This window comes from Pelodiscus sinensis, chromosome 18, assembly GCF_052426305.1.
Source record: "Pelodiscus sinensis isolate ZL-2025 chromosome 18, ASM5242630v1, whole genome shotgun sequence".
NCBI classification, from domain to species: domain Eukaryota; kingdom Metazoa; phylum Chordata; order Testudines; family Trionychidae; genus Pelodiscus; species Pelodiscus sinensis.
Genome location: NC_143069.1, coordinates 23,966,927 through 24,038,002, shown reverse-complemented (window position 1 = coordinate 24,038,002; position 71,076 = coordinate 23,966,927).

The window sequence follows — 71,076 nt, the reverse complement described above, 5'->3', positions numbered from 1 at the left end:
CAGGACGCTCTTGGGGCTGGGACATGCTGCAGCAAAGTAGCCGTGTGCTCTGGCTCCTTCTCTGCAACAAGTGGCTGTGAGGGTGCCTGTCCCTTTAAGGAATGGCTGCAGCCAGGAACCACAGACATGCAACCCATGGCCCCGATTGTCCACCAGGGCTTCTTCCTGGAGGCCAATACTTTCGAAAAAAAGGGCTCCCCCCGTCCACACTCACTTACTTTCGACGGATCTCCCTCGAAAAAGGCGTTCTTCCTCGTAGAATTAGGTGTACCGCCGTCGAAAGAAAAGCCACATTCTTTCGATTTACTTTCGAAAGAACGCGGCTTGAGTCTGGACGCAGGGGAAGTTCTTTCGAAAAAAGGCTACTTTTTTCGAAAAAACCCCTGAGTCTGGACACAGCTCTTGTGAAGAGCTATTGGCGAGTGCTGGACTGTGATGGGACTTTGAAATAAAGCCCTGAGGTAAGGGCAAAAATGCTGTATTTTGGTGGGGTAGCTCTGGGGACACCACTCTCTTTGAGTGGGGAACAAACTTAAAAGGACATAAGAGAGCTAACCAAGATAGGCTCCGATTAGATGTGTACCCTGGAAGGGGTTTTGATGAGCACACACAATGAGTGAGACTCGGCCAGAGACTGTGTCACCGAAGTCAGACAAGAGAGTGCAGGCACATGTGCTTAGCCAGAAGGGGTACTCAAGAGAGGTGAATGCTGCTCTGTTACAGAGAGCAGTCCAATATTGTCATTAATTCCTGTTCATGGCTTGTTCCTTCATTAAAACCAGTTGTGTCTCTGCATATGATGTCCTTTGTGGACCCCGGGTGAGGTGAAGGGACATGGCTTCGCGCATAAGGGGTGTGGCACTTCCTCCCTCCGAGCTACCCAAAGTGTGTGGTGCTCCAGCAGCAATTGATAGGGTCTTGGGCTCTGGCTGCTGCTGCATTAGCAGCAGCCCTTATTGGAAAACTTGAGAGCCCCAAGCCCTCTCTATCTCTTCCCCCAAATCCCACTCCTGCTTCACCCCACTGGGTACTGAGACTAGGGCCAGGACACTCTGCTTCCCGGCCACCACCATAGTGAAGTAGAGCAACCCAGCTGGGAGATGGTGGAGCACAGTAGGCTGTTGGTTGTTCCAGGTCCCACCACTGTGGTGTGTGCTTGGGGGCATGACCCCCTCTGACTGCCCTGTGCTAGATTTTCCCAGATAATTACCTGGGCACCATGGGTCCCATCCATCTGATGGTTGAGGCATCCACTGTGGGGCCTGGACAGCTCGGAGAGGCCTATATAACCGTGTCTCGCATGGGCCAATACAAACTGCCTCCTGTGTTGCATCATTTAATGAAGCATCTCTTGTACACAGGCAAGACTAGGAAGAGCTGACAATTAGGCTTACCATTTTTCCCAACTGGATGGACTGGACGCCATTTACAGCAATGGTGTCCCATCCCTCTGGTCAGGAAAGATGATAACCCTAAGCTGACTCAATGCAATGGTAGCCACGTCAGGTGACAGAACAGTAGCACAAAAGAGTGGCAGGGGAAACTCAAAACAATATTTTTTTAAAAAAAAGAGAAAATTGAAAGTTTCAGCAACAAGACAAAAAACAGGAGAAAATGACTCAAGTGGAGAATTAGGTGGGAGTGAGGGAGTGTCATGTCTTTCTTAGTATACCTGCGGGGCAGGAAACCCTATTCAGACCTAAAGGGCAGACACCAAGTCTAAGGGCCTTATGCCCAGAACCTCAGAGGTATTTCGGCTCTTAGGGTATGTCTACACTGCAGTGTTTTTCCAGAATAACTGCCGTTAGTCCAGAAAAAAATACTTGCGTCCATACTGCTATTGCATTCTTTTGACAAAAAGTTGAAAGAACCAAGGGGTTCTTTCACGAGGAAGACGTCTTTGTCTGAAAGAGCAGAAGAGGGAGTTCTTTTGAAAGAAGAGGCCTCCAGGAAATAGCACAGGTGCCCTGGTGGCCACTCCGTCCAATCTAATCAGATCTCTATAGTCCCTGTCTCCGGCCAGCTCTTAAAGCTGCAGGCACCTGGGACAACACTTGTGGCAGGGGGCTGGCCCAGAGAGCTGCACCTCACTGTGTGGCTGTGACTGCCACACTAATTGGGACCCATGGCCCAGCCACAAGCCTCCTGAGACCTCTCTGGCCCTCACAGGGAGCATGACCAGGGCTCCCAGGACTCAGCCAGAGGCCCGAAGAGGTTTGTGCCATCGTGGTCCGGGGCAGAGATCCTGGCCTTCCTGTAGGTGTGGGGTGAGCAGGAGACCCTGCAGAATCTCGGCTCCCAGTGGCACAACACCGACATATACGGTCGGATGGCCGAGGCTCGGGCCACAAGAGGCCACCACTTCCAGAACCTCATACAAGTATGGAGGAAAGTGAAGGAGCTCTGCCAGGGCTATGCGAGGGCAAGGGAGCACAGCTCTCTCTCTGGGGCAGGACCCCACTCCTAGCCCTACTACGCTGAGCTCCACCACATCCTGGGGGGTGGTTCAGCCCCTTCCTCACCCCTGGTGGTGGACTTGGGGCTGGAGATGCTCATCTTTGCCAACCCAGGGCTCCCAGGCCAGGAGGAGGAAGAATCCGACGACGAGCTGGAGGAGGAGGAGGAGACAGCCAGCACAGTCACCCTCACCCTCAAGCCCGTACCCCAGGGCCTGGATGTCTTACACGCATTCTCTGAGGACGGGGAGGAATCATCAGGTGAGTGCTCTGTTTTTCACACACACAGGGCAGGGAAGGCGGGCGCAGAGGGGATGGGATGCAATCGTCGCTTGGTCATCTTGGCCTGGATATTGTGCTACACTCCGTGCACATGGAACTACATGCAGTGCCAGTCTGCAACATGCAGCCCCAGGAGGCAGCCCCAAAGCACCTCCAGGCAGGGCCAGCCCGAGCCCTTTGGCACCCTGGGCCCAGGCATGCGGCGCCACCCCCAGGCCCTGCAGGGTGCATGCGTGGGCCTGCCCCCCAGGGCGCTCGGTGCATGCGCGAGCTGGTCACGGCCACTGGCGCGCAGCCCGGGGCCGCCCCCAGGGTGCACAGCACATGCGCTGCCCAGCCTGGTCCGGCCAGCGCTGCTGGCACGCACGCTGGGCCGTGCAGGGCCCCGCAGCCATGGGTGGAAGGGTGCTGTTGGCCAGCGCCGCGGGGCCGGCGCTGCGGGATCCGGGCACGTGGCTCCTGATGGCAGCTGTAAGGGACGCCATGCACCCCTTACAGCTGCCATTAGGCGCCCCTCATCGGCTGGCGCCTTGGGCAGCTGCCCGGCTCACCCATGCCTCCATCCGGCCCTGTCCCCAGGGTCCTGTTCACGGGCTCTGGGGAGGCCACACACACATCTGACCCCTGTGGGAGATGCCCTCCCACCACTAACCACTGCTGGAAGCAGGCTGGGGACAAGGGCACACACGTGGCTGCACACAGACTTAGGAGTGCCGCACACGACACCCGGGAATGCCTGCACACTTGAGGCACCACCCACTTCCACGGACAGCGCTGGCAGGTGTGCGTGCAGCCCCCATGGAAGAGCAGACTGCTCCAGGCCCCTCTCCTGCCCATGGCATCCCACTGTGGCCGACCACTTCCCTTGCCCTGCCTGTCTGTGGGATGAGGATGGGGGGGAGCAAGAAGCATGGTCCCCTGGGCACCTCAGGGCCTCTGTGAGGCAGGGCCGATGTCCAGGCCACACATAGCCTTGCTCCTGGAACATCCCTGCCCTCTAGCCTGAGGACTCTTGTTCTCAGCTCACAGAGGAGGGCACGGACTCAGGGACAGTGTCTGCATGGATGACTGACCGCCTCTTCCTCTTTATTCTCCACAGCTGGACTAGCATCACTAATGGGCGATCACCGCCAGCTGAGGCAGCCGCCTGACCCTGGGGGAGCTACAAGTGCAGGAGGGTCCAGGGGGACCTGATGAGACAGCACGTGGTCATCCTCTAAGGCATGCAACGGATCCTGGCCCAGAAGGACCAGGAGGACGCTCAGGGGCCGTGTCTACATTTGCGAGATTTTGCGCAAAAACTTGCCGCCTGTCTACACTGGCCGCGAGTTCTTGCGCAAGAACTATGATGCGCCCGCTCAGGAATAAGCCCTCTTGAAGAAGTGTTCTTGCGCAAGAGGCCAGTGTAGACAGGCAACATGAATTTCTTGTGCAAGAAATCTCGATGGCTAAAATGGCCATCGGAGCTTTCTTGCGCAAGAGAGCGTCTACACCGGCACGGATGCTTTTGCGCAAAAGCACATCTCTTGCACAAAAGTACATGCCAGTGTAGACGCTCTCTTGCACAAATACTTTAATGCAAAAACTCTTGCGTTAAAAGTATTTGTGCAAAATCTTGCCAATGTAGATGTAGCCAGGGTGTGTCTAGACTACAGGGTTTTTTCCAAAAAAGTGGCCTTTTTTTGAAAAAACTTCCCCTGCATCTAAACTGCTGCCATGTTCTTTTGAAAGTAAATCGAAAGACCATGGCTGGTTTTTTAACTATGGAAAACCTCGTTTTATGAGGAATAACGACTTTTTTCAAAAGTGCTCTTTCAAAAAAAGGCACTATGTATTGCAAACTGTGCTTTTTCGAAAGCGAGCATCCAGACGGTCTCGGTGCTCTCTTTTGAAAAAGTGGCTTGCTTTTTCAAAAGTACCGGTTGTAGTCTAGATGCTCTTTCGAAAGAGGCTTGCAGTCTAGATGGGACCCAAATATGGGCTCAGATGGTGCAGCAGAGCCAAAACATGTGTGCTACCATATATGAAATGATGGCACACCCAGCTCCTGTCCCTGTCCCTGTCCCCGCTGCTCCCACTGCCCTCCCTGCTCCTGCTTCTCCTGTTGTCCCAGGCCCCACCCACCTCCCGAGGTTGCCGAGGTCCTGAGACCTGAGGTGGCACTTCCAGCTGCACCACGCACCACTCCCAGCCCTGAGTCCCCCTCCTCCTTGGCCCTATCCAGGGAAGAAAAGGAGGAGTTGCACTATATGTAAGAGAGCACTAGGACTGCTCTGAACTCCAGTATAAAGAGGGAGAAAAACCTGTTGAGAGTCTATGGGTTAAGTTTAGAGGAGCAAACAACAGCAGTGATGTTGTGGTTGGTGTCTGCTACAAGCCACCGAATCAGGTGGATGAGGTAGATGAGGCTTTCTTCGGACACCTGAGAGAAGCTTCCAGATCTCAGGCCCTGGTTCTTGTGGGGGACTTTAATCACCCTGACATCTGTTGGGAAACCAATATGGCAGTACACAGGCAATTCAGGAAGTTTTTGGACAATATTGGGGATAACTTCTTGACACAAGTGCTAAAGGATCCAACCAGGGGCCATGCGCAGCTTGACCGTCTGCTCACAAACAGGGAGGAACTTATAGGGGAAGTAGAGGTGGGTGACAACCTTGGAGGCAGTGATAATGAGATGGTAGATTTCAGGATCCTGACCAAAGGAAGAAAAGAGAGTAGTCAAATACACACCTTGGACTTCAAAAAAGCAGATTTTGACTCCCTCAGAGACCGGATGGGCAGAATCCCCTGGGATGCTAACATGAAGGGGAAAGGAGTCCAGGACAGCTGGCAGTATTTTAAAGAAGCCTTATTGAAGGCACAGAAAGTAACCATCCCGACACGTAGCAAGAGAGGCAAACATGGTAGGAGACCGGATTGGCTTACAGGGGAAATCCTTGGTAAACTTAAGCACAAAAAGGAAGCTTACAAAAAGTGGAAACTTGGACAAATGACCAGGGAGAGCTATAAATGTATAGCTCAAGAATGCCGGGGGGTTATCAGGAAGGCGAAAGCAGAAATGGAATTGCGATTGGCTACGGATGTGAAGGATAACAAGAAAGGTTTCTACAGGCATGTTAATAATAAGAAAGTGATCAGACAGGGTGTGCGGCCCCTACTGGATGAAGGAGGTAACCTAGTGACAGATGATGTGGGGAAAGCTGAAGTACTCAATGCTTTCTTTGCCTCTGTATTCACGGACAAGGTGGGCTCCCGGACTAATGCGCTAAATGACACAAGATGGGATGAAGATGGACAGCCCTTGGTGGGTAAAGAACAGGTTAGGAACTATTTAGAAAAGCTAAATGTACACAAATCCATGGGTCCAGACTTAATGCATCCGAGGGTACCGAAGGAGTTGGCAAATGTCATTGAGGAGTCTTTGGCCATTATCTTTGAAAAGTCGTGGAGGTCGGGAGAAATCCCGGATGATTGGAAAAAGGCAAATGTAGTGCCCATCTTCAAAAAAGGGAAGAAGGACGATCCAGGGAACTATAGGCTGGTCAGTCTTACCTCGGTTCCTGGAAAAATCATGGAAGCGATCCTTAAGGAATCCATTTGGAGGTACTTGGAAGAGAGGAAACTGATTAGGAATAGTCAGCATGGATTCACAAAGGGCAAGTCATGCCTGACCAATCTGATTAGCTTCTATGATGAGGTAACTGGCTCTGTGGACGTGGGAAAGTCAGTGGATGTGATATACTTGACTTTAGCAAGGCTTTTGATACCGTCTGCCACAATATTCTTGCCAGCAAGTTAAGGGAATGTGGATTGGATAAATGGACGGTAAGATGGATAGAAAGATGGCTAGAAGGCCGGGCCCAGCGGGTAGTAATCAATGGCTCAATGTCAGGATGGTGGTTGGTTTCTAGCGGAGTGCCCCAAGGTTTGGTTCTAGGACCGGTTTTGTTCAATATCTTTATTAATGACCTGGATGAGGGGATGGATTGCACCCTCAGCAAGTTTGCAGATGATACTAAGCTAGGGGGAGAAGTAGATACGCTTGAGGGCAGAGATAGCGTCCAGAGTGACTTAGACAAATTGGAGGATTGGGCCACAAGAAATCTGATGAGGTTCAACAAGACGGAAGAATCCAAAGCATAGTTACAAGCTGGGGACCAACCAGCTAAGTAGTAGTTCTGCAGAAAAGGACCTGGGGGTTACAGTGGATAAGAAGCTGGATATGAGTCAACAGTGTTCCCTTGTAGCCAAAAAGGCTAATGGCATATTAGGTTGCATTAAGAGGAGCATTGCCAGCAGATCCAGAGATGTCATTATTCCCCTTTATTCGGCTTTGGTGAGGCCACATCTGGAGTATTGTGTCCAATTCTGGGCCCCCCACTACAAAAAGGATGTGGACGCATTGGAGAGAGTCCAGCAGAGGGCAACCAAAATGATTAGGGGGCTGGAGCATATGACTTATGAGGAGAGGCTGAGGGAGTTGGGTCTGTTTAGTCTGCAGAAGATAGGAGTGAGGGGGGATTTGATAGCAGCCTTCAACTTCCTGAAGGGAGGTTCCAAAGAGGCTGGAGAGAGGCTGTTCTCAGTAGTGACAGATGGCAGAACAAGGAGCAATGGTCTCAAGTTGTGGTGGGAGAGGTCCAGGTTGGATATTAGGAAAAACTATTTCACTAAGAGGGCAGTGAAGCACTGGAATGGGTTATCTAGGGAAGTAGTGGAGTCTCCATCCCTAGAGGTGTTTAAGTCTTGGCTTGACAAAGCCCTGGCCGGGTTGATTTAGTTGGGATTGGTCCTGCCTAGAGCAGAGGGCTGGACTTGATGACCTCCTGAGGTCTTTTCCAGCTCTATGGTTCTATGATTCTGTGATTCTAGGTTCTGAATCCTGCTCCTCCCTAGTTACTTTTATTATGGACAAAATACAAAGTTCTTGGTTTTCAACACAAAACTGGTATCTGTACTGATACCAAGGAAGGGGGGAAGGGAAAGATTGTTGTGGGAAAGGCAGAGAGGGGCAAGGCACAGGCCTCTAGTGGGGGGGGGGGGGTCATGGGGAGAGTTGGTGGGGTCTTTCAAAGAAACTCTCCCTCAGAGCTTCCCAGATGTGCACCCTCATTTGATGGGCCTGATGGATGGCAGCTGTGCACGGCGCATTCCACATAGATACAGGCCCTGTTTAGGTGGGTATTAAATTGGTCCCTGCTGAGGTCCAGGTGGCAGGTGTATAGCTTCATCAGCCATGGCATGAGGAGTAGGCCACATCCCCCATGATGCACAGTGGCATCTATGTTATACCAAATAAAAGCAAGCAGGATCTTATGAGGGGGATAAGGCAAAAAGCCACGTTTATTGTAAAGATAATAATAAAAAATAAAGAAAAGATAGAAGCAAACAACGTTGTTTAACTACTTAACCCTTATACATATAAACATTCATTCATCCATTTATTCAGGTTCTGTGTATTTGTTATAGTTACCAGCCTGGAAGTTGCTTGTGACAGAAAAATGGCCAGGTATTCTGTACACAAGTGATGGTAGTGGGGAGCGAAGTCCTGATCAGATGTGCATCTGAAGCTCCTGGTAGGCTGGCAGCAGAACCTTGGACTCTGATTCCATCGTTTTTTAGTCCAGTTCTTATAGGAATTTTTTCCTATGCCAGTCTATGGAAATTGCTGCATCATGCTGATGTCTCCAAGGTGGCTGCCAGGTGCTTGACAGTGATCTCATCGGGTGGACCTTCAGTATTTGACACCTTTTGGTTGCACTGGCACCTGACGCCTTTTTCAGCCCTTTGTTGCTGTATTCTCAGGCTGGCACCTCTCAGAACCATTCACTCATCATCCAAGCACTCTCTCTCTTACATACATTCCTTAATTAATGTTTCCCATACAATATTTTTGTATAATAATAACTTTACATATCTCAGAGTTGTAGTTACAAAAAGTTTCTGGATGGTATTGCTTAAAACATTCTCTGAGTGCTGAATAAAGTTACAATGTTTTAAAGAGAACAGGCGTTAAGTAAGTAATAATGCCCTTAGTCAATTACAGGGCTTGGCTCCCATAGCAGAGTTAGTGGATTGACAGTGCATTGTTACAATGTATCTCTGCAATGTCAATTTCAAGCAGCCCCTTGCACAAGCTTGAGCATGCCCTGGAGCACAGAGGGGGGGCTGTTTCTGGCTACATAGGATTATATTCTTAACAGTTCTAAATTACATAACCTAATACATTATATTCTAAAGGGGCAATAATAATGATAAATCTAAACATTTAACAATCTTAACAAATAATAATAATAATAATAAGAAGAAGAAGAAGAAGAAGAAGAAGAAGAAGAAGAATTAATAATAAATCTAAACACTTTAAGTTGTGGGGAACAAATTATGGGGAGTCACTTTCATTTGGGGGAATCATTTTCAAACTTCAAAGGCAGAGGTGCCCTACAAAGTAATTGAATAGTCAATGCAAAACGCATTCACTATTCGATTAGTCAATTAGTCAATATTTAGCATCCTTAATACTCACTTCAATGGAAAATACAGATGTTAAAGGTGGGAGAAATTGGCTTTCTAATGCGCCAATCAGATAATGTTGTTGTTCAAGACTAAGGTACCAGTGTCAGATCTGTAGATGAATTCCAAGTTCTGCAGAGTGTCTCTGTAATTGGTTCGTGAAATTCCTTTGTCAACGAATGGCTACTTTTAAATCCATGATTGAGTGACCAGGCAAGTTAAAAGGTTCCCCTGCAGGTGTCAGCCTGCATTTTCACAAGCATTACGAGGGTTTGTCCACTGAGTCAGGCTCAGTCAATATAGCTACCGGGACTGGAAGCCAGGACTTTTCTGAGGTCACCACCTGGCCACAGAGTTCATCAGGTCTTAGCTAAATGAGCAGAGCTCAGTCTGTGCAGACCAGGCAGAAAGGAACATGCTTGATTGCTTCAGCAGAGCCAGCAGGTTGGCTCCTTTCGCTTGTGCAACTAGCAGTAAACTGGTCAGAGCCCAGTCTGGGCCTGGCTATGGTGTGACTCCTTTAGCAAGCATGAGTAGCTGCACCCAGAAAGGCCTGTTTTCTTGGGTGCCCATCACTGTGGAATGGCCAGCGCCGGCCTGCTGCAGCCTGTAAAGGCCCCATACAGATGTAGTGCCTATAAATAGATCTGAGCTGTACAGTGGTTTTGTAGAACTGATGTAGAACCCTGTCTTTGACCTCACATTAACCCCACTCAGAGACCCAGCCACAGGATATGGTGAGAGGAACACTAAAATAGACCATGAAGAGACTTTGTCCAGCCATCTCCTGCCTCCAGCCACCCTCCCCCTCGTAGCATGTGTAGCTATAGGGCAGTATGTTCACGTACTGTACGGACTTGATGGTACATTCTGTGTTTCTTCCATTTGCTAGAGAAATCTGGTCTCTTTTTTCTTTAAAGTTGCTCCTTAACACACAAACTTTTCCAGGAGGCCTATGGAATGTCCACCCCATCTCAGGAGTTTTTAAACAAGAGTCAGTGGGAAATGTACATTTGAATTTACAATATCATGGATCAAGCTGAACTTCACAGTTGCATCACTCTGATCCTGTGAAAACCTTCATTGGGAAACAAAAGACAGGACTATGCAGCGCTTTACAGACTAACAAGATGGTTTATTAGGTGATTAAATGGGCAAAAATGGTTTACTGGGCAGCTTGAACCCACCCTTCCACCTTACCGTGGGTAGGCCCTTTATCCCTCCTGCCCCGGTGCCTCCCGACCCAACCCCGGTGGACCCGGGACTGTATGGGCTACATGGCCAATATGAGCACGACACACACAGAGAGAACACATACGCAGACAACAACTGACAGCAGTTTTATATTCTGGAATGCAACATTAAAACATTAGACAGAAAGCCACTTTAGGAGGGAAAATAGAGAGGTTCCCTTTCAACCTGATGGCGACAACCCATTTAACTTTTTTTTTTTTTTTTTTTTTGTTACCCAAAATTTTGTGAAAATTGACAAGTTTCTTTGAGGTGTTTCAATTTTGATGAAACTGCATTTTCCAGTGGAAAAGCATTGCGCTGGAAAAATTCCAGCCAGCTCTAGGAAATAGGTAATACACCAACCAATGGCTCTCAGGAATATGTAGCATAGCTCACGAGTGTACTAGAACGAATAAAACGGCCTTGTCATGCACTGCAAGAGGCTTTTTGCGTTCAGTTATTTCCTTTTTTTAAAAGCCCTTCACCCCAGACAGTTGCAGCTTCCATCCGTGCAGGACTCTGCTGGAGAACACACAGCACGCTGGCTGCCCAAGTTTATCGTCCACATGATGCCCCCTCTGGGAAAGGTGAGAAGGTTGCTCTGTGGTTGTTTGGTCCTCTGGTCGCAGCTCCTCACTGGTTCCCCTGCACAGACATCCCTCTCTGAAGAGCTACACAGCACTTGAGTTGCAACCTTTCCTGTCACTTCACATAGCACCATGATCTGATCTATGTTGATTTTCGTCTGGCTTTTGGCATTGTCCCTCATGGCATTCACACCGGAAGACTGGGGAAATGTGGTCTAGATGAAATTAGTATAAAGTGAGTGAACAACGGCTTCTACATTTTGTAGATGACTCCAAAGTGGGATGGGTTGCAAACACATTGTAGAATGGGATAACAATTCAAACAGATCTTGAGAAACTGGAGAATTGGGCTGGTATCCCGGATTCTGACTGCACCTTTATACAGCCACAGCCTCCTGCCCCGGCACCAACATTGACAGCGGATGGTGATGGCTTCCCCCATGGCAACCACCCCGCCGGGGCTGATGGAGATGGAGGGTCCGGGCGCAGGGAGCTCTGCATTTACACACAGACAGGAGTGAGCTGGGGAGGCACAAACTCCTCCCCGTGTGTTAGCACCCACCCCCAGGGACAGCGCCGGGGCTCACAGACACCTCTCTGCACCCACAGGGGCCCTGCGGGCTGGGGACTGATCTCTGTCCCCCTTAGAACAATCTGGAGTCACCCCCGACTGCCCTGGGAGTAGGGCCTGGTTCAGATCTAAGGCCCCCAGTGTCGATCCGCAGTCACCCCCCAACTGCCCTGAGGACCCGTCCGGATTCTGATCTAAGCCCCCCAGTGTCAAAACAAGGAGGTGGAACTCAGCTTTGGGGTGAACATTCAGGTATCAACAGCTCTTCTCTGTCCCCACCTGTCCCAAAGAGAGATACTCATGTCCCAACACCCTGAATTGCTCCGCCAGCCAGCATCCTGGAGAGGAGACAGCTCATTAGGGACCAGAACTCAGAGCGATTGGATCCCACACCCTGGTCTCGGATCTCCCACACACACACCTGCCATAGGCACGTGCACCAGCTGTCTCCGATACTCACCGAGGAAGAGGACGGTGATAGCAGATGCCATGATGGGGCTGTGAGGGGCCCCTTAGCACCACCACCAACGCCCCGGTGCCCAGTTCTACCCAGTCCCATATAAGGAGCTCAGATGCTAGCTGCAGCTACAGGAAGATGTCGATGTCTTGTCACTTCCTGTGTCCGTCACACCTTGTCTCTGATCTTCAGGTGAAATCTAGTGCCGTCACAGTTAGCAGCAAAGGTCCCTGCACAAATCAGGAAACCCTGCAGCCAAGTGTCACGTAGCTCGCAGCTGGCCTGTTTGTTTTGGGGAGGGGGAAACTGGTCACCATCAAAGTACTCTGTGTCCTGGGCTAATGTGCATCTGAGCGAGATCTAGGAAGCCGCAGTCTCATCTTCCATCTTTAATCGACGACTATTTCCTGCAGATTACACACACCCCTTTTTTACAAATGATCCAAAGGATGGCATCAGAAGCCACGTGACTGAGGGGGCAGAGTTAAGGGCATTTGGGGGACAGTCACTGTGTCATTTCCAGTTGCTGGAAAGTTTGATTCTGCAGCCTCCCCTCCTAGCCTGCAAATCTGCCGCCATGTGACATGGGCCCTGGTGCCATGCATGGAGAGGACGCAATGGGGGGCACCTGGGTTTGCTGCCTCTTATGCCATAGTTCAGCGGTGATGATGGCTTAATGCCTGGAGCTAAGCGTGTTTTCTCTGTGTGTGAATTAAATCAACCAAGTTCAAAAGGAAACGGAAACAAGATAAATTCGATCCTGTGCCCCCAGTAGGTTACCAATGAGGAGAGACCCAGGGACTTACTCATGCCCCACAGATACCCTGCCCCCAAGTGGCCAGTGGGTGAGTGGCCAGGTCCCTAGCAAGGGATGGGACACGGGCTGTGTTTGTACTGCCGCTGGCTAGAGAGCAGGAGAAAGCTGGGGGCCAGGAAGGTTTGATTCTGATCCTGGCTCTGGGAGGCGAGTGGGGACTAGTGGTTAGAGTCGAGGGCCTGGCAGGCAGGACTCCTGAGTGTTGCCAGCAGAGGTCGCCGTAGGGCAGAAGAGGGGGTTGAGAGAAATGGGACGGGAGCTGCAGGGCAATAAGGGTTGGGAGGGAGATGAGCCGAGGACAGTGCTGAGAGATGGGGGAAGGGGTTTGAGAGCAGACAGGATGGGGCAGAAAGGACGGAGATTTGAGGGGACATGGGAAGGGGCAGCAGGGCGGAGGTTTGGGGGGAGATGGAGGAAGGTCCAGCGGGGGCCACAGACATTGTTGGAAGGGGGTGGCCAGAGGGGGGATGGGAACGGTTCCCCCCTCACCGAGTCAGGGTCAGCGGATGGGGTGTGGGGATTTGTTTTCCCTCCAAAACTCCGGCTGAGCTGGGGCAACTCTGTCCGGTGGGGAAGGGGGGAACAAGGGGCAGGTGACACCCCCCCATGGCCTGGGGCACCAAATTAAACAGAAGAGATTTTGTCTGTATTTAAAATATCTTCACGTGTGTGATCTCCTCTGAACAAAGTGTCAAACATTGTACCTGTCAAACAGCGCCACGTGGCCATGTCAGAAGATGAGCTGCTTATAGCACCTAGAGGAGCACAGTGGGGTATGTCAATCCAGTTAAAACGTGGCCGGGCACAGTTTGAAAAGAGCCACGCCGAGGTCTGCTGACTGGCAGCTCAGTTGGTGTCAGTAGCCCAGTGCTGGCCAGTCACACAGCTCGGTCCGTGTTGCTCGCTCCTTAGCGAAGGCCGGTCAGCCACCCGCAGCAGCTGTTTGCCGTGTGACGAGCCGTGATCCCGAAGGCGCTGTGCCCATGAGAATCGTGTCTTGTGCTGGACTTGAAACGTCTGGGAAGAGGTTTTATCCAGATTGTAAAAGGAGCATCACAAGTACTTGGAACATTTCTTGTCGACTATTGCAGTTAAAGTAGCAGTAAGGCCGGTTTCCTTTCTCTCTACGGCAATGGTCCATAACAGACATTCTGCCCTTTTGTTTAATTGTTAAATGGTTTAAAAACAGTTCTCAATGAATGCTGCTATGATAAAGGAAATGAGAACTTACCAGCTGTATGGCACTGAGGTGGCATCGCATGCACGGTAACATGCCCAGAAAGATGTCAGTAAAATAGAGAGCTACACGCTCAATTGTAAAGTCGTCACTTTTCTCTTGCCTTGTGTTATTTATTTCCTCCATATTCCATCATTCTTACTAATCCTTTTGTTGATAGCCCTGCCCAGAAACACTGGGTGCAACTCAAAATGGTTAGAACGCAAAGGTTTATGTTGAGCCAGGTGGTTTGGGGCCAAAAAGCTTGAGAGCCGCTGCTCTGGGATGTGCCCTGCAGCCTCCTGGGGGAGGGGAGGTCACCTCCTCTGAAGCTGGGTTGGGGGGAGAGGGAAGAGGTTTCTGCTGTAGGGCTCCCTAAAGCTGGCCCTGGCCTCTGTCACGTGGTGGTGGGGGGGGTGTCTCTGTGTTTCTGATGTGACTTGAGTTATCGCCCCTTCCTGACAGCACGTCCCTGCCCCCAAAAGTGGGAGCTGGAAAAAAAAAACTGTAAAGAGTCTCTGAGGAGCAGGGTTATGTGCGTGTGGGGGAGACCCCCAGACACCTGGGCACAGAAAGGGCAGCTCTCCTGGGCCCTGACTGGGCTCTCATCGCCCAGCCATCCTCACCACTGCCCTACTTCTGTCCTGCTCCTCATCCCCCACCCTCCGCTGTTCCCATCCCCTGTTCTCCTCCATCTCCTCGCCCTTCCCTTCTCCTTCCCCTCCCCATTTCTACCTGCCCAGCTCTCTGCCCATCCCCATCCTCTCCCTCCTCCCCATCTGTCCCCCTCTTATGTGAGGGGCTTTGCTGGAAATGTCCCTTCCCCCCGCAGCCAGGGAGATCTCCCCTCCGGGAACAATTCACCCCCCCATCTCGCTCCCTCCCCTCCACATTGTTTCCTCCATTCCCCACAGTTGAAAATTGAGTTCCCCCGTCCTCTCAGGTGACAGTCGGGCTCCTCCATCCCCTCAGGTGACAGTTGGGCTCCCCCATATGCAGCTGCCTAGGTAAGCGCCCCCCAGCCAGAGCCTGCCCCGGCACCCACATCCCCTCCCCCACTGCCTGTCCCAGGCGACCACCTGAACCTGCGTCCCCCTTTCCCCAGGTCACAGCTCCCTCCCTGACCCTGCACCCCCCCCCGACACCCCTCCCCCAGGCCAGACTCCTCTCTGGCACCCTGTGACGGCGCGTTGGGGTCCCCCGCCTCCTGCACCCCCGTAATGGCACGAACAGACTCCACCAGCCGGTAGAATAGAGGTGGTTTATTGCTTCTTCAGGATACAGCACAGCACAGATGTCATCAGGCTACAGGGCAGGTCTAGGATGCCTCAGCCCCCCTTGATATAGGGAAGGGGGTCTCGGCTTCTAAACCCCCCAGCCTGTAGCAGAGGCTGCTTCCTCCATGCTCCCAGACAGAAACTAACTAACTCTCCTCCAGCCCTGCCCCCCAGCCAGGGCAGACTTCCACCCCCTCCCTGCACCCAGGCTCCTACCCTAAACTCCCTTCTGCACCCAACCACCCCGTCCCAGACCCCAAACCCCTCGGTAGAAATGTGGCCCTTGATCAGTTACCAAAATGCCCCCCCCCCATTAAAAATTATTGACCAAGCCTGATACAAATGTTTTTTCAAATGTTGTTTAATCAGAGTTTAAATCCAGTTCTATACAATTAGGAGGGTTGGGGAGAGGGGGACGCAGCTGCTGGCTCCTCAGCTCCCTCACTGGCTGTCTTCCTGCTGCCAGGGAAGCAGAATCCGTCAGCGGTTCATCCCCCAAGGACTCAGGGGTACTGGGCCCCCCGGGATTTCCACCCCCTCCCCTCTGCGCTGAGACTTGTTCTGCTCTCTGGTCACGCCTGTCAGGCCTGCAGCCCGTAGGGTGAGCTCCTGACCTCCCCAGGGCTCCTGACACCTCTGCCCCCTCCCGCCTCCTAGGACACGGTTTCTCCCCCAACCATGCGGGTAGGACATGGGGTGGGGGCAGCCTGAGGAAAGGGGTGGGGGGGACTCACTGAGGGGAAGAGAAGGAGACCCTGCCCCTGCCCCATTCTCCTGCATTTGCTCCTGCTGCTCACCATGTATTCCAGGAGCTGATGGGCCTGCCCCTGCAGGGCGTGGGCCAGGACCAGCCCGGCCTTGCTGTGGCGCCGCAGGGGGGAGCGGGCAGCGTGCAGAGCCGCATCCAGAAAGGCATTCTCCTGCTCTGGTGTGAAGAGCTGCCCAAAGACCTGAAATCAAGAGCACAGGAGGTTTCAGCTGAAGGCCCAGAGCCCGGCCCCAACTCCTGGGGCTAAAACAGCTTCCTCCTCCCCAAACTCCCTTCCAGACCCTGCACCCAGACGCTCTCCTCAGCCTGCACCCCAAACCCTGCCTCGGGTCACCCCTTCCTCCTGCCCCCAAGACCCTCCCAGACCTCACCCCCTCCGCACAACAGAGCAGCCCTAGGCCACTGGCCAACATCTTGGAGCGGCCTCCATCGAAAAGTGTTCCCCCCCCCCCTCGCCCTGGTTCCCCTCCTACGGGAGATCCGGGCTCCGTGCGTCACTGCCCCTAGGAAGCGCCGCCCCTTTGAAATGCCGGGACAGCGTCACAAAGGGGCAGCGCCGCCCTGTCCACGGCTCGAATAGTCGAGGGAAAATGCATCGACCATTCGATCAGCGACTCACTCCCCGCTTCCCCCCCGCGTCCTACCCGCACGAGGGCCCCAGCCAGCCCCACCCCCGAGCCCTGCCCTGCCCTGGCAGCGCGTCCTTACCTCTCCCACCCTGACGGTGTTGCTGTGAGCCAGGACCCACCTCTCCTTGTACCAGTGCCTGCACCACAGGTCCTCTGCCTGGTGGATGTTGAGGCCTGCAAGAGACACAACAGGGTCATTCTGCTGGCAGGTCTGAGCCCTTCCCCTCCCACGGGTCCCTGCAGGCATCCCTGGGCAAATGGAGGGGCACAGGGGGCAGAAGGAGGGGAACACAGAGGGACGCATCCCCCCTTGGACCAGTCTGGGGAAAAGGGCTGGGTCCCCTCCCCCCGCCGCCCGCACCCTCAGGGTGTCCCTGGGGCCCACTTCCCAGCTGGGTTCCTTACCCCTGTGGTGCAGGACTAGTTGGAAGAGGCGGTGCACCCCCTCCCGGGCCAGCCGGCTGACGTCCTCGGAAGGGTCCGAAATGAAAAGGCCCAGCTGGGCCACGTGGGGACCCATCCTCGGCCAGTCGGCTGAGTTCTGAGGGGAGAGAGAAGAGGGGGGGTCCCTCAGCATCCTGTCCCACGCAAACGGCCGCTCCCTGAAAGGCCCAGGGTCGCCCCTCCCCAGGGAAAGGGGAACGCGGATCAGTCCCGGCCCATTCCCGACCCTGCCTCTGCCTCCCGGGGACGCTCCCAGCCCCGCGCCCTGCAGCCCCAGACCCCCCGGCTCTGAGGTCACTTACGTCAAACCCCGGGAGGGTGGTGGCGACTCGCAGCAGGGCCGTGGTGCTGCCAAGGGCCCTGGCTCGCTGCTGGGGCAGGCGGGACTCCAGCCACGTGCTCAGGTGCTGGGGGGGAAAGAGGCAGGTCAGGACCCGTAGGGAGGCGCCGGTTCTGTGCAGAGCCTGGGGCTCCTCTCGGACTGTGCCCCCCCCCAGCCACTGACACAGCTCCTCTCTCGACCCCCCGGGGAAGCAGGGCCAATGGCCCCGTCCCCCCCACGGGGCTCACCTCCAGAATCAGCTGCAGCCGGGCGGTGTCTGGGGACTCCGCGAGGAGATTGCCCAATAGGACATCGAGGATGTCAGCAAGGACCCGGCTGAACTCCTGCAAGACAAGGGGGAGCCCTGGGTCAGAGGGGTTGGGGGATCCAGGCCACCAGAGGCTGCTCCTGCTCCTGCTCCTGGCTGGGGGGGGGGGGCGAGGGAGGGGACGTACCTGATTGTGGGTGGGCTCCTGCTGCCAGTCCCCAGACACTGTCTGTCCCACGGCCGCCCTCAGCAGGGGGCTCAGGAGCTGGGCCGGCAGGGGAGGCTTCAGGGTGCTGGCAGGAGAGAGGGGCAGAGACTGTTAATTCAGCAGCAGGAGACTTTCCCACTCCCTGGTCAGGGGATCTGCTCTTGGGGGGGAGGGTCGGGGGGGTCGGTACCTGAGGCTGCAGGCGGCGCTGAGGCAATTGGCCAAGACCAGCGGGGGGGGGCGAGTCCTCCATGATCTCCTGGGAGACCCAAGGAGACAAAGGGGCGTGTGAGACTGGGGCCCCCAAGAGACGCTCACACGGCCAGCGCCCCCACCCAGCAGGATCCAACCCCACTGCCTCTCGCTGCCCTGTAGCCCCCCTGCCCGGCACAGGGCCCCTCCCAGCACCCCCCTCCCAAACCGGGACCAGCTCAATCCTTGTCCCCAGGCCGTCTCCTGCCCCTCCCTGCCCTGGTGACCAGCCTCTGAACCTCCTCATCCCAGCTCCCCAGGCGCATCCCCAGCAGACCGCTCTGCTGCCTTCCAGCCCCCCCCCCCATGGCCCGGGGAGACCCCTCCCTGTCCCGAATCCCCCTTCCTGTCCAGCACCCCAGACCTGCCCCATTTCTCTGTCCCTCCCTCCTCCACCAACCCCACCCACCCACCCCCTCCAGCTCTCCTGGCCCCACCCATCCCATTTCCAGGTCCTCCACCCACACCCATTGCCCAGGCACACCCCTGTCCACCCCTCGTATCCCCTCCCCTCCTCCCGGCCACCGCGACTCGCTCACCACAATCCTGGCCACCACGGTGTCCCTGCTGCAGCGCGTCGCCAGGGTGTCCTCGCCCCTTTGGAGGGCGGCGAGGCAGGCGAGGGGGATGGCCAAGAGGAACCGCTGCAGGGCGGCTGGGCTCTGCGCCCCAGAGAGAGTCTGTGAGCCTGGGGCCTGCCTGCCCCCCACGGACAGCTGCAGGGCTCAGGTCTCCCAGGAGTGGAGGTGGGAGCTGCTGGTTGTCCAAGCACCCACACTCCCCCCCCAACTGCTGCCTCAGGCTTGTGGGGGCCCAGCTGGTGCATGACAAGAGCCCCCAGCTTGGGGGGTCCAGGTCATGCAGGAGAAGGGGCCCCAGGGGGATCCCCAGGGACAAGCCCCTCCCGGAGGGGGGGGGGACGTGCTGGGAAGGGGCCGGACAATCTCGGGTCCCCCCCGTGTGGAGAAGGTTCCTACCGTGTCCCGGGTGTGGAGCTGCTCTTCGATGTCGTAGATGGCCCCTTCCTCCACCCGGGAGTCCACCTGCTCCTGGCAGAGCTCCGCCGAGGCGCAGGGGGGCTCTGTGCGGGAGGGAAGGGACCAGGGTGACTCCAGCGGCCAGCAGGGGTCACGCGCCCCCATGTCAGAGACCCAGGGCAGGTTGGGCCCCACACGCCCCTCGCAGGGACCCATCCCCCTGCCACCCTCACATCTGCCAACGCCCTCAGCAGAGCCCCCACCAGGAACAAGAGAGCCAAGCAGCCCCCCCCCATCCATTGCCCTGGCTGCGGGGCAGACACTGGGGCTGCCCCTCCCCGCCCCCCCCGGGTACTGGGTGAGCCCCTGGGCCCAGCGTGTTCACGGCCCCTCACCTGGGTCTGAGCGGCTGCAGGAGGTGGCCCGGCTGCAGCTGGGGGCCCAGGCGCTGCTGCTGACGGACCTGGACCCACAGCTGCAGGGGCTGGTGCGGGGAGCGACGGGCTGGGGGCTCCCGGAGACTGGCAGGTCCCCAGGGGCCGGGCAGGGCGATGCCCCCTGGTGGTAATGGGGGCTGGGCTCCCGGGGCAGGTGTTTCTCTCCACAGAGGAGGCCCCGGAGCCACCCTACCCGGCTCCCCCGCTGGGCTGGGTCCCGCCTGCCCAGCCGCCTCTGGAGCCAGGTCCGGGGGGGCCTGGCCGGTGGGCAAGTCGCCCCGAGCTGGTGGGATCCAGCTTCCCCGCCCGCGGGGACGGAGAAGCTGCTCCCCACCGGCCCTGGGGCCATCTTCAGGGCTTTCTTGAACCACAGCCGAAAACGTTTGGCCATGCTGCAAATGAGGGGAGCAAAGGGGAGCTTGGGGCGCAGCCTGCAGAGCGAAATCCAGGGGTTCCAGCTCCCCAGAGCGACTTCCCCCAGCCCCCAAATGGCCCCTTGCTTATCGGTTCGGTCTTGCACAGGCACTGCAAGGACCTGAGGGTATGTCTACACTACCCCGCTAGTTCGAACTAGGAGGGTAATGTAGGCATACCGCACTTGCAAATGAAGCCCGGGATTTGAATTTCCCGGGCTTCATTTGCATAAGCGGGGAGCCGCCATTTTTAAAACCCCGCTCGTTCGAACCCCGTGCAGCGCGGCTACACGGGGCACGAACTAGGTAGTTCGAACTAGGCTTCCTAGTTCAAACTACCGTTACTCCTCATTCCACGAGTCTCCTGCCCATCAACAGCCCCTTCTTGGCCAATCAGGGGAGAATCTAAGGTGTGGGGGGTGGAGCGTTCTCCCCAAAGACACCGGCATAGACTTGTTCCAGCCCCACCTCCCCAGTCCCCACAATGGGGGCTGCATCCCCCACCCCACGGCTCCTGCAAACCACCCCCCGTCCTTCAGCTAGTCTGTTGGGTCCCAAGCTGGGGGAGGCAGCAAGGGAAGGTCACAGAGGAGGCAAGAACAGAGCAGAAATGTGGGGGGATGGAGGAAAAGGGAAACCAACCAGGAGAAAGCCCCAGTGGCGCTAAGGACGCAGCCCAGGTGAGGAATCACCTTCTGGCCCTTGACCGAGGGCTGGGCCTGCCTGGAACCCAGCCGGCCCCGGGCGGGATCCAACCCCTGGGGGCTCTTACCTTCGTCACAAAGGTGTCGGGATGTGGAACTCACAGAACGCGAAGGAACCGTGAGGAGGAGACGCACCAGAGCTAAAGCAACCGGGGGTCTCCAAAGTCCCCTGGGCCCGCCCCCCGCTTTTATCAGCCTGAGATGTGGGTCCCTCTGTGAGGTCACCACCTCCCCACCTGCCCTTTGCCTTATATGCTGAGGGCTGCCCAAAGCCCCTGTGAGGTCACCGCCCCCCCCTCACCCTGCCAGGCAAATGTCCTGCCTCTGGCCACCCCCCTGGGAAGTTTGAGCCATTACTAGGGGTCCCTCCCCCTCCCTCATAGGCTGCTCCCTGCCCTACACTGCAGGCTTCTTGCACGAGAGCTGTTTCACGCCGGAGTTCTTGCGCAAAAGGTCTCGTTCAAGAGTGCCTCCACCCTGCCATAGGCTTTTGCACAAGAGCGTCCATGGCAGTGTGAACGCTCTCTTGTGCAAGAAAGCTCTGATGGTCATTTTAGCCATAAAAGTGTCTTGCTCAAGAAGCCCCTGGTGCCCGTCCACGCTGCCTTCTTGCACAACAGCTCTTGCACAAAGGGGGCTTAGTCATCGTCGGGAGAGGAATAACTCCTGTGCAAGGAGCCCTGTTCTCTGATGCTTTACTGCAAATTTACTTCTGCAAGAACACACGTAGAGTGTAGACGCGCCACAAGTTTTTTCGCAAGAACACGCAAAAACAAGCCATGTGGATGTTTTCTTTTTAGGCAAAAGCCCCTTTTTGCACAAGATCGGTCGGCCTTTTTGCAGAAATAGGGATCTTGTGGGAAAAGGGGGTTTTTTTCACAAAAAGTAAACATCCACACGGCTTGGTTTTGCGCACAAACCCCGAGCACAAAAACGGATCGGCAGAAAATATGCAAATGACATTGCGTGTCATAGAGTCCCTCGTTAGCATATTTGTTGCCAAAAAAACTCGTTGTGTAGACGTAGCCTAGGAGAGAAGCGATCTCAGACACAAAGCCCTTCAGTAAGAGGGCATAGCCCTGGGGCGTGGTAGGAGACGTACGGCAGACATGGGAGGTCACTCTCCTAGCTATTTGGCACGGAGGAGGCCTCAGCTGGAGCACTGTGTCCAGATCTCAGGGCCATGCTTTAGGAGAGAGAGTCCAGAGGGGAACTATGAAAAGGGATTAGGGACGTTAGATATTCACTGAGTAGTCAATTAACCTCATGATTTCTTATCGGTTACTTGACTTTTCGATAGTCCCCAGGGGCCAGCTGTCTCAGTCCTGGCTCGCGCTGGGTCCGGGACCTACCCCCTCTGCGGCTCTGCATTTACAGTGTGTTAGGAGCCAGGCAGGCAGGCAGCCTCGCTCAGTTCCAGTTTGCACCAGGTCCAGAAGCTCAGACCCAGCCCCCAGGCAAGGGCTGCTGCCAGCTTGTGCTGCTGCCTCTGATACAGAGTGCCAGGAGGGAACTGGTCTAAAAAGCACCTCCCCTTGCGACCTGGCTGCCTGTCATCCCACGCTGCTGCCTCCGTTTTTGGCGAGAGAGAGCCGCCTGTCTTGAGACACCGGTGGGGAGTCGGATTTTCAAAAGGCAGGTCTCTGTCCTTTGTGAGCCTTCCAAAGCGCTTCGGTGGGGGGAGGGGGCAGGAAGGCGGACGACACTCAGGAATTGTAGCACCCAAATCCACGGAGTGTTTCGCCAGCACCTCCTGCAACAGAGCCCAATCCCTGACAGGCTTTTAGGCAAGATAGATCATTTGAAAAAATGACAGACACAGGGTTTTCCGTCACCGCTCTCCCTTTCTTTTATTTCCCTGGGCTAACTGGCTTGTTCCTCTTTGGCTAAGGATGGAAGGGTATGTCTACACTACAATGTTAGTTCGAACTAACGGACGTTAGTTCGAACTAACATTCATAGCCGCTACACTAGCGCTCCGCTAGTTCGAATTTGAATCGAACTAGCGGAGCGCTTAGTTCGAACTAGGAAAACCTCATTTTACGAGGCTTAAGCCTAGTTCGAACTTACTAGTTCGAATTAAGGGCTGTGTAGCCCCTTAATTCGAACGAGTGGGAGGCTAGCCCTCCCCAAGTTTCCCTGGTGGCCACTCTGGCCAACACCAGGGAAACTCTATGCCCCCCTCCCGGCCCCGGACCCCTTAAAGGGGCACGGGCTGGCTACGGTGCCCGTGCCAGGTGCAAGCCTGCTAGCACCCAGCCAGCAGACCCTGCACCTGGCACGGCACAGAGCCACCCACCCGATGTCCCCCAGCCCACCCCCTCTTCCCGGGACCAGGCTGGCGGCTCCCGGAAGCTTGCCCGGGACCGCAAGAGGCGGGTACATTCCTGGGCTAGTGCGGACATCGTGGACCTCGTCCACGATCTCCGCACTAGGCACAGGAAAGTGGCCATCTAGGGCAGGAGAGCTGCCAGCCTGGCCACCCAGGAGCAGGTTTGCATGAAAATCAAGGGGGTCCACTGAGACCCCCGACCCTGAGCCCTGAGCTTACAATGGCCGTCCTGGGTCAGACCAAAGGTCCATCTAGCCCAGTAGCCTGTCTGCCGACAGCAGCCAACCCTAGGGACCGTGGAGGGGATGGACCAAAGACAGTGACCAAGCCATTTGTCTCGTGCCATCCCTCTCCAGCCTTGCACAAACTTTGGGCAGGGACACCACTCCTACCCCCTGGCTAAGACTACTCCATGGACCCAACCTCCATGACTTGATCTCCCTTCCCTTTAAACTCTGTTCTAGTTGTAGCCTTCACAGCCTCCTGCAGCAAGGAGTTCCACCGGTTAACTATTTGCTTTGTCAAGAAGAACAACTTTCTCTTACTAGTTTCAAGCCTGCTACCCAGTCCTTTCCTTTGGTGTCCTCTAGTCCTTCTTTATGGGAACTCATGAAGAACTTTTCTGAATGCACCCTCTCCACCCAACCCCTGCTTTTAGAGACCTCTAGCCTGTCCCCCCTCCGTCTCCTCTTTTCTAAGCTGAACAGTCCCAGTCTCTGTAGCCTCTCTTCATCTGGGACCTGTTCCCAACCCCTGATCATGTTAGTTGCCCTCCCCTCTCCCAGCCTTAATCTTCCCCTCTCCCACCTCCTTTTCCCAGTCTCCCCCAGTTTTGTTCAATAAAGACAGAGTCAATGTTGGAAGAAACGTTATCTTTATTTTGTACATCAATAAGAAGGGGGGCTAGGGAAGGGTAAGTGGAAGGAGGTGAGGGAGGAATGGGGTACGAGCCCCCGATGGGGAGGACTGGGCTGGCTCTGCAGGCTTCTGGGGGTGGAAGCTCTCCTGCAGCCCCCCGATTACCCCCTCTCCCCAGATGGCAGCCTGCGGCAAGTGCAGCCGGGCTGATGGCTGAGTGGTGTGATGTGCCCAGTGTGGGTACTCCGGGCACTCCAAGCCAGGACTGGTTTTCAAGCGGGGCACCCCTTAGAACTGTCTGTCCGGGGTGGGGGTCGGGACCCTTTAAGCGCAGCCCTCGGCTAGCCTGAGACTGCATCTCCACGCTCTAAGTCCTCCTCTGATGCCCTGCTGGCACTGCTTCCGGCCATCCTTAAGCCCTGTTCAGAGTCCACTCAATGTGGACTTGCTAGTTCGAATTAGCAAAACTAGTTTTTAGTTCTAGACGCGTTAGTTCGAATTAGCTTAGTTCGAACTAGCGCTGTAGTGTAGACATACCCGAAGAGAGGAGCCAGCAGGGGTAGAATGAATTGTGTACCAGGTCCTGGAAACAAGAGCATCTCCTCCAGATCACCCATCCACACCTGAACTGTTTAAAAGCTTGGCTGCCAATAAAGACACCTTAGCTCAGCAAATGCCAAGCCAGGCACCTGTGTTTGGACACGAGGGGTGCACAGGGATGTGAGAACCAGGAAGGCTGATCTGTGAATTCACCCCCAACCGTCCCAGTACAAGACAGACGCTTGCGCCAACCAGCAGGGGTCACTGCTCCTCCGGTTTGGCTTGGACAAAGGTGCCCATCTGTTTGGTGTTCGCGTCTCGGAGCTGCGCCAGCTGCCTCTGGCCACGGCGGAGCAGATACTCGATGTGCATCACGTCGGCCCGGGGGATGCTGGCGTTCTTCCGGAACTCGGCCTGGATGCGAGGCAGGAATCCCGGCTTCTCCCGGCCGGCGCGCAGGAACTGCCTGTATAGGCTCAGGACGTGCTTCTGCAGCTTGCTATGCCGGGCCATGGTGCGCCTGGGGAGCCCTCCCAGGCCACGGGGGGGCCAGCGCCACGAGGCAGGGGCTGGAAGTGAACAGAGGCGGAGATGTTAGAGCAGCATCTCATTCCCAGACGTGCCTGTGCAGGCATTTCCATGCACTTTTCACCCCCACCTGCTAGGGTTACCAGATGGTTTAAAAAAAATACCGAACAGCAGGGTCCGGGGGGGGGGGGGGGGGGCGGGACTGGCTGGAAGAGAGGGGGTGGGGGGGAACCGGCCGCCGGGAAGCAGGGCTGGCTGGGAGGGGGCTGGAGGGAGCGGGGCTGGCCGGGGGCAACCAGCCGTCGGGAAGCGGGTCTAGTTGGGTTGAGGACCAAGAGGTGGGGGAACCGGCCGGCAGCGCTGCAGAGATGTACCAGAGCCTGGGTCGGATTCATCTTTGGTGGGCCCTGGCTCCTAGTCCATAGACACACTCCCCCCCCCACCGCCCCTAACATAAGAACGGCAGTACTGGGTAGCCTGTCTGCTGACAGTGGCCAGCACCAGGTGCCCCAAAGAGGGTTGACCAAAGACAATGATCAAGCGATTTGTCTCCTGCCATCCTTCTCCAGCCTTCCACAAACAGAGGCCAGGGACACTATTTCTATCTCCTGGCTAATGGCCTTTTATGGACCTAACCTCCGTGAAATTATCTAGCTTCTCTTTAAATCCTGTTATAGTTCTAGCCTTCACAGTCTCCTCTGGCAAGGAGTTCCACAGGTTGACTACACGCTGTGTGAAGAAGAACTTTCTTTTATTAGTTTTAAACCTGCTACCCATTAACTTCATTTGGTGTCCTCTAGTTCTTCTATTATGGGAACTAATAAATCACTTTTCTTGATTCACCCTCTCCACACCACTCATGTTTTTATAGACCTCTATCATATCCCCCCTCAATCTCCTCTTTTCTAAACTGAAAAGTCCCATCGCTTTAACCTCTCTTCATATGGGACCCGTTTCAAACCCCTAATCATGTTAGTTGCCCTTTTCTGAACCCTTTCCAAGGCCAAAATATCTGTTTTGAGGTGAGGAGACCACATCTGTACACAGTATTCAAGATGTTGGTGTCCCATAGTTTTATACAGGGGCACCCTGAGTTACCAAACCACATGGCAGTGCCCATTAAAAACCCACCAGGACTTACCCAGCGTTTATATGCAGAGGTCCCGCACCAGCAGCGATCTGCACTGGACAGGAAACCATCCGCCCAGCACGCGCGGGAAATCACAGGAACCCAGCCTGGACGGTCCGATGCCCCAGCCCTGACAGAAGAAAATCAAGGTGTGCTTGAAGTGCCACGCCCACCATCCCTTGGTCCTCTGGGGCATTCGGCACATCCTGCTGGGTGAAAGGGCCGGTCACAGCTCCAGGGTCTGTCACACTTCAGGGCCTTTGGCAGCTCCTATTCACCGGGGTCAGGCAGATAATCGCCCCGAGCTTTCCCAGCACTTTTCAGCATCAGCTCTCAAAGGGGGGCAGCGTGACCCCCATGGGAGCAGGGGAATGTCAAAGAAGGAATGGGGCGGGGCAGGGGAGGCAGCCAATGGCTTCTCCTAATGCAGTGGTCCCCAACCATTTGAGGTTGCCGGGCGCCAAGGGGTGTGGCTGTTTGCCCGCAGGGCGCCCTGGAGCGGAGCCCCCCATTGCGCACCCGGGGGCGGGGCCCCCCCATAGACACATTCCCAGGGCCGCCCCCCCCCCCACAAGTACCGCATGCCCAGGGCCGGGCCTCCCACCAAGCGCTGTCCGCCCAGGGCTGGCGCACCCTGCAAGTGCCGCACGCCCGGGGCCTGCACTCCCCCCATGCGCCACGTGGCCATAGCGCGGGCAGCCAATCTGCGGCGCGCCCGGGGCCGGCGCTCACCGTGCACCATGCGCCCGGGGCCAGCTCCGGCACCGCACATGCGCCACGTGCCCGGGGCCAGGCCAGCCCTGAGCACTTGGCGGGCGCATACAAATGCGGGCACCGTGTTGGGGACCACTGTCCTAATGTTAGCAGTGGGGACACCAAGTTCGGAAGTGAATGGTTAACCAGTAAGCCGGTTATGGTTAACCAGAGGGGGCTGGAGCAGCCCTCCACCAGCCATAGGCAGAGGGCACTCTGGCACGCCACGGGTAGGGTTGCTCAGCAGTCACAGCAGTGTGCCAAGGGGGTAGGTGTGTGGGCTGCTCCAAGCCCATCTTTAACACGTCCTACGTGTCCCATTTAATCGGTTAACTGGTTCAACATATTGTTTAACTGGTTAGCTAATTAAATGAGATTTTACATCCCTGGCACCAAGGTGGCTAAAAGTAGGGTTGAATTGGGACTAGAAATTCCAGGATTTTGACTTTTTTTTCCTGATCACACACAGTTCTGCAAATAAATTCACGTTTTGTTTAGATTTTGACTTTTTTTAAATGTAGTACGGTGGATTACGGAAGATAAACTTTAAAGAGACCAAACAAAGAGTCATTTCAGGAATGGAAAACTACATTTTAATGTTCTGAAATGGTGGAGTTTTCCCCTTCCAAACAAAAGGTCACTAAAATCAGCATTTTCCAATGGAAAAACATCCCCTCAGAAAACTTCCTTCCAGCTCTAGTTAAAACGGACGTATTTTGAAGTGTATAATCAACCTCTGGAACTCACTGCAAAAGGATATTAATGATGGTGAAGGAAAGGGGAGGGAATCATAGAATCATAGAGCTGGAAGAGACCTCAGAAGGTCATCAAATCCAGCCCCCTGCTCTAGGCAGGACCAATCCCAACTAAATCAACCCGGCCAGGGCTTTGTCAAGCTGAGACTTAAACACCCGCTGTGTACAGCCTGTCTGATCCCTTCTGGGGAAGCATGGGTGGGAAGAAAGAATTAGACAGGGTTAGACAAACCCGTAGGTCTTGGTTGACTTCGTCCTGCTTCAGGGCAGGGCGCTAAACTTGGGGACTACTCTAGTCAGACCAACATTTCAATCAATCTTGTCAAGAAACAGGCAAAAAAAAAACCCCAACCCAAACCAGGGAGAAACACGTTCCTTGGTTTGTAAACACAGACACAGAGAACAGCTCCTTCCGTTAGGGGGGGTGGGAATAAAGAAAATAATCCCTCGCCCCCTCCCCTTCCTATTTGGTCCTAAAGGATGAAGATTTGTGCAGGCTGCGGGGGCAGGACTGATACTCAGGGAACGGGAGCATGAGGGAGAAGGGGGCAGCTTGCTTACAATCCAGGGGCAACCCCGTGTCTCGGGGCTGGCCCAGCAGAGGCGGGATTTCTGCAGCGCAGGGGGACACGAGGTGAAACAAGCAGCGACTCGGCCGATTGGGGCTTGTTATTGTAGGGTCGCATTGAAGCAGACACTGGCACCAGCGTCGCCTCCAAGAGCGAGGGGAGTGCGCGGCCTGATAACCCCGGACGGACCCGGACCTGGACCCCCCTGCGCTGGGGGGCCAGGAGTCACCGCCCCCCGCCCCTCACCTCCGCCTCCTGCCTGCTCGCAGCTCCCGGGCCCACGGCAGCAGCTGTGCCAGCCGGCTCCGAATGTTGAAACACCAGCAACATTAGCCCTCGCTTCCCATTGGCTGGAGGGCCCCAGGGGCGGGCGCAGGAAAGGGGAAGCTCCGCCCTTCGAGGGCCACGTGGGCCGGCAGTGGAAGTTGCAAGTCAGCTGGAGGAGAGAGGGGCCCGGCCCGGCCTGCGCACGTGGCTTTCACCGCAGCGCTCACCTGCCCTCACGCCCCACGCTCCTGCTTTTCCCTCCCTGCGTTGTTCGACCCAACCCTCACCCAGGCATCCACCCAGTTCACCCCGATTCTCACCCCTTTTTAAACTTGTTCCTAAGAAACCCCGATCGGTTCCTGGGAAATTCCCAACAACTCTTATCAGTGGTGCCTGTTACATACCAGCTGGGTTTTCCCTGTGATATTTACATACCCCCTGCCTCCTTTTTTCGCCCCTCCCATTTTTTCCTCCCCTGTTCATTTTGGTTCTGGACATACAACACTCCAGTCGTCTGAAGAAGTGGGCTATGCCCAGGAAAGCTCATGATCCCATTGACACGGTTTGTTAATCTTTAAGGTGACTATATGTTGTGTTTTAAGTTTTTCCTGTTACAGACTCACTCAGCTACCCCTCTGAAACTCGTGGGCTCTGTCTACACTGCAGGCTTCTTGCACAAGAACTGTTTTGCAGAAGAGTTCTTGTGCAAAAGGTCTTCCATACGAGCGCGTCCACACTGCCATGTGCTTTTGCAGAAGAGATGTGCTTTTGCACAAGAGCATCCATGGCAGTGTCGACACTCTCTTGCACAAGAAAGCTCTGATGGCCATTTTAGCCGTAGGGGTTTTTTGCGCAAGAAATTCATGTTGCCTGTCTACACTGCCGCCTTCTGGAAGAGCTCTTGTGCAAGAGGGCTTATTCCTCGTGGGGAGAGGAATAACTCTTCCGGAAGAAGCCCTGTTTGCTGATGCTGTACTGTAATACTTGTGCAAAAACACGCACGCAGTGTAGACACTCTGCAAGTTTTTGCGCAAGAACAGCTGTTCTTGTGCAAAAAGCCTGCAGTGTAGACATAGCCTTAGAGGGGCAACCCCAACAGTCATTACTAACAAGGAGTCCTGTGGCACCTTGAAGATTTATTTGGGCATCAGCTGTTGCGGAGGAAAAGCAGGTCCAAGTGTTTTTTACCCCTGGAAGCGGATGCCCAAATACACGTGTTAGTCTTTAAGGTGCCCCAGGGTGCCTCTGTTTAAACAAGTGGAAGAGAAGGGCCTGTGTGCACCTCATAGGATGCCAGGCTAGACTGAAGATCACAATGGCCCTCTCTGGCCTGGAAGTTAATGAATGGTTACATCTGGCCAGGCTGCCTCTCTTTATGCTTGCATTAACTAACTGGGTTATTTGCAGGTGTTGTACTCAGTCCAGCTGTGTCGGAGCGCCTGCTGCTGGAGGAGAACGCAAAAGTTCTGTTACCTGGTTTGTAAGTCTGGAGCCTTCTCTACTGCATGAGGTACAAGCCACCTGGCTCTTCGCTAAAGTTGCAGAGCCGAGTCACTATCGCTGGATGTGGTCTCCGTGCCCAGAGTCCCCAGAGACCACAAACCAGATAAGATTCGAAATCGCCCAAGCAGATTTTTTGCGTAACAACATGCAATAATAGTTGCCAGCGAACAGACTCAGCGCTGCGCCGCTACACTTTATGGAAGCCGTGGCAATGTCCTAACACCCACTGAGCACCATCCAGTGCCCCCACACAGTCAGCTGGTGAACACCATTTGAGGTGAACTTTTATACATTCCTGACGTATCAGGTTGCTACCCCCTGTTACCTGGTTACCGTCCCTTACCTTGCAGAAGGGGGCTTACTTCCTAGTCTTCATACTGTCAACTTACTATCTGTTATGCTGTCAACTTTGACCTGGTCCTGAACATAGGTCGGTATGTACTTTATTTGTGGGAGGTAAATGGTACCAAGATGTTCCTTAGGACAATCCACAGAACTACAGACCGGTCAGCCTCACCTCACTCCCCGGAAAAATCAGGGAGGGGATCCTCAAGGAATCCATTTTGAAGCACTTAGAATAAGGAAAGGGATCAGGAGCAGTCAGCATGGATTCACCAAGGGCAAGTCATGCTTGACCAACCTGATTGCTTTCTATGACGAGGTAACTGGCTCTGTGGACATGGGGAATTCAGTGGATGTGATATACCTGGACTTATTCTTGCCAGCAAGTTAAGGAAGTATGGATTGGATTAATGGACTGTAAGATGGATAGAAATCGGGCTAGACTGTTGGGCTCAATGGGTAGTGATCAACAGCTCGATGTCGGACTGGCGGTCAGTTTCAAGCAGAGTACCTCAAAGACCGGTTCTACGGTCGGTTTTGTTCAACATCTTTATTAATGACTGGATGAGGGGATGGATTGCACCCTCAGCAAGTTTGCCTATGTCACTAAGCTAGGGGGAAAGGTAGATACATTGGACGGTAGGGTATATGGTGCAGAGTGTCCAAGACATATTGGAGGATTGGGCCAAAAGAAATCTGATGAGGTTCAACAAGGACAAGTGCAGAGTCCTGCACTTGAATGGAAGAATCCCGAGAATTGTTATAGGCTGGGACCGACTGGCTAAGTAGCAGTTCTGCAGAAAAGGACCTGGGGGTTACAGTGGATGAGAAGCTGGATATGAGTCAACAGTGTGCCCTTGTAGCCAAGAAGGCTAATGGCATATTAGGGTGCATTAGGAGGAACATTGCCAGCAGATCTAGGGAAGTGATTATTCCCCTTTATTGGGATGTGGTGAGGCCACGTCTGGAGTATTGTGTCCAGTTCTGGGCCCCCCACTACAGGAAGGATGTGGACGCATTGGAGAGGGTCCAGTGGAGGGCAACAAAAATTATTAGGAGGCTGGAGCACATGACTTAGGAGAGGCTGAGGGATTTGGGCTTGTTTAGTCTGCAGAAGAATGACGGGGGATTTGATAGCAGCCTTTAACTATCTGAAGGGAGGTTCCAAAGAGGATGGAGAGAGGCTGTTCACAGTGGTGACGATGGCAGAACGAGGAGTGATGGTCTCAAGGTGCAGTGGGGGAGGTGTAGGTTGGATATTAGGAAAAACTCTTTCCCTAAGAGAATGGGGAAGCACTGGAATGGGCTAACTAGGGAGATGATGGAATCTCCATCCCTAGAGGTTTTTAAGTCCTGGTTTGACACAGACCTGGTTGGGATGATTGAGTTGGGATTGGTCCTGCTTTTGGGAAGGGGGCTGCACTCGATGACTCCTGAGGTCTCTTCCAGCCCTGGGATTCTATGATTCTAAGGCAAGGGACTTCTTTTATTTGAGAGCCCCAATTCCTTCAACAGCAGTATAGGTCTAATCCATGGAGCTCCTGAAGAGCAGCTCTGCATCCCTTTCTATGGCAGCCCAACTGTCCTTGGAACTGGTCAGACCAGTGTGACATCCCCCTGTGTAGGCATAATGAGCTAACGTGTCCTTCACTCCCATGCACCAACTTTGCCACTTATCAACTATGTTTTTAATTTGTTCGAAGGGAAAGCTGAATGAAGACAAAATTAATGAGTGTTTTAACAAAATACAGGACTGTGTAGCACTTTAAAGACTAACAAGATGATTTATTAGATGATGAGCTTTCGTGGGCCAGACCCACTTCCTCAGATCCACTATTTGATCTGAGGAAGTGGGTCTGGCCCACGAAAGCTCATCATCTAATAAACCATCTTGTTAGTCTTTAAAGTGCTACATAGTCCTGTATTTCGTTTCAGCTACACCAGACTAACACGGCTACATTTCTATCACTGTTCTAACTTGTGTTTCTGTTCCCAGGAAATGTTGAAACGGTAGATTCCTAGGGACTGTCAAGTAGAAAGATTGACCCAAATTAGTTACTTGTTTACTTTCTTTGGCTCCACTGGAATCTTACAACAGGGATTAACTAGCTCCATTCATATCTATAATTAACACAAACAAAATCTATGTTTAGTGACAGGTAAGGTTTCCTGAGCACATGTCTAACAATCCAGACATTTAAAATCAGAAGTTAGTGGAAGGAGGCTGAAAAAGGTGAGGCTTTCGAGAGAAAAATTGCCCGAGAAAGGGTTATTTTGAACTCCAATTTACTCTGTATCAACCCATTTTTCCATTAAACCAACCTAAAGTACTATAAATAGGACTCAAAGTTTATGTCCTATGTTTTAGTTTTTGTCATAAACACCACAAGAAAAAAATATAAAGCAAATGGGAAAAAAGGGAGGATGCGAGTTATGAAAAAGCAAACAGTTGATAGGAGAAGCTAAAATTGGGGGGAAAAATCTATAACCAGTAACATAAAGGATAATTAGGAAATGTTTAAATATATCGGGAACAAAAGAAATCAGAGGAATGGTAAAGATCCATTACTGTATAAGGCTGGTCAAATTGCCAATCATGATGAAAAAAAGAAACTTCAGCAACCTGCTTGGAATTTAATGCGTTGAACTACACACAAGCCATAAAGATTGGATGTCTTTCTAAAACATATGTGGTAGCTCAACCGAGGGATGTTAAATTGCGCTTAATCAGCTAATCCAGTAGTTGGTGGAATTTCCATCGACTACTCAATTAGTCAATAAGGGTATGTCTACATTAGCTCGTTAATTTGAGCTAGGTAGGCAAAGCAGGCAACCGGAGTTGTAAATGAAGCCCGGGATTTAAATAGCCCAGGCTTTATTTGCATGTTCCCGTCCGGTCGCCATTTTGAAATTCCACTAGCCCGAAGTAACTGCCGCGCGGCTATAGAATGAGATGTAACAGTTAATTCGAACTAAGGACTTAGTTCGAGTTACCGTTTCATTGCCACATGTAGCCGGCAGGAAGGGACCTCGAGAGGTCGAGTCCAGTCCCCTGCCCTCATGGCAGGACCCGGTACTGTCTAGACGAGTGTTTCTTAAACTTTTTAAGACCGAGGAACACCAAACAATTTTTTTTTTTAATGAGGATTTTTTGTTGACTCCTGAGGTCTCTTCCAGCCCTAGGATTCTATAAATGTGCTTGGTACCTGTGCCTGGACCTTTATGCTTGATCTGGCTTATACTATTTCTCTTTCCTGCCTGCGGTTCCACTGAGCCAAAGTCTTGCTTCCTAGATTTCAGGTCTGTTGCTGTTTTTATGTTACCGGCCTTTATTCGGGCCTGCTGATTTTATGTTACCAACCCGCAACTTACTACAGAGGCAACTGAGTCCCAAAAAGGAGGAGCAGCTTGTTCAAAAACACAGCAAGCCAGTGGCAGCGCTAGGAATAGGACCCGTATGTCCCAACTCCCTGTCCCCTGCTGTACTAACCAGACCAAAATACTTTGACCACCAGGGTCTGAAGCCCCACAGACAGGGGCCACGGATGGGGAGGGGGAGAGGCAAAGGGGGCAGTTGTCTCGGGAGCTGATGATTTAAAAGGGTCCAGGCCTCTGGGTCACTGTATCGACTATTATGGCAGCCGCCACTGCCAGAGACCCGGGCAAATGAAATCAATCCTAGAGCTCTGTCTGGTGCAGGGTGGGTGGCGCTAAGGCCTGATTGGCCCTCGCCTTGCCCCTCCTACCTTTAGCTTTGCCCCTTTGAGGGGGTCTAGAGCCTTGCCCCTTTGAGGGGGTCTTGAGCCTTGCCCCTTTGAGGGGGTCTTGAGCCGACCCCCTCCCATACATTACCCAGGGCGCGACAACGTCTGTCACCAGCCCCGTTGACATGAATGTGCCCCAAATCCCTCAGACCCAGTACAGTCCCCCCTCCTCCCCCCTCCCGGATCCTTAATTCTTCTCTTGTCATCTGATTGCTTCAAGCATTGTTACAGGCTGGGGACCGACTGGCTAAGCAGCAGTTCAGCAGAAAAGGACCTGGGGATTCCAGTGGATGAGAAGCCGGAGATGAGTCAACAGGGTGGCCTTGTAGCCAAGAAGGCTAATGGCATATTAGGGGGCATTAGGAGGAGCATTGCCTGCAGATCCAGAGAAGTGATTATTCCCCTTTATTCGGCTCTGGTGAGGCCACATCTGGAGTATTGTGTCCAGTTCTGGGCCCCCAACTACAGGAAGGATGGGGACGCATTGGAGGGGGTCCAGGGGAGCTTGACCAAAATGATTCGGGGTCTGGAGCACATGACCTATGAGGAGAAACTGGGGGATTTGGGTTTGTTTAGCCTGCAGAAGCAAAGAGTGAGGGGGGATTTGATAGCAGCCTTCAACTTCCTGAAGGGAGGTTCCAAAGAGGATGGAGAGAGGCTGTTCTCAGTAGTGAGGGATGGCAGAACACGGAACAGTGGTCTCAGGTTACAGCGGGGGAGGTCTAGGTTGGACATTAAGAAAAACTATTTCCCTAGGAGGGTGGTGAAGCACTGGGCTGGGTTCCCTAGGGAGGTGGTGGAGTCTCCATCCCTAGAGGTGTTTAAGTCTCGGTTTGACAAAGCCCTGGCTGGGATGATTGAGTTGGGGTTGGTCCTGCCTTGGGCAGAGGGCTGGACTTGATGACTCCTGAGGTCTTTTCCAACTCTAGGATTCTATGATTCATCCGTGCGATGTCACTGGTGACGCAGGGAGGTACACTGTGGGCGAAAGCCCCGATCTTGCTTCTGGTTTTGTACAGGCGGCCGTGAAAGTAACTTTACAGTTTCTCACAGGTCCTGTCCTATTGCAGCCCAGGTCTTTGCAGTTCTTGCTGGAGCTGCGCACCAGGGCACTTTCACCTCTGTGTTCAGGATTCAGAGTTATCTCATTTCCCAAAGATCTTCCCTGGAGCTGTTCAGAGAGAGCTTGCTCCCTCTCGCCACAGTCTCTCTTAAGGCAACCATGTTCTTCAGAGCCTCTGGCCTGACGTGGAACGGGACGGGGGACACCACAGAAGAGGCCAAATTCGCCGGGGGAAACACTCCAAGGAAGTGGATGCTAAAGAGGGTCCATTCGCCAAGACTCATGTGCAGGGCCTCTTTGATTTCAGTGTTGTCACTATAGACCAGCGCGCGCCCGTTGAGATTATGGTCCCTGAGCCTCTGTTTGTACAGCGGGACGTTTTCCTCCTTCAAGCCGATTGTGTCCATCTGGAAGAGAAGTGGGAGCACCCGTTAGTGCCGTGCATCTACTGAACATGTCGCCAAACACGTTTTTAGGAAGGGTCCGCTATAGCTCCCGAGAGGAACCTGTCTGGGCTTGCTCAGATTCTAGCAAACAAGGCGGGCCGGCCGGCTGTGGGGCCAGGTATGGTACCCTGCACACCCCACTGCCGTGTGCTTGGATTCTGCTAGGGGCACCGCTGAGCAAGTTGGCACGGCAGGGGAAATAGCATGCTCTCTGCAGGCAAAAGCTAGCAATGCAGGGACCACTGGAGGGGTGTGTTGAAATGAAGAGGGAAGGTTTCCTGACCCTGCTTGTAGGCTGGAGGGAAGCATGCAGTCAGCCTGACGGGGGTGGAGTTGGGCCTCTCGACCTAAGGCTATATCTACACTGCGGGCCTTTGCAGGCAGAGAGTATGCTAATGAAGCACTCGTTAGCAACTTCTTGGCACTCATTAGCATGCTCTCTGCAGGCAAAAGCTAGCAGTGTAGACATAGCCTCAGGGTTCTTGTGTGTTATTCTGGATAAGGGGTATTACGCTGCAGGCCTCCAGCAAGAGTATTTATGTTTTTGCCTCTCTTCTCTCTGGAGTGCATAACAGACAGCTACGGGTCTCCCAGTCTTAAAACCGACCCAAGTCACTTCAGAGCGTAAAGGATGAACCCGGGGAGAGCCAGCCAATGGCTTCGGGGTTGGAGGAAAGAGCTCCAAGGAACCGAGTTGTTCCAAGAAGAAATGTTTTGTGCAAACCAAGAGTCAGGAGCAGCAGAAAGTGGGGGAACTAGCAGAACCCGGACTGTGGCCTTGCCCCCTACATCACCCTTTCCCCCTCATCCTCACTCTGCCCATTCCCCCTCATGTGCCCCCCTACTCCTGAGGCCTCAAACCCACACTGTGCCTTCCCCGAAAGCCCCCATCCCACACCGCCTGTTCCCCTCAACATCCTACCCCCACTAGTTCTCGCTCCTCTCCCTCCAGTTATTCACCAGTTATATGGGACAGTTTTCTCCCAGCTCTGGGGCCCGTAGTCAGGGCTGTCCCTAGGCCCATGGGAAATATGTAGCTGCATAGGGCACCGGAAAATTTGGGCACCAAATTTTTGAGTTCCCCAATGCAGCAGCCATGTGTTCTTGTATGTCTGAGGATATGCCTCTGCCGGTTCGTCTCTGGGGACGCTGTGTCCTGTCTGCTGCAGGGCTTTTCCCTTCGCCCTCCCCCACGTGCTCCTCTCAGCTGGCAGTGTAATCCACACGCCTAGTGTGTGTGGTTCACTGTCCCTTCGTGTGGCAATTGGACCTCTTACAGCCAGAGATAAGAACAAGGGAGCTCTACATCCTAAGCTGGGAGCCAGCTGCCTTCATGGCTCCAGCTGTCGAGGCCTCTAGGGGTGTGTCTAAACTACATGGCTCCATCGATGGAGCCGTGTAGATGAGGCTGATCGGCAGAGGGAAATGAAGCCGCGATTTAAATAATCACGGCTTCATTTAAATTTAAATGGCTGCCGCGCTCTGCCGACCAGCTGATGATCAGCTGTTTGTCGGCAGATCGGGGCAGTGTGGACGCTCCCGTAGACATGAAAGCCCTTTGTCGACCTCCCCCTGATGCCTCGTGGGATGAGGTTTACCGGGGAGGTCGACAAAGGACTTTCACGTCGACGGGGAAGCGTCCAGACTGCACCGATCTGCCGACAAACAGCTGATCATCAGCTGGTCGGCAGAGCGCGGCAGCCATTTAAATTTAAATGAAGCCACGATTATTTAAATCGCAGCTTCATTTCCCTCTGCCGATCAGCCTCATCTACATGTAGTTTAGACACACTCCTAGAGGGCCTAGGTTCAAATCTGCTACGGGGTTCAAATCAGCAGCAGCAGCAAGCTAGCAAGCAGAGAGGATCTGCAACTCTGCTCTAGTTCCTGAGCCCTGCTTGGGGTAGGGAGGTAGTAGGAACGACCAGACCTCCAGCAGAAGCTGCATGAGGGGAAAAGGCCCAGGCAATCCTGCAGAAGGGCCCTCAATTATTCAGGGCCCCACGATTTGCAAAGATGGCTCTGCCTGTAGCCATCATCTGTGGGCAGCTGCTGTCACATGAATGACATGCTTCTTGCGATGAAGAGGCATGGACATTCTATCGACAGCTGGCCCTGCTCGAAGGAAGGAAACCCAAGGGTGACCCACCTCTCGGCAGACATCCTCCACCGTCATACCCAGCAGAGTGCAGGTGCTGAGCTTGTCGAATTTCTTTTCAGTCTGTGGCTGCCACGTTGCAGCTCCATCTGTCTTTTCAGGGATGGGTCCAAATTGACCGTGAAGGGGAGGTAGAAGAGGGCCTCCTCCACCCGAAACCTGCCGCACAGGAAAGTGTGGAACAGCTCGGGATCCTGGTCCAGTTCCAGCAGCTTTTCCATCTGGCCTTTCAGCATGTCCAGCTCTTCCATGTACTTCTCGTAGACCTCCCACAGAGACATGTCGGGGCGGAGCGGGCTTCCATGGCAGCTGCCCATTCGGCTCCTCTGCTCCTCATCCTCGATGCACTGCAAGAGCCAGCTCAGACGGCACGGCCACTGGTTGGCAAGGAGCACCCATTCCACCACCTTCTTCGGACACACTTCATCCTTGGGGATGTTACTCGCCAGCAGCCTGATGGTGATGGTGACGGTGTTCACGATGCGCCGCATCTGCACCACGTTGTCTGTCATGAATTCCTTCAAGGCGTCATCCAGGAGGTAGTCGAAAGCATCTTGAATGAGGTCTTTGGCTCGGATACCTTTCCCACAGCTGCCGGTTCCCAGCGCTGGGGTTCCAACCATGAGAGGTATCTGGCTGTCCTCTGCAACTGGATTCTGGGCATCGTGGTTGGCCGAATGGTAGCGAGAGATGTTGAGGAAGTCAGAGCTGGCTTCCATCTTGCCATCCTGCCGGAAGCCGACCTCTGCCTCTAGCTGCTCCTTGCGCGCGATGATATTCCTGATCAGCCTCCGCTTGGTGTCGCAGTCCATCCGAGGGACAGAGAAGGGCAGGGTGACGATGCGGTTTAAGAACTCGTAGCCGTTGTTGGCCATACCTCTCATATACTTGGAGCTCTCCACGCAGTCGACAATGATGCTGGAGTCAACAGCCAGGATGGAGATGAAAGGGGCGTCATCGTCTGAGAGGAGAATGTTCATGGCATCAAGGACGCCCACCACCTTGTCAGGGCTGCATGTATCCAAGTGGGTGATCTCCAGCACCACCCGCAGCTTCCGCCGCTGGAAGATCTCCATGTACTTCAGGAACCCAGTGATTGTCCTGACTTCGCTTTTCACGAAGCTCATGAAGCCCAGCTATGCGCTGAGAGCCGTCTGGTTCATCTGTCTCTCCAGCTGGCTCTTCTGGGTGACAATAATGTTTCGTACCACTGTGATAGTGAGCCGTATGGCAGCTGCTGCAGAGACGCTGACAGCCGTCACCCCAATGCCTTCCACGACAGCTATGGCATCTCCTGAGGCATCCCCGATGGGGATCCCAAACACTAGGAGGAGACCACCCACCCCAATAGCTACCATGATCAAAAGGATCACAGCCACCCACAGCGGGAGGAAGAGGAACTTCTTGCTAACCCATTCCTGATCCCCTGGTCTTTCGATGATGCTACATTTCCTGTCTATGGTCCTGTAAATGCTCATGGGTAGGCGACCAAAGTGGCTTTCGATGCCGTCGCACAGTGTGGTAATGAGGCCTGCCCAGAGCTGGTCGCAGCCCGCGTACTCCCAGGCGCTGAAATGGATGAAGACGTGTTTCACGTTCCTTCTCCACTTCTGCTGCTCCGTCAGGACCGGCCGGTAGAAGATCATGAGTAACAGGAGCTTGAGTAGATCCCGGCCAGTGTTGTCACGCTGCATCTTCTGCGTCCGCTGAAATTCCTCCTGGTCTTTCTTCTTCGATTTGTTTTCCATGTTCTCTGAGATAAAAGAGGAAGATATGTTAGGTACCTGGCAGTGCCTTAAATCTCTCCTCCTGAAGGGTCTTCCAGCTTCACAATCCCTCCCTTCTGGGAAGCAATCAAGAATGGGTAGCTCTTGGCAAAGCCATCCTTAGGATTGATGGGATCCTACGCCGTACTATTAAACTGGTGCCCATCTGCCCAACAGCAGCCCAGATGGATGTTGAATTTTTAGCGATGTGATTTTATAATCCTCATCCACACACTAATAAACAAACACATTTTAAACTAAGGTCCTGTCGACTCTCACAGTAAATTCAGCAAACATTTAGCAGAGGTTGGCAAATGCCTGTTAAATGGCTTCATTACCATGTCGTTGATGTTCTGCCAGTAGCTCGAGCAGACTTTGTCACTTGTAAATTAACTAGATCTTCTAGAACTTCTGCTGCTGGAGGAAGCAGAGCCACAGACCATGGATAGGAAGAGGCAGGTGGGTGGAGTGGACATGAAAACCCAGTGCTGCTCCAAATTTTCAGGTCCCCTATGCGATTGCATAATCGGCAAATGAGTACGGGTGGCTCTGGCTCTTTGGAGATAGTTGTCATCCACTAATCCCCATCCCCACAAGGTTCCTTCCCCGTCTTACGTTCCCCGGGGCAGTACTCACCCTTGATTTTGTGTAAGAGCAGGTTTTTGCAATGTCCCCATGGTGCATAAAACCCAGCAGTCACTGGCATGGGCACAGTGTACAGGGCCTTCGCTAAAGCGAGGCAGTAGATATCCTCCTTGGTCTGGAACCCTGCAACGGGGATGAGGTAAAACACGAAGATTAGCCTCACCGAGCGCATCCGCAGTGGATGCTCAACAGTGTCTCCGCTAATATTTTTCGGTTCAAGGTACTAGGTACAAGGGGAGGGAGCAAACAAATGTCCGAAACCAGACAAGTTTATTTTAGGCTATAAATATTGGGGTGCCTGGCCTTACCCCCTTTGCATGGCCAAAGGGACAACAGAGACTTACTGACTGAATTGCTCCTCATCCTGGAGCACTTGAGTTGGTGCACGCGTAACCGCAAATCCAGGGCACTAGATCTGTGACTTCACGGCTATAAACCTGGCCAAGTGCCTCTGTCACCAGACGGTGCCTGTGGTCGGTCTTTGTGCATAACAGCGAGATCTGCAGCAGGAGCAGGCTGCGTTACCTGCACTGACCACTGATAACACCAGAGCTCCAAGAACAGAAGCACTGAGCCACGCTGCTGAGGCAACCACATCACAGCTCTTAACTCTAGGAGCCCGTAAGTACTCCTGTAGACCCTGCTTTCGCTGGCATTAAGCCAAACAGCGTCCACAGAGCCCCCTGGCACTCCTGCGCCCTGCTGTGCAATGCAGAGGGAGAGATGGAGAAGAGAAAGGCCCACGTGTTCCTTTGCCCTGGCCCAGGCTAGCCTATGCCACTTCCCATGGTTCTGTGGGCCAGACTTGCAGGGCGGGGAAAAGAGATGTAGAGGTCATGGTGGGTAATCAGCAGAACATGAGCTCCCATTGTGGCGTTGGGGCTTAAAAAGCTATTGTAATTCTGGGATGTATAAACAGGAAACGCTTGAGCAGGAGTAAAGAGGCTGTCTCGCTTCTGTGATGGATGGGAGGCCCACTGTTCTTTTCTGAACATCCCAGTATTCAGTGACTAAAGGGTTAAACCTAGCTAGCTAGAAAGTGTTGGCAGGGAGCCAGGAGCACCAGTGAGAAGAAAGAGTTCAGATCTGCATTAAAAGGGAATCTGTCTGCTGTTTTTCTTTGTGAGTTTAATCCTGGAGCTGTGGAAGGGGATGAGGGGGGGGGGGATGAATTGAACTGGGCAGGGACATCATGCCTAAAAAAAAGAATACCTGGGCCTAGAATTGGACTGGACCTTGGAAGTGTGGATACTTGAGTAGATAGAGAATGTTTATTTAGATGCGATCAGGTTATTTTTTTGTTTTGTTGTTTGGTTAAACTCCTCTGTGCTAAATCCATATCCCCTCCTCTCCCCACTATAACTTTAAACTGAATCCCAGGGATGCAATTGTCTGTGTTTTAATCTGTTCTTTTCTCAGTTGCGCTATAACTCCTAGCAGCCAAGTCAGCTTTACAAATGAATACCTTTTTGTTTTCTTAATATAATCACCTATTTTAAGGCTATGATCTGATTTTGTATCCTGGAAAGTAATAGGAGGTCTGTGTATACCTGCCTAAGACTAAGAGGACAGCTATCAGAAATTACAGTTTGTTTTCATTTTTCTTTTTTTCTTTCCAAGTGCTAAATAAAAGGGAATAATGACATCTCTGGATCTGCTGGCAATGCTCCTCCTAATGCAACCTAATATGCCATTAGCCTTCTTGGCTACAAGGGCACACTGTTGACTCATATCCAGCTTCTCATCCACTGTAACCCCCAGGTCCTTTTCTGCAGAACTACTACTTAGCTGGTTGGTCCCAGGCCTGTAACAATGCTTGGGATTCTTCTGTCCCAAGTGCAGGACTCCGCACTTGTCCTTGTTGAACCTCATCAGATTTCTTTTGGCTCTTGTGTAAAAGAGTTTGGGGTACCCTTCTGGAATACGTTCCCAAGTGACTTCTTCCTGCGTTCAAGAAGAAAAAGTTTTTTTCCACTTGGGTAGAGGCAGCAACCCTCCTAAGCTCAGGGAATCTGTGACCTTGGGGAGTTTTGAAGCAGAAGCCCATAGAGACACGGTATTTTAAGGTCTCTTTTGGGCCCACACCTTCTGCACTCCAAGTGCCAGAGTGGGGAACCGACTTAGCCTCTTTATTCGGCACTTGAACTTCTGCTGCTGGAGTTCTGTGCCCAGCTCTGGTGACCAGAATTCCAGATGGATGTTGATAAATTGGAGAGGGGTCATGTCAAGGCTGTTTCCCACTCTGGCACTCCAAGTGCAGAAGGTGGGGGCCCACAAGAGACTTTAAAATACCCTGCCACTGGAGGCTTGTGTTGGTGTTGCTGCCATCATCCAAATGCACAAACCCCTTTGAGAACCAGACAGGCGCATTTCAGAATTCCCTCCTGTGGGGTACCTTCCTTGTCCTTGACACTCCCTCCAGAGAGAGCTTGAAAACCTGTAATTTCTCCTAGAAGTATGGCTTGCTGTCTTAGGCACGTGCATACAGAACCTTCCGCCCTCTAGGATGCAGGAATCAGATCATGGTTTTAAAAATGTGACGTCTATTAACAAAACAAATACACTTGGTGAAACATTACTTAGAATCATAGAACCATAGAGCTGGAAGAGACCTCAGGAGTCATCAAGTCCAGCCCCTGCCCAAGACAGGACCTATCCCAACTAAATCAACCCATCCAGGGCTTTGTCAAGCCAAGACTTAAAAACCTCTAGGGATGCAGATTCCACCACCTCCCTAGGGAACCCATCTCAGTGTTTCCCTACCCTCCTAGGGAAATAGTTTTTCCTAATATCCAACCTAGACCTTCCCCATTGTAACTTGAGACCATTTCTCCTTGTTCTGCCATCCGTCACTACTGTGAACAGCCTCTCTCCATCCTCTTTGGAACCTCCCTTCAGGAAGTTGAAGGCTGCTATCAAACCCCCCTCGCTCTTCTCTTCTGCAGACTAAACAAACCCAAATCCCTCAGTCTCTCCTCATAGGTCATGCGCTCCAGCCCCCTAATCATTTTGGTCGCCCTCCGCTGGACCCTCTCCAATGCGTCCACATCCTTTCTATAGTGGGGGCCCCAGAACTGGACACAATACGCCAGATGTGGCCTCACCAGAGCCGAATGAAGGGGAATAATCACTTCTCTGGATCTGCTGGCAATGCTCCTCCTAATGCACCCTAATATGCCATTAGGTTTCTTGGCTACAAGGTCACACTGTTGACTCATATCCAGCTTCTCAGGTCCTTTTCTGCTGAACTGCTACTTAGCCAGTCGGTCCCCAGCCTGAACTATGCTCGGGATTCTTCCATCCCAAGTGCAGGACTCTGCACTTGTCCTTGTTGAACCTCATCAGATTTCTTTTGGCCCAATCCTCTAATCTGTCTAGGTCACTCTGGACCCTATCCCTGCCCTCCAGCATATCTACTGCCCTCCAGCGTATCTACTTGGTTGCTAGGTGTTACAAAGAAACTGAAAAAAGAAAGATTAAAACACAGAAAATCGCTTCCCTGGGATTCAGTTTGAAGAGTTCCAGGGTAAAGGGGGATAGTTACATGTGCTTAGCAAAAAGAAGTCCAACAAACTAAAAAAATAAAGAAAATAACCTAGTAGCGTCTGACTAAAAATTCCCTGTTCTACTCACATCTCTCTTGTTCCAAGATTTAGTCTTTCTCTAGCCAAGAAAGTCGCTGGATTCTGCTTGCCCAGGTTCCTGGCTTAATTCACATCTTCCAGGCATGATCACACAACAGGCACATCACTGCTTCCAATTCAAAACCCCAAATTCTGTTTCCATTTTCTTTCCTGGCCTCCTGTCAACTCGCTTCCTGCTTCTCTAGCATTCCTGGAGACTTTCTAGGACCTTTTGTCTATGGTTTCAACCTTTCCAGGCAAGACAGTTAGGGTTAAGTCCCAAGACTTTCAGGCAACCGTCTGCTTTTGACACGACCTGCCTGTTTCTCTTCAGCTAACTCTTGCTTACTTTGGTTCAGGCCTCAGGCCTTACACCAGGCCCATGCTTCAGGCCCATCCTTTCTAGTACAGGATGTAGCCTGGTAACAAAGCCCTGACTGTGGTATCAGGAAACCTGGGTTCTATTCCTGCCTCTCCCACAGGTTGGAGAGGTTATTCCCTGTCTGTAAAATAAGACTAATGATACTAACCTTCACTTTTTAGACCTACACACAGCAACTAGGGATTTTTATTAACTACTCAAATATCGGTGAGCCTGGCTCGCTAGATGAACCATCCGGTTCCTCTTGGAATCATGTTAAATGCTTGATCCCCATGACCAAAGTCTCAGATACTGGGAGAAGTGACACGGGGGAATAAAAGCTGCTGTCTGAGGTAAACTACCTGGCAGGAATCCCCTGGAATGGGAGCCATCGCTACCAGGAGCCCAGGAATAACAAGACTCCAAAAGTCCAGCTGCCAGGCAGTTTGACCATCTCCTTCAGGCCAGTGGCCCAGAATTCCAGGACATCTTTGGGCCTGGGTTTAAAAAGAGGCAGCACCGTGTGCTCAGCCCCTTTTTATCCATCCCCTTTCCCTCCATTGGCACGCAACCCTCAAATGGCCAAAGGTTTCCCTTTCCCTCCCTCCTTGGTTAAACAAGCTGCTTAAACAGCTCGAGGTGATGGAGTGATAAGCACCCACTGACAGAGTCGCTCGGGTTGCAGGGCCAGCGTAAGTCCGCTTTTAAAACTGCCGGCCATAGCTGCAGCTACGGGAGGGGACTCTAGCAAGGGCCTGGAACAAGGAACAGGGCTCCACTCCTGCATGGGATTCGGGCTTCCCCCAGGCAGATGCTCTGTTGCTGCTTTCCTGTCTCTCCCTTCTCCAGGTGGAAGGGGACGGTTAGCCAGTGTTCCCTGCAAGCTGAGCTCTTGGGCGGCCAGCCAGGAGACATTCAAATGCTGCCCAGTTTGCTAGCCGGTAGCATGTGTTTCTAGTGGTGGTGCATGTGGTGTACTGGGTGTAGACATAGATCTTGTTGTTATAGTAACTGCGTTAGGTCACTGGGGGTCAGCCCAGCTGGTTTGGGTTTTTTCTAGCTAGCTCCGTGCTATGCAATAAAATGGACACTTGCAACTACTCAAGCTCTCTGTATTTCCACTGATTTCTTCCCATGCTGTGAAACTCCACGTGACGTAACAGTGCACATCCGTGCATGCCTTGGTGCACATAACAAAATGTATTCCGCACAGGAGTGGGGGAAAAAGTAGAGGCATTATTGCCGCTAGCTCCTTACTGAAACTCAGTGAAAGGCAGGGGAAATGAGAGATCAAGATCCTGAGACTGACAGTCCCCAGGAACAACGGGGAGAGGCTAAAGTCCCAGTTCAGCCTGACTGGCAGAGCAGGGAGCCAGGAGGGAGCCAGGGTCGGCAGAGTGGGACTGAGCTAAGGAGAGAGCAGGGGCCCGCACTGACCTGGGGAGCAGGGCTGGCCTCGGGGAGGGAGAAGGGGAGGCCGGGGTCAGGATCGGGGGCAGTGCGACTGGCCTCAGGGAGGAAGGGGGTCAGAGGCAGCATGACTGGCCTCGGGGAGGGAGAAGGGGAGGCCGGGGTCAGGATCGGGGGCAGTGCGACTGGCCTCAGGGAGGAAGGGGGGGTCAGGGGCAGCATGACTGGCCTCGGGGAGGGAGAAGGGGGGGCCAGGGTCAGGATCTGGCCCTTCCCCCCCAGAGCTGCTTCCCATCCCCTCTTCCTTCCAGCCAGTTCCTGCCCCCCCCCCAGCCAGTCCCTCTTCCTCCCTCCCCCCTGCCCAGGATCAAGTGTGTCCGTTTTTTGGGGGGAGGGTCTACCTGGCAACCCTACGAGTCAGACCCAGCGCAGGCACCAAGTGATGGGGACTGCCAGAACTTTGGGAACCTGAGTCTGCGGGGTGGGGGTTTGTGGCAGGTCAGGAGATGAAAGGGGAAGGCACTAAGGGACAGGGTGTAGGAGACAGACAAATGCCAGGGGGCCAAGTGGAGACAATGAGGAAAAGGACAGGAGGGGAGGTGTCAGTGAGGGGGGGGGGGACAGGATGATGCTAGGAGAGGAGAGGGGAAGGGCTTTGGGGGCTAGAGGGGAGAAGGGGAGGTGCTGGGAGAAGGCTTGAAAGAAGGGGTGGGCATGAGGAAGGCGGAGATGGAGCAAGGCACGTGTAAAGGCACAGGGGCATGAGGGGAACGGGGGCAGAGGGTGGTGAGGGAGTGGGCAAAGTGGGTAGGGGCAGTGAGGGAAGGGGGAGGCACCAAGAGGGTGCAAGGGTAAGGGAAGGTGCAGGTGCCAGGGAGTCCGGGGGGTGAAGCAGAAGGGCAGACACCTGCAGGGGAGGGACCAGCAGCAGAGGAGAGAGGCAGGACAGGTGTGTAGAGGGAGGTGTTAGAAGAGGGGATGAGGAGGGGTAGATCACATGGTCAGAGTGGGGCTACTGGAGGAGTGGGCACAGGGGGGGAGAGAAAGGCTGCTGGAGGGGGCAGGTCTCGGGAAGGCCGAGGGCAGTGAGAAGGGCAGGAGTCAGGGCAGCAGAGGCGGGTGAGGGATTGGGGGGCAGCAGGCACCAGGGGAGCTGATGGAGGAAGGGAAGGAGACAGGGCAGCAGAGGGGAAAGGTAAGTGGTTCATAAGATATTTATGAATAACTTGGGTGCCACCATGGCACATCCAAACAAGCCACAAACTCAGTACTGGTGCACAACACAAAATGTATTGTGCTCATGGGAGGAAACTCTTAGAGGGAACACTTCCCCCAGCCTCTCCACCCCCCAAGTTAATGTCTCACACGTTGGGTTAATGCAATTGCAGGATCGTTGCACGGGGGGGTTGGTGAGGGCCAAACTAATCCCTATTGGTAAGAGGATGGTGGGAAAAGTCCTTTGGGGGGGGGGAGGTCACATGACACCTTTTATTTCTGGTCATGTGTCCATATTGCCCTGAAAGTGTTACCTCCAGAGGCTTGGTAATGGGGGATAGGGGGCGTGGCTAATGGGGGTCAGGGGGCGTGGCTAATGGGGGTCAGGGGGCGTGGCTAATGGGAGTCAGGGGGTGTGGCTAATGGGGGTCAAAGAGTACATTTAAAAACATTCTTTGGGTGCACACCCTAATGAAATGTGCTGCGCACGCCAATGGGCAGAGAGCAGATCCAGTCCTGGGAGCAGGGCTGCAGCCACAGAGTTATAGACGCCGCCCAGAGAGCAGATCCGCATGCTGGGAGCAGGCCTGCAGCTGTAACCCACCCACCTGATGTGGGTCACTATCCTATGGAGTGGCACTGAGACCACTTCCAGCAAGCAATTATTACAAGGGAGCTCTTCAGCCTATGCTGAGAGGCAACTGACTTATAACTCAAGCTGTAGCAGCTCCTGCCCTAAGCTCCAAAAGTCCCAGGTTCTAATCCACCTGGTGGCAATTGCACAGCCATGGAAGCAGAGGGGCCAGGGAACCCTCTGTACAGGACTCCCCCCCCCCCCCCCCCCCCCATACACACACACCCTTGCTTCCTGGAATCAGCCACCTAGGTGAATAAAGCTGGAAACCCCCATGCCTATAGCTGTGCACCTTTGCTAAATAGCTACAGCCATTCTAAAGTGCCCGGATCTCACAACTAAAAAGGAGACATCCCAATGAGCTGCTAAGCTGTGCTGCCTGCCTCGGACGAGGAGCGAGTGCTGTAACTCTGGAGCCTAATGATGGTGGTGTCCTCCAGCCATTTTCAGATTAGTACAGCTGCCTCCCTGTGAACCAGGTGCCAGCTGGCCATGGGGTCCCATAGACCTGGCTTGTGCAGCCTAACCTGATAACCAAGCAGTCCATCCATTACTAGCCAGCCGATTACTTTGGGCATGGGAGACCATCGCACTTGTAATTCCTGGGGCCTTCACGCACTGACAGGGTTTGACTCGATCGGCCAGCTAGGGAGAAAGAAATAAACAGAACACAGAGGAGTCACCAAGAGATCAGAAAACCAGCACGATGCCTTATAGGCCGTTCAGCTGTGAAGAGTCACCAAGACAGGGCAGGTGATGCTAACCTGAGTTAGTCCATTAGCTGCGGCTAGGCTGGGCCACGAGAGGAGAGACAGGCAGTAAATCTGCAGCTGTCAGACCATAAGGAGGACACGGAGGATTCAAAACCAGCTCAGAGAACAGGGCTGGGTAAGATGCAACCCACCTAACACTGTGATCTGGCCGCTTTCTGTTTAGATCCTGCTGCCCATGCCGCCGAATTCTAAGTGGGGACTCAGGCAGCAGGATCCGATTTTAAATGATTCACGGCTCATGGTTACGGCAGGGGCGGGAGCCACGAGCCCTTTAAAAAGCTGTAACAATGCCGGACAGCTGCCAGTAGTGGCAAAGCTGTGAGCTCTTTTCTGTGCTTTTAATTGAAAGCCTCAGCCGCGGAGAACTCTGAGGGTGGGCTAGTCCACAACACCGCCCCTTCTGCCTCAGGCTCCGCCCCTTCTGTGGGTGGAGCCGGCCTATGACCCCATACCAAAATCCATTAAGTGGCCCCCTTCTTAAAATTATCACCCACCCCTGTCACAGAATCATAGAAAAGTCCGAGTGGAAGGGACCATGATAGGTCCAGTGTTTCGCAAACTTTTTTTATAATGTACCCCCTTTAAAAAAAATTTGTAAGTACCCCCCAGTACCTACAATTTTCAGACACACACAATTTTTTTGAACCGTTGCAACACATTTGTTTAAACAACTGAATCGTAGCCGGGCGGGTGATGGCATTTTTGGGTGTAAAAGGTACAAAAAGAATAAAGCGCTGTCAAACTGAAAACAAAAATTCAGTTTTCGCCAAATTTCAGTTGTGTTGACGTGTCCCCCAGACATCTTTTGAGTACCTTTAAGGGGACTCGTACCACTGGTCGAGAAGCACTGATCTAGTCCACCCCTGCACCGAGACAGGACCAAGCATGTTTGTCTCACCTCTTGGCTCCTAGGACACGGCTTGAACTAACGCACTTGGAAAGTCATTATCGTTTATACGCCCAAAGTGCTTCGTCTCAGTGTATTGCCATAAAATCTAACTGACCAAACTCTGACCTTTCATTTCCCTGTCACTTGGCCAGCCACAGCCTCACACGCCTTCGGCATCGTTCTCAAAGCCCTTGTCACGCTTTTACACAGCTGTGCTGACACGCTTGTGAGCCAGGCACACTTGTGCGACACGTCCCAAAGCACTTGCTCCAGGGCATTACATTGCACTTGCCTGCCTTTGATGGACAGGGAAAGGGAGACCTGAAAGGCCTCTCCAAGGTCACCAGCGCGAGAGTGAGCGCAGAATTGAGGAGCAAGGGGTCTAGCACACAACTCTGTGCCTTAGTCACTAGGTGGCATTAGATTAGAACCCGGGAGTTCTTACACCCAAACCTGTGCCCCCTCCACTAGGCCATGCTGCTGGCCTCCTGCCTCTCCCCCAGGGCTTGGAGACAGACGGGAGGCTGGAGCCAGCCTGCGCAGAAGGGGCTGTAACGCTTACAGCACGTTCATGACACTGCCCCTGCGCAGCCCCTCTCAGATCCACACTCGGAACCCACGAGAAACACCCCAAGAGCGGAGATGAAACCGCCACTCACCTGCAGCCCAGCTTCCAGGAAGGGCAAAGCAAAAGCGGAGCTCGCGGATTCCAGCCTGGCACCTGCTTCCTGAACTTTGGCCCCTTTCCTCCAAGATAGCAGGAGGCTGCTCTGGGCCTTTTGTGCCCACGACGGGGCAGAAAAGCAAACTCAGCTGTTGGTTCCATCTTGCGGGCAGAGCCCCGGCAGACAGTGGCAGGCGGGGGTATCGACTGACCCTCCAACCCAGGATATTCCCCCCACACCTGGATTCGCTTCCTAGTCATCCCCATCTCCCTGCACGATCCTTGTTTCTCATCCCGCCGGTCCGAGAAATTGTCAGAGCAGGTTGATCCCGACCTTGCCAAGGGCTTAGGTTACATCACAAGGCTTTGCCGCCACAGCTGGCTTGGCTTGGGTGTGTGGCAAAAGCCCCCTCCCCCCCCCGGCACAGCTATTCTGGAAAAGCCGCCAGCCATCACCACCACTGCCCTGCCTCTGTCCTGCTCCTCATCCCCGCCCCCACTCCTATCCCCTGCTCTCCTCCATCTCCTCCCCCTTCCCTTCTCCTGCCCCTCCCCATTTCCACCTGCCCTGCCCATCCCCGTCCTCTCCCTCCCCCCGTCTGTCCCCCTCTTATGTGAGGGCTTTTCTGGAAACCCCCCCCCCCCCCAAGCCAGGGAGATCTCCCCTCCGGGAACAATTCAGCCCCCCCCATCTCGCTCCCTCCACTCCACAGTATTTCCTCCATTCCCCGCAGTTGAAAATTGAGCTCCCCCATCCCCTCAGGTGACAGTCGGGCTCCCCCATACGCAGCTGCCTAGGTAGGCACCTCCGCAGCCAGAGCCTGCCCCTGGCGCCCACGTCCCCTCCCCGACTGCCTGTCCCAGGCGACCACCTGAACCTGCGTCCCCCATTCCCTCAGATCACAGCTCCCTCCCTGACCCTGCACCCCCCGACACCCCTTCCCCAGGCCAGACTCCTCTCTGGCACCCGCACCCCCTCCCCCAAACCTTCTGCTCCCCCTTCACCCAGGTCACAGCTCCCTCCCTGACCCTGCACCCCCCCGACACCCCTCCCCCAGGCCAGACTCCTCTCTGGCACCCGCACCCCCTCCCCCAAACCTTCTGCTCCCCCTTCACCCAGGTCACAGCTCCCTCCCTGACCCTGCACCCCTCTAGAGCCCCTCCCCCAGGCCAGACTCCTCTCCTGCGCCCATACCCCCTCCTGGACCCTGCACCCCTATCCACTCGCCCCAGATCATACCCCCCCTCCCTGCACCCAGGCTCCTCCCCTAAGCTCCCTTCTGCACCCAACCACCCCGTCCCAGACCCCAAAGCCCTCGGTAGAAATGTGGCCCTTGATCAGTTGCCAAAATGGCCCCCCCATTACAAATTATTGACCAAGCCTGATCCAAATGTTTTTTGAAACATTGTTTAATGAGAATGTAAATACAATTCAATACAATTGGGAGGGTTGGGGGGAGGGGGACGCAGCTGCTGGCTCCTCAGCTCTTGCTGCTCTCACTGGGTGTCTTCCTGCTGCAAGGGAAGCAGAATCCGTCACATTCATCCCTGGGGACTCAGGGGAACTGGCCCCCCAGCATTTCCACCCTCCTCCCCCCTGCTCTCTGGTCACCCCCCGTCAGGCCCGCAGGGTGAGCTCCTGACCCCCCCCCCCCCCCAGAGCTCCTGACACCTCGGCCCCCTCCCGCCTCCTAGGACAGTTTCTGTGTTCAGAGCCTCCCCCACCCCCAGGGACGCTCGCAGGGGCAGGAGGGATTCTGCCAGCAGGGACGTGGGGTGGGGGCAGCCTGAGGAAAGGGGCGGGGGACTCCCTGAGGGGATGGGAAGGAGACCCTGGCCCTGCCCCACTCTCCTGATCTGCTCCGGCTGCTCACCATGTATTCCAGGAGCTGATGGGCCTGCCCATGCAGGGCGTGGGCCAGGACCAGCCCGGCCTGGCTGGGGCGCCGCAGGGGGGAGCGGGCAGCGAGCAGAGCCTTGTCCAAAAAGCAGTTCTCCTGCTCTGCTATGAAGAGCTGCCCAAAGACCTGGAATCAAGAGCACAGGAGGTTTCAGCTGACGGCCCAGAGCCCGGCCCCAACTCCTGGGGCTAAAACAGCTTCCTCCTCCCCCAAACTCCCTTCCAGACCCTGCACCCAGACGCTCTCCTCACCCGGCACCCCAACCCCTGCCCCAGGTCACAGCTTCCTCCTGCCCCCAAGACCCTCCTACCCCCACGAGGGCCCCAGCCAGCCCCACCCCCGAGCCCTGCCCTGCCCTGGCAGCGCGTCCTTACCTCTCCCACCCTCACGCTGTTGCTGTGAGCCAGGACCCATCTTTCTTTGTAGTAGTGTCTGCACCACAGGTCCTCTGCCTGGTGGATGTTGAGGCCTGCAAGAGACACAACAGGGTCATTCTGCTGGCAGGTCTGAGCCCTTCCCCTCCCACGGGTCCCTGCAGGCATCCCTGGGCAAATGGAGGGGCACAGGGGGCAGAAGGGGAACACAGAGGGACGCATCCCCCCTTGGGCCAGTCTGGGGGAAAAGGGCTGGGTCCCCTCCCCCCGCCGCCGGCACCCTCAGGGTGTCCCTGGGGCCCAGGTCCCGGCTGGGTTCCTTACCCCTGTGGTGCAGGAGGAGTTGATACAGGCTGTGCACCCCCTCCCGGGCCAGCCGGCTGACGTCTTCGGATGGGTCCGAAATAAAAAGGCCCAGCTGGGCCACGTGGTGACCCATCCTCGGCCAGTCGGCGGAGTTCTGAGGGGAGAGAAGAGGGGGGGTCCCTCAGCATCCTGGGGCTGCACGTCCCATGCAAACGGCCGCCGAGGCGGGTCTGAGCTCGGGGGACGGACAGAGACACCTCCCGGGGCGGGGCGGGGCCGGCCTTGCGAGGAGACAACCCTGAGCAATGGCCCCGACTGAAGGGTCACTCCGGGGGTGGAACAAGGGGATCCACTGACGGCCACTCCCCAGTCCCCAGGCCCAGTCCCTCAAGAGCCCCCCTGAAGGGCCCAGGGTCGCCCCTCCCCGGGGAAAGGAGAACGCGGCCCATTCCCGGCCCATTCCCGGCCCTGCCTCTGCCTCCCGGGGACGCTCCCAGCCCCACGCCCTGCAGCCCCAGACCCCCCGGCTCCGAGGTCACTTTCGTCAAACCCCGGGAGGGTGGTGGCGACTCCCAGCAGGGCCGTGGTGCTGCCAAGGGCCCTGGCTCGCTCCTGGGGCAGGCGGGACTCCAGCCACGGGCTCAGGTGCTGGGGGGGAAAGAGGCAGGTCAGGACCCGTAGGGAGGCGCCAGATCTGGGCAGAGCCTGGGGCTCCTCTCGGACTGTGCCCCCCCCAGCCACTGACACTGCTCCTCTCTCGGCCCCCCGAGGAAGCAGGGACAATGGCCCCGTCCCCCCCACGGGGCTCACCTCCATTATGAGCTGCAGCCGGGCGGTATCTGGGGACTCGGCGAGGAGGCTCGCCAGTAGGGCCTGGAGGTCGTAGGGAAGGGCCCGGATGAACTGCTGCAAGACAAGGGGGAGCCCTGGGTCAGAGGGGGGTTGGGGTTGGGGAATCCAGGCCACCCGCTGGCTCCGGGGTCCAGCCTAGAGCAGGGTCTGAGCCGCCTCGCAGAGCAGGGAGGAGCCCAGGCTGGGCGTGGAAGGGACGGGCCCCCCGGGAGAGCAACGGGAACCCTGGAGGGAAGGATCCAAACCTGCAGCTTCTTCCCTCCCTCTGCCCCCCCCCCTCCTCTCTGGAGCTCCAGCCCAGCCCGGGAGCAGGGCCCGGAGGGACGTACCTGAGTGTGGATGGGCTCCTGCTGCCAGTCCCCAGACACAGTCTGTCCCACGGCCGCCGTCAGCAGGGGGCTCAGGAGCTGGGCCCGCAGGGGAGGCTGCAAGGTGCTGGCAGGAGAGAGGGGCAGAGACTGTTAATTCAGCAGCAGGAGACAGAGACTTTCCCACTCCCTGGCCAGGGGATCTGCTCTGGGGGGAGTCGGGGGGGGGGGGTCGGTACCTGAGGCTGCAGGCGGCGTTGAGGCAGTCGGCCAAGACCAGCGGGAGGGGCGAGTCCTCCATGATCTCCTGGGAGACCCAAGGGGACAAAGGGGCGTGTGAGGCTGGGCCCCCAAGAGACGCTCACGCGGCCAGCGCCCCCACCCAGCAGGATCCAACCCCACTGCCTCCCGCTGCCCTGTAGCCCCCCTGCCCGACACAGGGCCCCTCCCAGCACCCCCCTCCCAAACCGGGACCAGCTCAATCCTTGTCCCCAGGCCGTCTCCTGCCCCACACTGCCCTGGTGACCAGCCTCTGAACCTCCTCATCCCTGCTCCCCAGGCGCATCCCCAGCAGCCCGCTCGGCTCCCTTCCAGCCCCCCATGGCCCGGGGAGACCCCTCCCTGTCCCGAATCCCCCTTCCTGTCCGGCACCCCACACCTGCCCCATTTCTGTGTCCCTCCCTCCTCCAGCATCCCCACCCGCCCTCCCCATGTCCACCTCCAGCCCTCCTGGCTCCACCCATCCCGTTTCCAGCACCCCCACCCGCCGCCATGGCCCAGGCAGACCCCTGTCCACCCCACGTATCCCCTTCCCTCCTCCCGGCTGCCGCGACTCGCTTACAACGATCCTGGCCATCATGGTGTCCTTGCAGCAGCGCGGCGCCAGGGTGTCCTCGCCCCTTTGGAGGGCGGCGAGGCAGGCGAGGGGGATGGCCAAGAGGAACCGCTGCAGGGCGGCTGGGCTCTGCGCCCCAGAGAGAGTCTGTGAGCCTGGGGCCTGCCTGCCCCCCACGGACAGCTGCAGGGCTCAGGTCTCCCAGGAGTGGAGGTGGGAGCTGCCGGTTATCCAAGCACCCGCACTCCCCCCCCAACTGCTGCCTCAGGCTTGTGGGGGCCCAGCTGGTGCATGACAAGAGCCCCCAGCTTGGGGGGTCCAGGTCATGCAGGAGAAGGGGCCCCAGGGGGATCCCCAGGGACAAGCCCCTCCCGGAGGGGGGGGGGGACGTGCTGGGAAGGGGCCGGACAATCTCGGGTCCCCCCCGTGTGGAGAAGGTTCCTACCGTGTCCCGGGTGTGGAGCTGCTCTTCGATGTCGTAGATGGCCCCTTCCTCCACCCGGGAGTCCATCCGCTCCTGGCAGAGCTCCGCCGAGGCGCAGGGGGGCTCTGTGCGGGAGGGAAGGGACCAGGGTGACTCCAGCGGCCAGCAGGGGTCACGCGCCCCCATGTCAGGGACCCAGGGCAGCTTGGGCCCCACACGCCCCTCGCAGGGACCCATCCCCCTTCCACCCTCACATCTGCCAACGCCCTCAGCAGAGCCCCCACCAGGAACAAGAGAGCCAAGCAGCCCCCGCCCCCATCCATTGCCCAGGGTGCGGGGCAGACACTGGGGCTGCCCCTCCCCGCCCCCCCCCCCGGGTATTGGGTGAGCCCCTGGGCCCAGCGTGTTCACGGCCCCTCACCTGGGTCTGAGCGGCTACGGGAGGTGGCCCGGCTGCAGCTGGAGGCCCAGGCGCTGCTGCTGACGGACCTGGACCCACAGCTGCAGGGGCTGGTGCGGGGAGCGACGGGCTGGGGGCTCCCGGAGACTGGCAGGTCCCCGGGGGCCGGGCAGGGCGATGCCCCCTGGTGGTAATGGGGGCTGGGCTCCCGGGGCAGGTGTTTCTCTCCACAGAGGAGGCCCCGGAGCCACCCTACCCGGCTCCCCCGCTGGGCTAGGTCCCGCCTGCCCAGCCGCCTCTGGAGCCAGGTCCGGGGGGGCCTGGCCGGTGGGCGAGTCGCCCCGAGCTGGTGGGATCCAGCTTCCCCGCCCGCGGGGACGGAGAAGCTGCTCCCCACCGGCCCTGGGGCCATCTTCAGGGCTTTCTTGAACCACAGCCGAAAACGTTTGGCCATGCTGGAAATGAGGGGAGCAAAGGGGAGCTTGGGGCGCAGCCTGATGAACGAAATCCAGGGGTTCCAGCTCCCCAGAGCGACTGCCCCCAGCCCCCAAATGGCCCCTTGCTTATCGGTTCGGTCTTGCACAGGCACTGCAAGGACCTGAGGGTATGTCTACACTACCCCGCTAGTTCGAACTAGGAGGGTAATGTAGGCATACCGCACTTGCAAATGAAGCCCGGGATTTGAATTTCCCGGGCTTCATTTGCATAAGCGGGGAGCCGCCATTTTTCAAACCCCGCTCGTTCGAACCCCGTGCAGCGCGGCTACACGGGGCACGAACTAGGTAGTTCGAACTAGGCTTCCTAGTTCAAACTACCGTTACTCCTCATTCCACGAGTCTCCTGCCCATCAACAGCCCCTTCTTGGCCAATCAGGGGAGAATCTAAGGTGTGGGGGGTGGAGCGTTCTCCCCAAAGACACCGGCATAGACTTGTTCCAGCCCCACCTCCCCAGTCCCCACAATGGGGGCTGCATCCCCCACCCCACGGCTCCTGCAAACCACCCCCCGTCCTTCAGCTAGTCTGTTGGGTCCCAAGCTGGGGGAGGCAGCAAGGGAAGGTCACAGAGGAGGCAAGAACAGAGCAGAAATGTGGGGGGATGGAGGAAAAGGGAAACCAACCAGGAGAAAGCCCCAGTGGCGCTAAGGACGCAGCCCAGGTGAGGAATCACCTTCTGGCCCTTGACCGAGGGCTGGGCCTGCCTGGAACCCAGCCGGCCCCGGGCGGGATCCAACCCCTGGGGGCTCTTACCTTCGTCACAAAGGTGTCGGGATGTGGAACTCACAGAACGCGAAGGAACCGTGAGGAGGAGACGCACCAGAGCTAAAGCAACCGGGGGTCTCCAAAGTCCCCTGGGCCCGCCCCCCGCTTTTATCAGCCTGAGATGTGGGTCCCTCTGTGAGGTCACCACCTCCCCACCTGCCCTTTGCCTTATATGCTGAGGGCTGCCCAAAGCCCCTGTGAGGTCACCGCCCCCCCCTCACCCTGCCAGGCAAATGTCCTGCCTCTGGCCACCCCCCTGGGAAGTTTGAGCCATTACTAGGGGTCCCTCCCCCTCCCTCATAGGCTGCTCCCTGCCCTACACTGCAGGCTTCTTGCACGAGAGCTGTTTCACGCCGGAGTTCTTGCGCAAAAGGTCTCGTGCAAGAGTGCCTCCACCCTGCCATAGGCTTTTGCACAAGAGCGTCCATGGCAGTGTGAACGCTCTCTTGTGCAAGAAAGCTCTGATGGTCATTTTAGCCATAAAAGTGTCTTGCTCAAGAAGCCCCTGGTGCCCGTCCACGCTGCCTTCTTGCACAACAGCTCTTGCACAAAGGGGGCTTAGTCATCGTCGGGAGAGGAATAACTCCTGTGCAAGGAGCCCTGTTCTCTGATGCTTTACTGCAAATTTACTTCTGCAAGAACACACGTAGAGTGTAGACGCGCCACAAGTTTTTTCGCAAGAACACGCAAAAACAAGCCATGTGGATGTTTTCTTTTTAGGCAAAAGCCCCTTTTTGCACAAGATCGGTCGGCCTTTTTGCAGAAATAGGGATCTTGTGGGAAAAGGGGGTTTTTTGCACAAAAAGTAAACATCCACACGGCTTGGTTTTGCGCACAAACCCCGAGCACAAAAACGGATCGGCAGAAAATATGCAAATGACATTGCGTGTCATAGAGTCCCTCGTTAGCATATTTGTTGCCAAAAAAACTCGTTGTGTAGACGTAGCCTAGGAGAGAAGCGATCTCAGACACAAAGCCCTTCAGTAAGAGGGCATAGCCCTGGGGCGTGGTAGGAGACGTACGGCAGACATGGGAGGTCACTCTCCTAGCTATTTGGCACGGAGGAGGCCTCAGCTGGAGCACTGTGTCCAGATCTCAGGGCCATGCTTTAGGAGAGAGAGTCCAGAGGGGAACTATGAAAAGGGATTAGGGACGTTAGATATTCACTGAGTAGTCAATTAACCTCATGATTTCTTATCGGTTACTTGACTTTTCGATAGTCCCCAGGGGCCAGCTGTCTCAGTCCTGGCTCGCGCTGGGTCCGGGACCTACCCCCTCTGCGGCTCTGCATTTACAGTGTGTTAGGAGCCAGGCAGGCAGGCAGCCTCGCTCAGTTCCAGTTTGCACCAGGTCCAGAAGCTCAGACCCAGCCCCCAGGCAAGGGCTGCTGCCAGCTTGTGCTGCTGCCTCTGATACAGAGGCAGCAGTACGGAGTGCCAGGAGGGAACTGGTCTAAAAAGCACCTCCCCTTGCGACCTGGCTGCCTGTCATCCCACGCTGCTGCCTCCGTTTTTGGCGAGAGAGAGCCGCCTGTCTTGAGACACCGGTGGGGAGTCGGATTTTCAAAAGGCAGGTCTCTGTCCTTTGTGAGCCTTCCAAAGCGCTTCGGTGGGGGGAGGGGGCAGGAAGGCGGACGACACTCAGGAATTGTAGCACCCAAATCCACGGAGTGTTTCGCCAGCACCTCCTGCAACAGAGCCCAATCCCTGACAGGCTTTTAGGCAAGATAGATCATTTGAAAAAATGACAGACACAGGGTTTTCCGTCGCCGCTCTCCCTTTCTTTTATTTCCCTGGGCTAACTGGCTTGTTCCTCTTTGGCTAAGGATGGAAGGGTATGTCTACACTACAATGTTAGTTCGAACTAACGGACGTTAGTTCGAACTAACATTCATAGCCGCTACACTAGCGCTCCGCTAGTTCGAATTTGAATCGAACTAGCGGAGCGCTTAGTTCGAACTAGGAAAACCTCATTTTACGAGGCTTAAGCCTAGTTCAAACTTACTAGTTCGAATTAAGGGCTGTGTAGCCCCTTAATTCGAACGAGTGGGAGGCTAGCCCTCCCCAAGTTTCCCTGGTGGCCACTCTGGCCAACACCAGGGAAACTCTATGCCCCCCTCCCGGCCCCGGACCCCTTAAAGGGGCACGGGCTGGCTACGGTGCCCGTGCCAGGTGCAAGCCTGCTAGCACCCAGCCAGCAGACCCTGCACCTGGCACGGCACAGAGCCACCCACCCGATGTCCCCCAGCCCACCCCCTCTTCCCGGGACCAGGCTGGCGGCTCCCGGAAGCTTGCCCGGGACCGCAAGAGGCGGGTACATTCCTGGGCTAGTGCGGACATCGTGGACCTCGTCCACGATCTCCGCACTAGGCACAGGAAAGTGGCCGTCTAGGGCAGGAGAGCTGCCAGCCTGGCCACCCAGGAGCAGGTTTGCATGAAAATCAAGGGGGTCCACTGAGACCCCCGACCCTGAGCCCTGAGCTTACAATGGCCGTCCTGGGTCAGACCAAAGGTCCATCTAGCCCAGTAGCCTGTCTGCCGACAGCGGCCAACCCTAGGGACCGTGGAGGGGATGGACCGAAGACAATGACCAAGCCATTTGTCTCGTGCCATCCCTCTCCAGCCTTGCACAAACTTTGGGCAGGGACACCACTCCTACCCCCTGGCTAAGACTACTCCATGGACCCAACCTCCATGACTTGATCTCACTTCCCTTTAAACTCTGTTCTAGTTGTAGCCTTCACAGCCTCCTGCAGCAAGGAGTTCCACCGGTTAACTATTTGCTTTGTCAAGAAGAACAACTTTCTCTTACTAGTTTCAAGCCTGCTACCCAGTCCTTTCCTTTGGTGTCCTCTAGTCCTTCTTTATGGGAACTCAGGAAGAACTTTTCTGAATGCACCCTCTCCACCCAACCCCTGCTTTTAGAGACCTCTATCCTGTCCCCCCTCCGTCTCCTCTTTTCTAAGCTGAACAGTCCCAGTCTCTGTAGCCTCTCTTCATCTGGGACCTGTTCCCAACCCCTGATCATGTTAGTTGCCCTCCCCTCTCCCAGCCTTAATCTTCCCCTCTCCCACCTCCTTTTCCCAGTCTCCCCCAGTTTTGTTCAATAAAGACAGAGTCAATGTTGGAAGAAACGTTATCTTTATTTTGTACATCAATAAGAAGGGGGGCTAGGGAAGGGTAAGTGGAAGGAGGTGAGGGAGGAATGGGGTACGAGCCCCCGATGGGGAGGACTGGGCTGGCTCTGCAGGCTTCTGGGGGTGGAAGCTCTCCTGCAGCCCCCCGATTACCCCCTCTCCCCAGATGGCAGCCTGCGGCAAGTGCAGCCGGGCTGATGGCTGAGTGGTGTGATGTGCCCAGTGTGGGTACTCCGGGCACTCCAAGCCAGGACTGGTTTTCAAGCGGGGCACCCCTTAGAACTGTCTGTCCGGGGTGGGGGTCGGGACCTTTTAAGCGCAGCCCTCGGCTAGCCTGAGACTGCATCTCCACGCTCTAAGTCCTCCTCTGATGCCCTGCTGGCACTGCTTCCGGCCATCCTTAAGCCCTGTTCAGAGTCCACTCAATGTGGACTTGCTAGTTCGAATTAGCAAAACTAGTTTTTAGTTCTAGACGCGTTAGTTCGAATTAGCTTAGTTCGAACTAGCGCTGTAGTGTAGACATACCCGAAGAGAGGAGCCAGCAGGGGTAGAATGAATTGTGTACCAGGTCCTGGAAACAAGAGCATCTCCTCCAGATCACCCATCCACACCTGAACTGTTTAAAAGCTTGGCTGCCAATAAAGACACCTTAGCTCAGCAAATGCCAAGCCAGGCACCTGTGTTTGGACACGAGGGGTGCACAGGGATGTGAGAACCAGGAAGGCTGATCTGTGAATTCACCCCCAACTGTCCCAGTACAAGACAGACGCTTGCGCCAACCAGCAGGGGTCACTGCTCCTCCGGTTTGGCTTGGACAAAGGTGCCCATCTGTTTGGTGTTTGCGTCTCGGAGCTGCGCCAGCTGCCTCTGGCCACGGCGGAGCAGATACTCGATGTGCATCACGTCGGCCCGGGGGATGCTGGCGTTCTTCCGGAACTCGGCCTGGATGCGAGGCAGGAATCCCGGCTTCTCCCGGCCGGCGCGCAGGAACTGCCTGTATAGGCTCAGGACGTGCTTCTGCAGCTTGCTATGCCGGGCCATGGTGCGCCTGGGGAGCCCTCCCAGGCCACGGGGGGGCCAGCGCCACGAGGCAGGGGCTGGAAGTGAACAGAGGCGGAGATGTTAGAGCAGCATCTCATTCCCAGACGCGCCTGTGCAGGCAGTTCCATGCACTTTTCACCCCCACCTGCTAGGGTTACCAGATGGTTTAAAAAAAATACCGAACAGCAGGGGCCGGGGGGGCGGGACTGGCTGGAAGAGAGGGGTTGGGGGGGAACCGGCCGCCGGGAAGCGGGGCTGGCTGGGAGGGGGCTGGAGGGAGCGGGGCTGGCCGGGGGGCAACCAGCCGTCGGGAAGCGGGTCTAGTTGGGTTGAGGACCAAGAGGTGGGGGAACCGGCCGGCAGCGCTGCAGAGATGAACCAGAGCCTGGGTCGGATTCATCTTTGGTGGGCCCTGGCTCCTAGACCGTAGACACACTCCCCCCCCCCACCCCCCCGGAGGCCCTAGGGAAAATGGCACCCCGGCCCTGTGGACATGGTGCCCTCTCTGTTTCCCTTGGCCCCGTAGGCACTAAGCTCCACTCCTGCCGCCCAACTCCTACAAGGCCCGACGGATTTCTCTGTGGCCCCCGACCCAAAAAAGGATCCCCCCAGCCCTGCGTTAGGGGATACGAGGGAGTCTGGCTGGGACGTAAGTGCAAATAACTCTGCTCTTAGCAGCTCTGAACCGATGGGCTCTGCCCTGTGCCCCAACCAAGAACCCTAACATAAGAACGGCAGTACTGGGTAGCCTGTCTGCTGACAGTGGCCAGCACCAGGTGCCCCAAAGAGGGTTGACCAAAGACAATGATCAAGCGATTTGTCTCCTGCCATCCTTCTCCAGCCTTCCACAAACAGAGGCCAGGGACACTATTTCTATCTCCTGGCTAATGGCCTTTTATGGACCTAACCTCCGTGAAATTATCTAGCTTCTCTTTAAATCCTGTTATAGTCCTAGCCTTCACAGTCTCCTCTGGCAAGGAGTTCCACAGGTTGACTACACCCTGTGTGAAGAAGAACTTTCTTTTATTAGTTTTAAACCTGCTACCCATTAACTTCATTTGGTGTCCTCTAGTTCTTCTATTATGGGAACTAATAAATCACTTTTCTTTATTCACCCTCTCCACACCACTCATGTTTTTATAGACCTCTATCATATCCCCCTCAGTCTCCTCTTTTCTAAACTGAAAAGTCCCATCGCTTTAACCTCTCCTCATATGGGACCCGTTTCAAACCCCTCATCATGTTAGTTGCCCTTTTCTGAACCCTTTCCAAGGCCAAAATATCTGTTTTGAGGTGAGGAGACCACATCTGTACACAGTATTCAAGATGTTGGTGTCCCATAGTTTTATACAGGGGCACCCTGAGTTACCAACCCACATGGCAGTGCCCATTAAAAACCCACCAGGACTTACCCAGCGTTTATATGCAGAGGTCCCGCACCAGCAGCGATCTGCACTGGACAGGAAACCATCCGCCCAGCACGCGCGGGAAATCACAGGAACCCAGCCTGGACGGTCCGATGCCCCAGCCCTGACAGAAGAAAATCAAGGTGTGCTTGAAGTGCCACGCCCACCATCCCTTGGTCCTCTGGGGCATTCGGCACATCCTGCTGGGTGAAAGGGCCGGTCACAGCTCCAGGGTCTGTCACACTTCAGGGCCTTTGCCAGCTCCTATTCACCGGGGTCAGGCAGATAATCGCCCCGAGCTTTCCCAGCACTTTTCAGCATCAGCTCTCAAAGGGGGGCAGCGTGACCCCCATGGGAGCAGGGGAATGTAAAAGAAAGAATGGGGCAGGGCGGGGCAGGCAGCCAACGGCTTCTCCTAATTCAGTGGTCCCCAACCATTTGAGGTTTCCCGGCGCCAAGGGGCGTGGCCGTTTGCCCGCAGGGCGCCCTGGCGCGGGGACCCCCATTGTGCACCTGGGGGCGGGGACCCCCCCATAGCCACATTCCCGGGCAGGGCCCCCCCATAGCCACATTCCCAGGGCCACCCCCCCCCCCCCACAAGCACTGCACGCCCAGGGCCGGGCCCCCCAAGCGCCGCGCGCCCGGGGCCTGCGCTGGCGCTGACACTCTCCCCCCCCAAGCACCGCGCGCCCGGGGCCGGTGCTCTCCAAGTGCTGCGCACCGAGGGCTGGCGCACCCTGCAAGTGCCGCGCGCCCGGGGCCTGCGCTCCCCCCATGCACTACGTGGCCATAGCGCGGGCAGCCAATCCGCGGCGCCCCCGGGGCCGGCGCTCACCGTGCACCATGCGCCCGGGGCCAGCTCCGGCACCGCACATGCGCCACGTGCCCGGGGCCAGGCCAGCCCTGAGCACTTGGCAGGCGCATACAAATGCGGGCACCGTGTTGGGGACCACTGTCCTAATGTTAGCAGTGGGGACACCAAGTTCGGAAGTGAATGGTTAACCAGTAAGCCGGTTATGGTTAACCAGAGGGGGCTGGAGCAGCCCTCCACCAGCCATAGGCAGAGGGCACTCTGGCACGCCACGGGTAGGGTTGCTCAGCAGTCACAGCAGTGTGCCAAGGGGGTAGGTGTGTGGGCTGCTCCAAGCCCATCTTTAACATGTCCTACGTGTCCCATTTAATCGGTTAACTAGTTCAACATATTGTTGAACTGGTTAGCTAATTAAATGAGATTTTACATCCCTGGCACCAAGGTGGCTAAAAGTAGGGTTGAATTGGGACTAGAAATTCCAGGATTTTGACTTTTTTTTCCTGATCACACACAGTTCTGCAAATAAATTCACGTTTTGTTTAGATTTTGACTTTTTTTAAATGTAGTACGGTGGATTACGGAAGATAAACCTTAAAGAGACCAAACAAAGAGTCATTTCAGGAATGGAAAACTACATTTTAATGTTCTGAAATGGTGGAGTTTTCCCCTTCCAAACAAAAGGTCACTAAAATCAGCATTTTCCAATGGAAAAACATCCCCTCAGAAAACTTCCTTCCAGCTCTAGTTAAAATGGCCGTATTTTGAAGTGTATAATCAACCTCTGGAACTCACTGCAAAAGGATATTAATGATGGTGAAGGAAAGGGGAGGGAATCATAGAATCATAGAGCTGGAAGAGACCTCAGAAGGTCATCAAATCCAGCCCCCTGCTCTAGGCAGGACCAATCCCAACTAAATCAACCCGGCCAGGGCTTTGTCAAGCTGAGACTTAAACACCCGCTGTGTACAGCCTGTCTGATCCCTTCTGGGGAAGCATGGGTGGGAAGAAAGAATTAGACAGGGTTAGACAAACCCGTAGGTCTTGGTTGACTTCGTCCTGCTTCAGGGCAGGGCGCTAAACTTGGGGACTACTCTAGTCAGACCAACATTTCAATCAATCTTGTCAAGAAACAGGCAAAAAAAAAACCCCAACCCAAACCAGGGAGAAACACGTTCCTTGGTTTGTAAACACAGACACAGAGAACAGCTCCTTCCGTTAGGGGGGGTGGGAATAAAGAAAATAATCCCTCGCCCCCTCCCCTTCCTATTTGGTCCTAAAGGATGAAGATTTGTGCAGGCTGCGGGGGCAGGACTGATACTCAGGGAATGGGGAGCATGGGGGAGAAGGGGGCAGCTTGCTTACAATCCAGGGGCAACCCCGTGTCTCGGGGCTGGCCCAGCAGAGGCGGGATTTCTGCAGCGCAGGGGGACACGAGGTGAAACAAGCAGCGACTCGGCCGATTGGGGCTTGTTATTGTAGGGTCGCATTGAAGCAGACACTGGCACCAGCGTCGCCTCCAAGAGCGAGGGGAGTGCGCGGCCTGGTAACCCCGGACGGACCCGGACCTGGACCCCCCTGCGCTGGGGGGCCAGGAGTCACCGCCCCCCGCCCCTCACCTCCGCCTCCTGCCTGCTCGCAGCTCCCGGGCCCGCGGCAGCAGCTGTGCCAGCCGGCTCCGAATGTTGAAACACCAGCAACATTAGCCCTCGCTTCCCATTGGCTGGAGGGCCCCAGGGGCGGGCGCAGGAAAGGGGAAGCTCCGCCCTTCGAGGGCCACGTGGGCCGGCAGTGGAAGTTGCAAGTCAGCTGGAGGAGAGAGGGGCCCGGCCCGGCCTGCGCACGTGGCTTTCACCGCAGCGCTCACCTGCCCTCACGCCCCACGCTCCTGCTTTTCCCTCCCTGCGTTGTTCGACCCAACCCTCACCCAGGCATCCACCCAGTTCACCCCGATTCTCACCCCTTTTTAAACTTGTTCCTAAGAAACCCCGATCGGTTCCTGGGAAATTCCCAACAACTCTTATCAGTGGTGCCTGTTACATACCAGCTGGGTTTTCCCTTTGATATTTACATACCCCCTGCCTCCTTTTTTCGCCCCTCCCATTTTTTCCTCCCCTGTTCATTTTGGTTCTGGACATACAACACTCCAGTCGTCTGAAGAAGTGGGCTATGCCCAGGAAAGCTCATGATCCCATTGACACGGTTTGTTAATCTTTAAGGTGACTATATGTTGTGTTTTAAGTTTTTCCTGTTACAGACTCACTCAGCTACCCCTCTGAAACTCGTGGGCTCTGTCTACACTGCAGGCTTCTTGCACAAGAACTGTTTTGCAGAAGAGTTCTTGTGCAAAAGGTCTTCCATACGAGCGCGTCCACACTGCCATGTGCTTTTGCAGAAGAGATGTGCTTTTGCACAAGAGCATCCATGGCAGTGTCGACACTCTCTTGCACAAGAAAGCTCTGATGGCCATTTTAGCCGTAGGGGTTTTTTGAGCAAGAAATTCATGTTGCCTGTCTACACTGCCGCCTTCTGGAAGAGCTCTTGTGCAAGAGGGCTTATTCCTCGTGGGGAGAGGAATAACTCTTCCGGAAGAAGCCCTGTTTGCTGATGCTGTACTGTAATACTTGTGCAAAAACACGCACGCAGTGTAGACACTCTGCAAGTTTTTGCGCAAGAACAGCTGTTCTTGTGCAAAAAGCCTGCAGTGTAGACATAGCCTTAGAGGGGCAACCCCAACAGTCATTACTAACAAGGAGTCCTGTGGCACCTTGAAGATTTATTTGGGCATCAGCTGTTGCGGAGGAAAAGCAGGTCCAAGTGTTTTTTACCCCTGGAAGCGGATGCCCAAATACACGTGTTAGTCTTTAAGGTGCCCCAGGGTGCCTCTGTTTAAACAAGTGGAAGAGAAGGGCCTGTGTGCACCTCATAGGATGCCAGGCTAGACTGAAGATCACAATGGCCCTCTCTGGCCTGGAAGTTAATGAATGGTTACATCTGGCCAGGCTGCCTCTCTTTATGCTTGCATTAACTAACTGGGTTATTTGCAGGTGTTGTACTCAGTCCAGCTGTGTCGGAGCGCCTGCTGCTGGAGGAGAACGCAAAAGTTCTGTTACCTGGTTTGTAAGTCTGGAGCCTTCTCTACTGCATGAGGTACAAGCCACCTGGCTCTTCGCTAAAGTTGCAGAGCCGAGTCACTATCGCTGGATGTGGTCTCCGTGCCCAGAGTCCCCAGAGACCACAAACCAGATAAGATTCGAAATCGCCCAAGCAGATTTTTTGCGTAACAACATGCAATAATAGTTGCCAGCGAACAGACTCAGCGCTGCGCCGCTACACTTTATGGAAGCCGTGGCAATGTCCTAACACCCACTGAGCACCATCCAGTGCCCCCACACAGTCAGCTGGTGAACACCATTTGAGGTGAACTTTTATACATTCCTGATGTATCAGGTTGCTACCCCCTGTTACCTGGTTACCGTCCCTTACCTTGCAGAAGGGGGCTTACTTCCTAGTCTTCATACTGTCAACTTACTATCTGTTATGCTGTCAACTTTGACCTGGTCCTGAACATAGGTCGGTATGTACTTTATTTGTGGGAGGTAAATGGTACCAAGATGTTCCTTAGGACAATCCACAGAACTACAGACCGGTCAGCCTCACCTCACTCCCCGGAAAAATCAGGGAGGGGATCCTCAAGGAATCCATTTTGAAGCACTTAGAATAAGGAAAGGGATCAGGAGCAGTCAGCATGGATTCACCAAGGGCAAGTCATGCTTGACCAACCTGATTGCTTTCTATGACGAGGTAACTGGCTCTGTGGACATGGGGAATTCAGTGGATGTGATATACCTGGACTTATTCTTGCCAGCAAGTTAAGGAAGTATGGATTGGATTAATGGACTGTAAGATGGATAGAAATCGGGCTAGACTGTTGGGCTCAATGGGTAGTGATCAACAGCTCGATGTCGGACTGGCGGTCAGTTTCAAGCAGAGTACCTCAAAGACCGGTTCTACGGTCGGTTTTGTTCAACATCTTTATTAATGACTGGATGAGGGGATGGATTGCACCCTCAGCAAGTTTGCCTATGTCACTAAGCTAGGGGGAAAGGTAGATACATTGGACGGTAGGGTATATGGTGCAGAGTGTCCAAGACATATTGGAGGATTGGGCCAAAAGAAATCTGATGAGGTTCAACAAGGACAAGTGCAGAGTCCTGCACTTGAATGGAAGAATCCCGAGAATTGTTATAGGCTGGGACCGACTGGCTAAGTAGCAGTTCTGCAGAAAAGGACCTGGGGGTTACAGTGGATGAGAAGCTGGATATGAGTCAACAGTGTGCCCTTGTAGCCAAGAAGGCTAATGGCATATTAGGGTGCATTAGGAGGAACATTGCCAGCAGATCTAGGGAAGTGATTATTCCCCTTTATTGGGATGTGGTGAGGCCACGTCTGGAGTATTGTGTCCAGTTCTGGGCCCCCCACTACAGGAAGGATGTGGACGCATTGGAGAGGGTCCAGTGGAGGGCAACAAAAATTATTAGGAGGCTGGAGCACATGACTTAGGAGAGGCTGAGGGATTTGGGCTTGTTTAGTCTGCAGAAGAATGACGGGGGATTTGATAGCAGCCTTTAACTATCTGAAGGGAGGTTCCAAAGAGGATGGAGAGAGGCTGTTCACAGTGGTGACGATGGCAGAACGAGGAGTGATGGTCTCAAGGTGCAGTGGGGGAGGTGTAGGTTGGATATTAGGAAAAACTCTTTCCCTAAGAGAATGGGGAAGCACTGGAATGGGCTAACTAGGGAGATGATGGAATCTCCATCCCTAGAGGTTTTTAAGTCCTGGTTTGACACAGACCTGGTTGGGATGATTGAGTTGGAATTGGTCCTGCTTTTGGGAAGGGGGCTGCACTCGATGACTCCTGAGGTCTCTTCCAGCCCTGGGATTCTATGATTCTAAGGCAAGGGACTTCTTTTATTTGAGAGCCCCAATTCCTTCAACAGCAGTATAGGTCTAATCCATGGAGCTCCTGAAGAGCAGCTCTGCATCCCTTTCTATGGCAGCCCAACTGTCCTTGGAACTGGTCAGACCAGTGTGACATCCCCCTGTGTAGGCATAATGAGCTAACGTGTCCTTCACTCCCATGCACCAACTTTGCCACTTATCAACTATGTTTTTAATTTGTTCGAAGGGAAAGCTGAATGAAGACAAAATTAATGAGTGTTTTAACAAAATACAGGACTGTGTAGCACTTTAAAGACTAACAAGATGATTTATTAGATGATGAGCTTTCGTGGGCCAGACCCACTTCCTCAGATCCACTATTTGATCTGAGGAAGTGGGTCTGGCCCACGAAAGCTCATCATCTAATAAACCATCTTGTTAGTCTTTAAAGTGCTACATAGTCCTGTATTTCGTTTCAGCTACACCAGACTAACACGGCTACATTTCTATCACTGTTCTAACTTGTGTTTCTGTTCCCAGGAAATGTTGAAACGGTAGATTCCTAGGGACTGTCAAGTAGAAAGATTGACCCAAATTAGTTACTTGTTTACTTTCTTTGGCTCCACTGGAATCTTACAACAGGGATTAACTAGCTCCATTCATATCTATAATTAACACAAACAAAATCTATGTTTAGTGACAGGTAAGGTTTCCTGAGCACATGTCTAACAATCCAGACATTTAAAATCAGAAGTTAGTGGAAGGAGGCTGAAAAAGGTGAGGCTTTCGAGAGAAAAATTGCCCGAGAAAGGGTTATTTTGAACTCCAATTTACTCTGTATCAACCCATTTTTCCATTAAACCAACCTAAAGTACTATAAATAGGACTCAAAGTTTATGTCCTATGTTTTAGTTTTTGTCATAAACACCACAAGAAAAAAATATAAAGCAAATGGGAAAAAAGGGAGGATGCGAGTTATGAAAAAGCAAACAGTTGATAGGAGAAGCTAAAATTGGGGGGAAAAATCTATAACCAGTAACATAAAGGATAATTAGGAAATGTTTAAATATATCGGGAACAAAAGAAATCAGAGGAATGGTAAAGATCCATTACTGTATAAGGCTGGTCAAATTGCCAATCATGATGAAAAAAAGAAACTTCAGCAACCTGCTTGGAATTTAATGCGTTGAACTACACACAAGCCATAAAGATTGGATGTCTTTCTAAAACATATGTGGTAGCTCAACCGAGGGATGTTAAATTGCGCTTAATCAGCTAATCCAGTAGTTGGTGGAATTTCCATCGACTACTCAATTAGTCAATAAGGGTATGTCTACATTAGCTCGTTAATTTGAGCTAGGTAGGCAAAGCAGGCAACCGGAGTTGTAAATGAAGCCCGGGATTTAAATAGCCCAGGCTTTATTTGCATGTTCCCGTCCGGTCGCCATTTTGAAATTCCACTAGCCGCGCAGCTATAGAATGAGATGTAACAGTTAATTCGAACTAAGGACTTAGTTCGAGTTACCGTTTCATTGCCACATGTAGCTGGCAGGAAGGGACCTCGAGAGGTCGAGTCCAGTCCCCTGCCCTCATGGCAGGACCCAGTACTGTCTAGACGAGTGTTTCTTAAACTTTTTAAGACCGAGGAACACCAAACAATTTTTTTTTTAATGAGGATTTTTTGTTGACTCCTGAGGTCTCTTCCAGCCCTAGGATTCTATAAATGTGCTTGGTACCTGTGCCTGGACCTTTATGCTTGATCTGGCTTATACTATTTCTCTTTCCTGCCTGCGGTTCCACTGAGCCAAAGTCTTGCTTCCTAGATTTCAGGCCTGTTGCTGTTTTTATGTTACCGGCCTTTATTCGGGCCTGCTGATTTTATGTTACCAACCCGCAACTTACTACAGAGGCAACTGAGTCCCAAAAAGGAGGAGCAGCTTGTTCAAAAACACAGCAAGCCAGTGGCAGCGCTAGGAATAGGACCCGTATGTCCCAACTCCCTGTCCCCTGCTGTACTAACCAGACCAAAATACTTTGACCACCAGGGTCTGAAGCCCCACAGACAGGGGCCACGGACGGGGAGGGGGAGAGGCAAAGGGGGCAGTTGTCCCGGGAGCTGATGATTTAAAAGGGTCCAGGCCTCTGGGTCACTGTATCGACTATTATGGCAGCCGCCACTGCCAGAGACCCGGGCAAATGAAATCAATCCTAGAGCTCTGTCTGGTGCAGGGTGGGTGGCGCTAAGGCCTGATTGGCCCTAGCCTTGTCCCTCCTACCTTTAGCTTTGCCCCTTTGAGGGGGTCTAGAGCCGACCCCCCCCCATACATTACCCAGGGCCCGACAACGTGACACCAGCCCCGTTGACATGAATGTGCCCCAAATCCCTCAGACCCAGTACAGTCCCCCCTCCTCCCCCCCGGATCCTTAATTCTTCTCTTGTCATCTGATTGCTTCAAGCATTGTTACAGGCTGGGGACCGACTGGCTAAGCAGCAGTTCAGCAGAAAAGGACCTGGGGATTACAGTGGATGAGAAGCCGGAGATGAGTCAACAGGGTGGCCTTGTAGCCAAGAAGGCTAATGGCATATTAGGGGGCATTAGGAGGAGCATTGCCTGCAGATCCAGAGAAGTGATTATTCCCCTTTATTCGGCTCTGGTGAGGCCACATCTGGAGTATTGTGTCCAGTTCTGGGCCCCCAACTACAGGAAGGATGGGGACGCATTGGAGGGGGTCCAGGGGAGCTTGACCAAAATGATTCGGGGTATGGAGCACATGACCTATGAGGAGAAACTGGGGGATTTGGGTTTGTTTAGCCTGCAGAAGCAAAGAGTGAGGGGGGATTTGAGAGCAGCCTTCAACTTCCTGAAGGGAGGTTCCAAAGAGGATGGAGAGAGGCTGTTCTCAGTAGTGAGGGATGGCAGAACACGGAACAGTGGTCTCAGGTTACAGCGGGGGAGGTCTAGGTTGGATATTAAGAAAAACTATTTCCCTAGGAGGGTGGGGAAGCACTGGGCTGGGTTCCCTAGGGAGGTGGTGGAATCTCCATCCCTAGAGGTGTTTAAGTCTCCGTTTGACAAAGCCCTGGCTGGGATGATTGAGTTGGGATTGGTCCTGCCTTGGGCAGAGGGCTGGACTTGATGACTCCTGAGGTCTTTTCCAACTCTAGGATTCTATGATTCATCCGTGCGATGTCACTGGAGACGCAGGGAGGTACACTGTGGGCGAAAGCCCCGATCTTGCTTCTGGTTTTGTACAGGCGGCCGTG